The sequence below is a fragment of the Anomalospiza imberbis genome, chromosome 14 (assembly GCF_031753505.1).
Source record: "Anomalospiza imberbis isolate Cuckoo-Finch-1a 21T00152 chromosome 14, ASM3175350v1, whole genome shotgun sequence".
Taxonomy (NCBI): Eukaryota; Metazoa; Chordata; class Aves; order Passeriformes; family Viduidae; genus Anomalospiza; species Anomalospiza imberbis.
The window spans coordinates 6,201,564-6,269,583 of NC_089694.1; the positions used below are offsets into that span (position 1 = coordinate 6,201,564).

At 52.8% G+C, this 68,020-nt stretch overlaps 2 protein-coding genes and 1 long non-coding RNA gene across 4 annotated transcripts; 1 reads left to right on the forward strand and 2 right to left on the reverse strand.

Moving 5' to 3' along the window:
* Nucleotides 1–1,280: 1,280 nt before the first annotated feature.
* Nucleotides 1,281–7,775, reverse strand: YIPF6 (Yip1 domain family member 6). The gene is made up of 7 exons (XM_068204656.1): nt 7,638–7,775; nt 6,694–6,822; nt 6,075–6,153; nt 5,684–5,726; nt 4,876–5,001; nt 4,616–4,773; nt 1,281–3,959 (listed from the first exon to the last, which is right to left on the reverse strand). The coding sequence occupies exons 1-7, from the start codon at nt 7,674–7,676 to the stop codon at nt 3,841–3,843; spliced, it is 693 nt and encodes a 230-aa protein (XP_068060757.1). The 5' UTR covers nt 7,677–7,775; the 3' UTR covers nt 1,281–3,840.
* Nucleotides 7,776–8,060: 285 nt separating this feature from the next.
* Nucleotides 8,061–59,791, forward strand: OPHN1 (oligophrenin 1). Of its 2 annotated transcripts, none has more exons than XM_068204633.1 (24): nt 8,061–8,329; nt 23,611–23,706; nt 27,715–27,776; nt 29,223–29,294; nt 35,679–35,780; nt 36,708–36,818; nt 37,444–37,548; nt 38,516–38,645; nt 39,985–40,085; nt 41,648–41,739; nt 41,861–41,939; nt 42,562–42,595; nt 43,909–43,971; nt 44,916–44,990; nt 46,634–46,718; nt 47,046–47,104; nt 48,472–48,577; nt 49,300–49,459; nt 53,279–53,426; nt 54,377–54,673; nt 55,347–55,512; nt 56,466–56,516; nt 57,231–57,281; nt 57,434–59,791. In XM_068204633.1, exons 1-23 carry the CDS (start codon nt 8,176–8,178, stop codon nt 57,271–57,273), a joined length of 2,391 nt encoding a protein of 796 aa, XP_068060734.1. In that variant the 5' UTR covers nt 8,061–8,175; the 3' UTR covers nt 57,274–57,281; nt 57,434–59,791. The 2 variants fall into 2 exon arrangements, with proteins under 2 accessions (XP_068060734.1, XP_068060735.1); XM_068204634.1 differs by having other exon boundaries at nt 54,380–54,673.
* On the reverse strand, nt 52,044–53,710 carry LOC137482390 (uncharacterized). The gene is made up of 3 exons (XR_011004037.1): nt 53,651–53,710; nt 53,456–53,560; nt 52,044–52,554 (listed from the first exon to the last, which is right to left on the reverse strand). It is a non-coding gene; the product is annotated as an uncharacterized lncRNA (long non-coding RNA).
* Nucleotides 59,792–68,020: the final 8,229 nt, after the last annotated feature.

Genomic DNA, 68,020 nt, shown 5'->3' on the forward strand with positions numbered 1-68,020 from the left:
AAGCCAAAGGTCAGGAATCAGGTTCACAGTCCCAGCTGTCAACAGCTGCACTCTATGGGTTACTTCCTGATTTTACTGGGAAAGTCCCACTAGCACCTGCCCTATTCAGCATACAGAATATTTGCCTTAAAAGATTTATGTAGGGGAGAAAAATGCTAAATTCGAGCTTTATCCAAACAAAGTGTAACTCCAAAGCCCAGAGCTGAACTTGGGAACACCTCTCACCTCTTTCGAGTGGAACAGGTACATTTCCAGGACTGTTAAATTGTCTTAATAAAAAAAAAAAAAAAAAAAAAAACCAAACCAAACCAAAACAAAACACCCCTTGCGGAATGAAAGTGTCTTCTTGCCCATCACCGAGCAGGCAGAAACCCCGCAGCAGGGCCAGGTGAGGCACCACCAAGCTGAGGCTGGCTGCTCACAAGTCACCTCCCGGGGCTGCCTGCGGGAGCGAGCACCCCGGCTCTGCTCCCCGGAGCTCCCGGGGGCGATGGAAACCATGCGGAGGTGACAACTAAGCCGCAAAAGGCTGCCAGAGACAGCGCGGTCCTGCCGCCCTCTGGTGACCACTGGCCCACGGTGGCCGTCCCCAGCCCCGCAGCCCACGCTCGGCACAGGGGCAGCGTGTCCCTGCTGCCACCAGCTCCGGGCCAAGGCTCCCTGGCCAGGGTCGTGTCATGGATGTATGTCCTCGCTGTCAGCGAGAGCATGGACAAAGCCCTGGCCACTGCCTCAAATCCCGGCGTGGCTCAGGGATGGCTTTAATTGTCATTGGTTCATTAGCCAGTCAGGGATGGGCCTTAATGCCATTCACCCTTCCTAGCAGGTTTCTGCTCCCCCATCGCCCCTCGTTCAGCCCCCGGTGGTCCCTGGCCAGCACCGCTGAGGCACATGCAGGTCCAAGGTGGCTCCTGAGACCTCCCGGCCCTGCAGCCACAGGAATCCCGATTTTGGGGTACAGCAACACCACTGCTCCTCCCATGAGCAGTCTGTGAGCACCAGCAGGATCCCAGCCTGGCCAGGGCGATGTCCCGGCTCAGCCTCAGGGGCTCTGGCACATGAGGCACATGTGGCACACGTGGCACACGTGTCCTGCTCTCTGTGTGTGGCAGGGGACACGAGGATAGGGACAGGGGAGCTTCCCCCCTCCTGCCCCAGCCAGGCCAGGGGAGCTCCTGGTACTGAAGGTGCCACAGGTACAGAGAGCACAGAGCTTCCATCCGCACCTCACATTGCCCACGTGACTTTCAGCCTGTTTGAATTTTTCAAGTTAAAACAAATAAATTCTTTTCCTTTTTATTGGTATTAAATAGATCAAAATTAAACATATATAACAAGTTCTGCTGATAAACAGTATTAAAAAAATCCTAGTAGGAAAGAAAGCCTGGTTTGTGCATTGGAAATCAGCCATTTCTCTGCAGAGCAGTTCAAACACTCCATTATAGGCAACGCAGCTGCTTCTCCTTGTCGCCCATCCCCAGCAGCTTTAAACAAGAAGGAAAAGCCTTTCCCCTTGGAAAGCACGACAGCTCTTACCACAGACATTTCCAGCACAAATTAAGCCTCTCTGCTGTGGTGACAGGGATCACTTCCCTGCAGGGCCCTTCCTTGGGAGGGATGTGCTGCACACCTGGCTGGACAGGATGAGGGACATTCAGGGAGCACTCAGCACTCAAAGGTGACACCAGCACTTTAAAGGACTATCAAACAGTTGCATTAATTCCAGCATCTGCACATATCAAACAAGCTTGAGGCATTTTGTTTCCCTGAACCAAAATGGTTTGGTTGTGTTTAATGTGCCCACATGGTTCTGTCACAGCAGGGGCTCTGCAGGACCTCCAAGGGTGGCTGAGGAACAAACCCCACTTTGGGCTTTTTGACTTTCTGAAGTCATGTAAAAAAATTTTCAAAATATTACTGGATCAATTAAATGCTTCTCCAGTTATCCTTCAGATAAAAGAGCAGCTCAAGTCACAAGACTCAGAGAGAATCCAAGGATTTCTTTTAAAGTGTGGTTAAATTCTTGTCGGACAGAAAGATTTGGCTCAAGGAATCCCACCATTGCCATCAACAGCATGACCATCCATTTCCCTTGAATACTTCTTTTCAGCTTCAAAAAGCTGAACTAACATTTAATTGAATGAAAAACTGCACACTTAAAAGAAAAACCACATGCCATACCAGCAATAATTTAATGGAAGCATAAAAATTCCCCTTTCCATGTTTCCCATGTCTGAAACAGCACAGCTCCCCTCCAGCCCCTTGGTGCCATAGCCAGGCCCTGCCACACACAGCAGCTCATTATCCACAAATGCAAAAATGCACTTTTAATCTGAAATTCAGCAATTTCCATCCCAACTCCCACCCAGCGCCAGTGTTTACAGCACAGACTACTCTTGCACACGTAACTAGAAATTAGGCACATCCACACCTCAGCAGAACTCACAGACCTCAGTTTCAGTCTGTCTGCACAAATGTAGGAAAAAAGACATTTTACAGCAGCTTTTTCACCCCAGATAATTAATGGATTGCTGACTGAGAACAACAGACAACAGGAATCATTTCTGTAGTTTCCAAAAGCAAGTCCCAGCTCCCGATGTCTGTGCCAAAATACACCTGACTCTTGCACATCTGTACTCAGAGAGGTACACAATGAACCTGCAGTGACTGGTGGAGCCCCCTCCCTTTTATTAAAGTATTAAGCAAAATTAAAACCCCACAAAACAACCCACAGAACAAGTGTCTGACATCTCATGGGAAGTACAAGGGAACAAAATGCACACTTGCACACATTTCTTTGATGTCCCCATGAACAGCCAAAAGAACAGTCACACAGAGGCAGGTGAGAGCAGAATTCACATCCTGCTTCAGAGCAACCAACACTTCTAGTACCATTTACTTCCCTTCCTTCAAGCTGTTTTAATACTTTGGGGCCCAAGCCCTGGTATGGTTTTTCAGACCCAAACGGCCTGTGCAGCAAAACCTCAACTTTCTGCACAGAACCCACTGTTTTTATCATACATACACATTCATGGTACTTTCCAAGGATTTTTCACTTCCCAAATGCAGAGTGAGAGCCCAGTCTTTGCTACAAAGCACTCTCAGCATTTCTGCAGGACTCTGAGCTTTGTTCCCTCTGGTCACAGGTCTGCAACTTGCAGTGAGTCTGCAGTCCCCTCACGGAGGCAGTGCTGAAGGCACCAAGCTGGAACCTTCTTTCCTGCCACATGAAGGGATGGACACACACAACACACGGATATGGGCAAAAGCAACTCCCTGCCACCAGCTCCAACTCCCTGCAAAGGGACCCAACTGAGTTTTGACTGAACTCTCCTTTCCTGGGAAAGCCCCAGTCCCACGATGCCCTGGGTGCACATCCCACCACTCTAGAAGGGAATGAAAAGGAGTCAGACACATCTCTTTCCTCTCCAGACATCATTGCAGTGAAGTTCTATGGTTTGATAAGGCATTTTTATCTTCAGTGAGAATCCAAGCACGGGCAGGAAATCTGCCAAGTCGTGCAAAAACTTCATCTCCCAGCAGCTTGAAAATCCAGGATTTCCCATTTTCTCCTCAGATGGAACAATCCCTATCCCAGTGGGCATTGTTTATTTAACACCAGTACAGAACAGGGCTAAATAAACCCCTCAGCAGCTGGACCTCAGTATCTTTCACAAAGAGGGACACACAAATGAGCACTTTTTGCAGCTCTCTGGCTTTATCCCACAACCTGCCTTTTTACAGTATCCCTATATATAAATTAGAAAGAGATAAAGCCAAGGATTCACTGCAGCGTCCATGAGAAAGTCCAGTCTGTGTAGCAGTCCCTCGGGATGGTGCTCACTGGGGGGTGAAGGTCAGGATCATCCAGCTGATGACGAAGTAGAAGAGGAAGATGGGGTACACGACGAGGGCCTTGCGGTTGGGGGGCTGGCTGTCTGCCAGGAACGCCGTGGATGCTGCAGAGACACAAAACCTGTGAAGCAGGAGCAGCACAACCCTCACAGCCCCCTCACAGTGAGGATCTGCACTGCAGCTGTGTTGAAAATAAAACCACTGCTCAAACCGTTGGGCTGTAATCACCAAGTGCAACTTCCTCTATCATGCAGAATGACAAGTCATAGAATCATGGAATCACAGCATGGTTTGGCTTGGAAGGGATATCCAGGTCTACCCCCTGCCACAGGCAGGGACACCTTCCACTAGCCCAGGTTGCTCCAAGCCCTGACCAGCTTGGCCATAAATACTGATTAACACTGTACAATGACAGCCGGACTTATAAATAAAGAACAGAAGAAATTATGCAAATGTATCTCTATAAATTGGCATTTTTAATAGTATTTATAACTTAAGCATAGAATAAACCACCAAAAAGTCTCACAGAGTTTAATACTAAATCATCATCCTGCTGCCCAAGGCAATTTGCATATGACCATGGAAATCACCAGGAGCAGAGACAGAGGCTGAACCTCTGCCAGCTCAAGGATTGGAAGAACTATTTCTACAGCCCTTCAGCAGCCCAGGGCCACCTTAGACTGGAGCACCCCTTGTTTCTGCCTCAGGGAACGCGCACAGATCCAGCTCCCCAAGCACAGGGCACGCGTGAGGGACTCACCCAAGGTGGACCAGCCGAACATGGCCCCCACCACGATGAGGCGGATGATGAAGCTGACGGTGCCCGCGCCCGCCAGCAGCACCAGCCTGCACACCAGCATGGCCACGGTCAGCGGCATCACGCAGTACCCCAGCACACACAGGCTCTGGAAGAAGGAGCTGCACAGGGAGACAGCAACAGGGAAAGAGCAGTCAGGCCAGGCAGGGCAGGACTCGGTGCACAGGAGTGAGTGAACCACCACAGAACAAACCCGCACTCACATGGTGCCTCCCAGGAGCTTCGAGTTGAGCGTGATGACCACGGCCCCAAACCAGATGATGACAAAGACCTCGGCAAACTGGGGCCCTCCGTCATCCTTGCTGTCTGCAGAGCCACCCTGCAGCATCCTGGAGTGGGGAACAGGGAGAAACAGCTGCAGTGGGGAACAGACAGATGGAGGCATCAGCACTGATGGAGTTTTCCCAGACTGAAGTAGGTGCCAGAGCAGGAGCCCCAGCACTGATCCCCAGTTATGCTGCAGGCCCATAGTTTTTCATCCATTTAATTGTTTTCATTATATCCTCAGTTTTGCACAGGAAAGGAAAATGGTTGTGGCTCAACTGAGGTGATTTCAGTCAGTTTCCCTGTTTTGAGGTCTGTGAAAGCACTCAGAAGGGAATCAAGCCATGGACTACAGGCTGAGATGGAAATTAAAGTACCAAAGTTTTGGTACCACTCAAAGCAGCAGAGCAGTGTGTAATTGAACAAACCAGCCCCAGAGAAACCCTGGAATAACCATGGGATGCAGGCACTACAGCTGAACCAGAACACCTCATGACACCTTCAGTAAAACCATTCCTAGGCCAAGGGAGCAGGAAGAGTTATCCTTAAATCTTAAATTTAGGGACAGGAGGTGCTAATGGGCTTGAAGTGTCACAAACACATTTTATCAGAGAACCCAACCAAGCAGTGCTTGCACAAGACAGGGATCATATGAAATTGATCTTAACACATTAATTAGCAATTTTAAACGTCTCATTTCCCTCATGCACCAGGCTACAAAACTCCAAATTCCCCTGGAATACTCACAGAGCCAGGGAGACACACAGCACCAATGGGCCCCAGAGATCCCCTGCAGGGAGAGGGAAAACACATCACAGAAGTCACAGAACCATCTCAGGTCCCCTCTCCTGGGAGTGACAGAGCCCGCTGCCCAACTCCCAAGGTGCCATCTGCCACATCTCACTGCTTTACAATTTTCTTTTTCAGCACCTTACACCATGATCTATAATAAAATTCATTCAAGACCCAGCAGCTGCTACAGCTCCCAGTTCCACCCATCCTGGCCCACACCGCCCTGCACAGAGCCCTGGTGACACCCCAGCTGTCAGCTCTGCTGCTCAGGATGTTCAGCCCCCCTGAATCCCCATCCCCTGGATTCTGCCTCTCCCCTGGAGGTCAGGAAGGCCCCAGCACTTACAGTCCCTGAGGAGGGCACTGCTCTTCCTGGGATACATGACATGGACAAACTTCTTCCCAACAGCCTTCAGGTCCCTCATCTGAAACAAACACAAAACACTTTCATTTATCCCCTCACAAGAATTCCAGCTCCCAGCTAAAGCAAAGAGGCAGAAGTAAAGGAACACAGATGGCAAATCAGGAGAGGATCCAACCCAACAAGTTCTGTAGCACCCTCTGCAACAAACAATGTCTGCTTTTCCTACATTCCTTAACAACCACAGCATCACATCCTTTTCTTAAAACAACCACAATATTGTATCTTTGAATAACACCAGAATATAACCAACAACGTGTCTGCTCCTCTAGGAAGAGAGAATAAATGAAAAATACCTTCAGCCAGTAGAGTTTCTCACAAGCTCCCACTGAGGCCTCTGCCCTCACATTGATTTCAGGATCACAGAGAAACTTTGGGCCACAATTCAGAAAATTTTGACCCATTTTGCTTAACATGATGAGTACTAAAACAATCCCCACTGAAGCACTTTGAGCAGAGCTGTGCAAAAACACAGATTTTTCACAACAGCTGCTAAAACCACCAGAAAACCTGAGTTTTACCCCAGCCACGGGCTCAGACTCACAATTGTATCCTTGACTGGCTCATCCAGCGTGGAGTAATCCTCATCAGGAGAGTGAGATCCCACAGGGACAGTGATCTCCCCTTCCACTGGAATATCCTGGGATATCGACACATCTGCCAGACCTGGGAACTGAATGGGTACAAAGCTTTAGGAACAAACACAAACATGCTCGTGTGCACCTCGGATGGGCTGGGGCTGGACAGAGCTGCTCAGAATTCAGGGGTACAGATGTTCTGCGGCAGGGCCAGGCTGTGGCTGCCCGATGTGAGCAGGGGATGGCCTGAAGAGCTGAGCAGGAGCGTGTGAGCCTGTCCCCTGCCAGCCCCAGAACAGCCCCCGCGCTCTGCTCCGCCAGCAGGAACTGAAATAAGTGAAAGGCCGTGTTTTAAGGGAGGTGACGCCTGAGGGCTGCACAGCCGCACCACCCGCGAGTACCCGCATTTAAAATTCACATTAGCATTTAACACTAACAGCCCCGGGGAGCTGCACGGACACCCCCGGGCCCGGCACGCACCGAGGCTGCTCAGGGACCGGGTTTAACCGGGCTGATGCCCTCCCCGGCTGCGGGCGAGGACAGCTCTCGGGTGCCCGGAGGCGAAGGCAAACAGGGCACAGCCCGACCGGTTCTACGGCAAACGCTGGGCAGGCGGGGCACGGAGGGCACGGCGGGAGGCCAGGGGCCCCCCGGCCCTGCGCCCGGCCCTGTCCCCTTTCCTGTCGCCTCCCTCGCCCCTGTCCTCGGCCCCTTTCCCCGTCCCCGCCCTTCGGACGAGCCGCCGCCCGCCCAGGCCTCCAGACCCCGCTGCGCCTCTGCCCGGCACCTGACCGACTGCCTGGGCCTGCTCAGGGAGAGAGGAGGCCCGCCTGTCCCCGGCCCGCCCGCAGTCCGGCCTCCCCGGGGCTCCGGCCCCCGGCTCTCCCCGGGCCCCCCCGGCCGCACTCACCAGGGTCCCCCCGGCCCCGCTCCCCTCCGCCGCCGCCATCTTGGCCGCCCCGGCGACGTGGAGGCCACTTTGACGTCATCACCGCGCGCCGCCGCGTCACGCGCCGCCGCCGGGGCGTCCATGGCAACGCGTGCGGGCGGCGCCGCCCCCGCCCCGCCGGCAGGGGGCGCGCTGGGAGCGGCCGGCGGGGCGGCGGCAGCGCCCGGCCCGGATCGGCCGGAGCGGAGCGCGCGTCCCGCAGCGCGCCGGGCCGGGCCGGGCCGGGCCGGGCCGGGCCGGGCCGGGCTGGGCTGGGCTGGGCTGGGCTGCGCGGGCGGCGGCCCCGGGCGGCTCATCCCGGACTACACCTCCCGGCGGCAGCGGCGCGGCCGGAAGCGCGGCGGGCGGGCGGGGGTCGCTCGGCCGGGGCGGGGAGCGGCGGGCGGGGCCGGGCGGGCGGGGCGGGCCCGCGGGATGCCGGCGGCGCGGGGCGCCCGGGGCGGCGGCGGCGGCAGCGCTCCGTAGGCGCAGCGCGGCGGAGCCGGGCCGAGCCGCGGCCATGGGGCACCCGCCGCTGGAGTTCAGCGACTGCTACCTGGACAGCCCCGACTTCCGAGAGCGCCTCAAGTGCTACGAGCAGGAGCTGGAGCGAACCAACAAGTTCATCAAGGAGGTGATCAAGGACGGCAACGCGCTCATCGCCGCCATCCGCGGTGAGCGGGCCGGGGCGGGGGTCCGGGCAGGGCTCGGCCGGTCGCCGGGGTGTGTCCCGTTCCCGGGCATCGCCCGCAGCCCCGCGCTGGAGCCGCTTTGGGGCCGCGCTCCGCGGAGGGCTGGCGTTCCCCGGGCGGCGGCCGCCACCCGCGGCGTGTCGCGGTCCCTGTCCCTGCGCTGCCACCCCCGGGGCCACCCGCAGCTGTCCCCACGCACGGACGGGCCGGATCCCCCGTCCCGCTGGGTTGACACCGGCGGCGGCACCGGCCGAGCCTTCCCAGCATCAGTCTGCTCGTTTGGGGACAGAGACCCCCGCTCGGGGAAGGTGCTCCGTTATTCTGCATCGCCCGAGGCGGGGGGAGCGGGCGGGTCCATCCTTGGCCGTCCCGTCACCCTGGGGCACCACCGGGAGCGTGACGGGGGCCCTGCAGCGCCCTGCTGGAAGTCCTTCTTTTGTTGTCGGTGTTCTGTCATTCTTCAAGTCGCGGCGAGCATTTTTCCCAATGAAATGTCGATTTCAGTGTTGACTTTGCGGGAGTCGCCTGTTGAGAAGTGCTGACAGATCACCAGAGCACCTGGGCCAGGTTGTGTCACCTGAAACCACCAAGTCCCACGTGTTTGACACTGACCTTCTGACTGCTTAGATTTGTTTTCCCTCCCCACAGCTGTGGATACACCTCCACACACACCTTCCCTGTGTCCTCTCCCATGCCTTCCTGGACTCCATGATCTTAAAGGTCTTTTCCAATGGAGATGATTCCACGATTCTCTGCCGTTACTGATGCAGTAGAATCCAGGCCCAGGCTAACTGAGGGCCATGGGGGCAGTGGAGGGACACAGACAGTCCACGCTGGTCACACACGGTTTTCTTGCCAGCTGGTTGGTTTCAGTTGGTGTTAATAGGTTTAGCTGCTGCCCTTTTGTTCAGAATAATTCAGAGCTTCCTTGTTATCGAGGCCGTGGCTGGAATAGCCCGTGTTTGCCCATCTGGAAGCAGCAGAGACAAAAGCTGGTGTGACTGAAACTGCCGACGTCACAGGGCTGTGAGACCTAACGTGGGTACAAAAACCCACATCTCTGCACAGTCCAGGGCAAAAAAAAAAAAAAAAAGCCCAACAAAATGGAAATCAGAGGGATTAAAACAAACCTGCTTGCTAATGGAAATGCTTTTCTTCATCACTTTGTTCAAAACCATTTCCCTTTTCAGTGTTTGTAGTGCACAGGGATGTGAGGGATTTTGCTGGGTCAGCAGACCCGGCCCAGGGAGACTGGCCAGGGAGGAAGGGCAGAAGCAGAAGAAAGCAGAGCACACCCAGACAACACTGAGAACCCCCAGGGCTGAGGATTTATTGTCTGAAATGCTGTGGGGTGTTTTTGTAGCTGATCCAGCAGGCTGCCAGGGAGGTGCTGGGGCTAATCCTGCCTGGGCTTCCATCAGCTCCCTGTGTTTGGTTAACAGATAACTTAAAAACATAGATATATCTTTGAATCCTATCCATGTGGAGCTGTGGGTGGGAATCTGGGGCACTCACTGGCCATGGCCTCACCATGGCCAGCTGGCAGATCCCAATGTCCACTTGGCCAGCCATGGCTGACAGTCCCTCTGTGCCCCTTGACAGGGTGGGGTGGAGGTGCCCTCAGCTGCTGGGATGCAAAAGTGGTGGTGGTCCCATCACGAGAGTGAGATCCAATGAAGACAGAGGGTGAAGTACCTGAAGAGGTCCACAGGAATGGTGGAGAAAGAACTTGGGCAAGGGATGGAGTAACAGGACAACGGGAAATGGCTTCAAACTGAAAGAGAGCGAAGTTAGGTGGGATAATGGGGAGGAATTCTTCCCTGTGAGTGTGGTGAGGCCCTGGCAGAGAGTGCCCAGAGAAGTTAGGGCTTCTGCATCCCTGGAAGTGTTCAAGGCCAGATTACCTGAATGAGGGGGGTGCTTTAGGGGGCTTTAAACTCCTTTGGCCTTTCATGGATTAAGGGAAACTTGTTCCATTCCTTCCACCCAACTGTGTCACCAGCTGGAACAAATAAAATTCGAGGGGTGAAGCTCTTCCAGGGGCCTGCAGCCCACCATATCCTGGGGAGGGTCCTCCTGCAGCCACAGCCCTACCAGTGCAGCCTTTGAGTGTGGCACTTTCTCTTGTCGACTGACACCCCCCCAACAGCTGAGTAGTCACAACTACGTGGGACACCACAAGGGGACAAAGTATTCAGTCCTTCCAAGTGGGGAATTAAACTGACTAAAGCAGAGAATAATATTGTTCATTTGTAACAGTCTTGGGTGTGAAAGCCAGTTATAGAAAATAATACTTTGAGTCGGAAATGGAAATTATTTTTGTTGTAAAGTTGGCTGTGTCCCTTGTTTCTCGTGCCAGCACTATGGAGAGTCACTGGCAGTGCCAAGTGACGATGCTGGTCCCACACGTTGTACTGGCAGTGCTGAGACCACCATGGCCTGTCCCTGGTCAGGCAGGGAGAAGGACTGGGAGGTGTCTGTCCCTTCATGCCCATCCCCTTGGGCTGGCCAGGATCGGAACCTGATGTGGGCACTGATGTGGGCAGCTTGTCCATGCCCAGAGCTCGCCATGGCCAGCACTGGTGTGACAGAGGAGCCTCGCTCAGGGCATATGCTCTAGTCCACTGGGGTGTCAGAAGTTGTGACTCCATGGCATCACTGTGGCTGTCAGAATGGCTGCTTTACTGCAGTTTCTTTCTGTGCTTCAGCGTGGGTTTCTTTAATCTCTCCTGCTCACTATGCTCTGCTGTGTGTATGATATTGCAAAACCACCTATTTCCCCTGGTCTTTGATCTTCTCTCCCAATTAAATATCAAATGGAGTTGGAGAAATGTCAGAGGAGGCTTTTCTCATTAGTACCTGTGAGTGCTGTGATGGTGAAAATTGAAGCTCAAAGAGCTGTGAGTTCTCATGCAAATGTTGTGTATGTGGTTTTGCACTTGATTTCTGTCCAGCGTGGAGCTCTGCAGAGTGTCTGGGACTGTGCTGGCAGTTCCCAGCCTCCCAGGTACTGTGAGCACTTCATCCTGAAGGATGACATGACAAAGGAATGTGTAGGGACTGTGTGAGCTTTTCCCCATCAATGGGCTTCCTTGGACACCCAGGAAAGGTCCCACCATCATCATCATCATCCCTGCAGGTCCTGCAGCACTGTGTGTGGGAACTGGCATGTCCCCTCAGGCAACTCTTGTGTCCCTCAGCATGGCAGACCTGTTCTGGACAGGTTTCTGTGCTGTCGTTGGATGTGGTGCCTGGGGGTTTAATGCTGTGGTGTGTGGGAAGCAGCGTGGCATTGGAACAGGTTATTTGAATGGGATTGAAGCCACCCAGAGTGGCCTGTCTGCCCAGTTCCCCAGAACCCCGTGTCCTGGTTCATGGGAAGGCTGTGGGGACAATGGAATCTGTTCCTGCAGTATGTCACAGTCAGATCCTGGGGACTGTGTCCAAACAATCCTAAAGCTCCTCTAGAAAATGGGGAAGAAGAAGGATTCTATCCCACACAGCCCAGGAGAGGCTGCAGCTCTCTAGGCAAGCATCAGTTTTGCTGGGAGGCAAAGCTGCAGTGACAATGTCCTGTCCCACAAAGACATCTAAGCCATGAGACAGTATGGAGCAGCAGGGAATGACCTGCTGGAAAACACATCACTCTCCTCCAGCAATAATGTGATCTCTTGTATTTGTTGGCACCTTGCTGGTCTTCCCCATCCTTGCTGTGGATGTCAGCCAGTAAGGGCACCAGTTACTGCTGGTAACTTGTACAATTGTCTCCTGATTTCCCAGCTCCGTCTCACAAGACATCACAGCCATAGCCAGAGCCCAGCTCTCCCTGGGAGCATCTCTGCCCTGCAGGCATCCTCAGCACAGCTGGGCACAGGGGGTCTCTGCAGCAACAGCTGCTGATGAAGCAGCTCCCGCTCCTGGGCTCTGAGCTCTGAGCACAGGAGTAGGGCCCCAGTTGGTGCAAATCTAAACCAGACATGCTTTAACCAGACACTAAAACACAATAGCAGAAAAAAACCCAAAAACCCTCCCAAAAGCCAGCTCACTCCCAGCGCCAGAACCGTATCCTCAGTGCAGGCAGGAGAGACGAGGGGCCGGCACAGGATCTACCAGATCCAGCTGCAAGGCAGATCCCAGCCCATGTTCCGGGGCTCTGGGGTGTGTTTGCGGGGGTTTGCTGCCCCTGGAGCAGCCCTCTGGCTGGGCAAGTTGTCGCTGTTGGGTTTGCTTTGCCACTGGCTGAGGTGCCAGGCTGGGCACAGGATGGTTTGGCCGTGCCGTGATGTCCCCAGGCCTGGCTCCTTGTCCCTCGCTCCCTCCCTGCTGAGGTCCTGAGCTCCCCAGCCTTCCCCCCTGGGAACCACTGGCTCCTGCTGGTTACAGCTGCTCCATCCATGCCCAGGTGTGCCCAGGCCTTGGTTTGTTTTAGGAAGCCCAGGGCAGGAATGTGGGCTGGGGTGGCTGGTAACAGCAGCAAGCCAGCCCTGTCCCTGCCAGCTCGGGGGCTGGTGGGAGGGCTCTGGACCAGCCTTGGACCAGCTTAAACAGACCAATGAGCAATATTCTGTGATGGCTTTTTCCAGCCCAGATACGCTTCCCCAGGACTCGCCTGCATACAGCAGCACAAGGGGCCAGGAGAAGAGGCAAAATCATTTTCATGTGTTTAAGGATATTTTTTCTTGTGCTGCACATGAAGTATTCAGGGAGCTTTTCATCCATCTTCTACTGCATTATCTGGCTCCTTCCCTGGGAGGATGTGGGTGTTATCCATGTTCTGTGTGTCTCACAGCCCACGGCTCACAGCAGCACTGCTGCTGACCTAAGAGTTTCCTCTTGAGTCACTGTATGAAGACTCAGCTTTTCTGGCTTTTTACTTGAGGTATTGTTGGAATATTTTATTCCCAATGCTGTTGGTGGCACACTGGTAACTACAGATGTGGCATCCCATGCTTGCCCCCAGGCTTTTCTGTCCTGCTGGGTGCCAGCCTGGCTCTGTGGAGTGACAGACACCTGTGGCACATCCTAGCCACACTGCATCCTCCTGCCCACACAACGTGGCTCTGGAACTGATCTCTGGCTGCCCAGCCATGGATGTGGGCTGCAGGGAGAGCCTGCAGTGCCAGGTTGGACTATTCTCCAGGGCCAAAGGGGCAGGTGTTGCTGTGGGGGCTGCGCAGCACTGCCTGGCAGGAACACAGAGGTTTGGAGAACTGTGGGTTCATAGAAAAAAACTCTGGTGAACAATCAGCACTATTTACAGGTACTGAGCACCAAAATGCAGCAGCTTTGGAACTGCTGGAGAAGTTCAAGAGGCAGCAGTTATTTTTCCTTACTCAGCATTAAATGAATCTTCCAAACACGTAAAGCTTCTGTCTGAGGATCTGACACGTGTGAATGAGAAAGCTTCTGGAACCCTTTTGTTTCTGTTCTGGGGATGGTGCATTGTCCACACTGGACTGCGTTGTGTCTCACAGCCTCTTCAGTGCCACTGGCTGAGCTGCTGCACTGGGAGCAGTGATCCCAGGCCGTGCTGGCTGTTTTCTCCTGGGGCACATTCAAACATGGGCTCTCTGCCCTGTGTCCTTTCTTGTCACAGATTCTCCATGCAGGTGAACATGGGGTCATGAGTTGTTCAAGTGATGATAAGAGCAGCAGAATAGCCTGAGATAAAGTCTATAAATATAAGTACAAGTCAGTTGCTCTCTCAGTCTGATCTCCCTCCTTTTTAGCCTTTTCCCCCAGCCAAGCCTGATTTTGAAGAGCCTGGGGATGTTTAAAACAGGAATAGATTTATTTATGTTACTAAACCTTGAGAGAACAAGGGACACAATCTGTTCCTGTTCCATCACAGGATGAACTGGAGACTTGCAGAGCATCGGGGACCCTTTGATGTGGAAGCACAAAGCCACACACCCCAGGTCCTTGCAGAGGTGCCCAGAGTGGGGGTATCTCTTGGCAAAGCCCCCGAGTGTGCTCGCAGGTCAGGCTGCCCCAGTGCCAGTCAGGGTGCTTAGGAGTCTGCCGGGAGATGCCAGCTGGTGCAGGGCAGGCCGTGTCCACACTGGCATCATCTCCCAGCCTGGATCCGGAGGGATGCGCATTCCTCCCCACACCGAAGCACTTCGGGTCGCTGGTAAGCCGCCGGCGATCCCTCCCTGGCGTGCCGTGTGACTCAGCTGGCCCCTGCCCAGCCCCGCTGCGCCCTTATCGAAGGAAACTCTGAAATCATCGGTGCTTGGAGCGAGCGCGGCTCCCTCGCCCTCGGAACCTGCCCTGCCTGGGAAGGGGGGCTGCAGGGAGATGCATGTGAGGGCTCTGCAGATCATGAGACGTCTCCGTGGGGATTGCTCGTGCTCTGCCCCGGATAAGAGTCCGTTGTTTTCATGTTTGTTTTCCCTGTGTCCGTCCTGCCTGTGCAGCGGGGAGCCGCGGATCTTGGAGCACACCCTCTCCTGCCGCTCACGCCAGAGCCCCGTGCCAGGAGCCTGCTCGGCTGCTCTCAGAGCCCTGCTCTCGGCGGCTCTGGGTGGCCTGGAGCACTGCAGGGATTTCTGCAGCTCTGCCCTCGCTCTCCTGATGCCCCTGGGAAAGCAGCTGCTGCCCCTCCCTGACAGCTCACTCCTCCCAAGGGAGGGCAAAATCCATTTGTTTTCCATGGCTCAGCTTTGTGTATTTTTATTTTTCAAAGAGCCTGTCCTTCGTTCCCCAGCCCGAGGACCTGTCCCCAGGCTGGTATTCTGAAGGTGGTGACTGCCTTCTGTGGGACAGTGATGCAAACAGGTGTAAAAATAGGTGCAGCAGCCAGAGCCACCTGCCAGCCTCACCCTGCTTCCAGCTGGCCGCCTGCTTGGCTTCCAGCCCCAAAGTGTCACCCGGCTGCCACAGCCACAGCTCACCCGACGCTGCCATCCCCAGGGCTCACCTGGCCATCCCTGCTGCAGGGCAGGCATCCAGCAGCCTCTGTGTTGGGAGTTCTCAGGAAAGCTGCTGAGTGCTGCCGCCCTTGGAGCCTCCCGTGCGGGGTTTGGGAGCCACTGACTGCCCAGCACAGAGCTGCCCACCACTTCCAGCAGCAGCGCCGGTGCCCACGGAGCCGGGCACTGTCCCCCAGCTGTGGCTGTCCCTTCTACGCCCGGGTTCATCGCGCTCCAGAGCAGTGCTGAGCAATTCCCTGCTGTGCTGACAGTCGGACTGGGACACCAGCTGCTCTGGAATTCCTGCAGGTGTGGCAGCATTAGCCCCGTGGTTGGGCTTGCTCTGTGGTGAACCAAAGAACTGTGATGGCGTTTCGTCCTTTGTGATTCTTCTCTGCCTCTGCGACCCCAGGAGCATTTGTTTAAAAAACAGTTGCATTATTTCTTACTGCGCATTTCACCACTTTTGCTGATTTCTAAGGCAGCTCATCTTTTCTTAACTTCCATTTCAGTTGGCTACGTGTTCTGGGCTGGCTGCCCTGTGTCTCTTTCCCGTTTTGCTGAAGTGTTTTTTTGGAGTTTGCCCTCCAGCTTTGCAGGGCTGCAAGGTTGATTTGAAAGGCCAGAAAAATGGCAAAGGGGAAAAAGCTAATCTCTGAGAAGTTCAGGCTTCCAAAGTGCAGTTTTACCCATGGCTCATGCTGAGGAGCACTGAGGGAAGTGCTGATGCCAGTGGGAGTTTTGCTGCTGTGGGGAGAGCGGGGGTGCCCTGGCTGAGCTGGACCAGGCAGGAGGCTGTGCTGCAGCATCCTGTGCTGCCCTTGTCTTGCAGAAGCAAAAATCATTAAAATAATTAATCCAACACACTGTCCCTTATTAAAATATTAGACATACAGCCTGAAGTGCTGCTCGCTAGGAAACCAGTACAAGCCAGTGAGTGTCACTGAGAGAATGGTGTGCTCCATGTCCTTGCTTTGAAATGTGGCTCTGCTGCACGATTCTCTTCCTGACCAATGGATCTGTCATTGTGGAGGTCTTGGGAAGAAGATGCTGGATAACTTAATCCAAGGAAGGGTGAGAATGCATCCTTCTCCCAGAAGCTGTATCCCACATCACTCACTCCCAGTTTTCTCCAAAACAGACCAATACACCCCAAAACTTTGTTGTCCTTCCAGTCTTGCTTGGTTGCTTTGTGTTTTGGTTGGGGTTTTGGGCTGATATGTTGCCAAACTTCCAAGCTGTTGATGAGGAGACCCATGATCTCCTTGTGCTCCAGGCATCCAGGAAAGAGCCCCTCTGTGTTTTTAACTGCCTTGAGCTTCAAGGTGCAGCCTCGTAACCTTTGCCAGCTCATCTGGAGCATGGCAGGTTTGGCAGAGCCAGTTTCCTTCAGGCAATGAGGGAGATAAAGGAGGCGTGAGAATTTTATGATGAGTGTGAACCCTTGCTGTCTGGGTTCTTGGGTATTTAATTTAATAGTAAATAAGAAAATAAGCCTGTCAAGCTCGTTTGGGCACTTCCCACAAGGCTGCCTGGGCAAGGACAAGAACTCATGAGAATAAAAGATTAAAGTTTAGGACAGGAAACAGAAACTGTAGAGGATGGGGGGAGAGTGGGAGGGGGATGTGTGAGTGGAGGTGATGGTCCAGAGGGCAGGTAACCAGCTTGCAGAGCAAAAAGTCACTGGTTGGGGAGAGGTACTGAGAAATGTCTTTTACTGGGAGCACAGCCCTCCTCTTCTGCCTGGAGCCTGGGCTGGACTGGCTGTGAAAGAGAAGCAGCAGCTTATGAACAACTCAGTCAATGAAGGGCTGATTAGGAGAGGTAAATGTGTGACAGAGTGTGAGACATCCAGTAAATTCCTTCACAAGACATTTGTAAAGCACAGCTAAATATAACAAGTTATTTTTAGCAGTTCATGCTAGCCACTTACTCCTGGCAAGTGGAAAACCCGTGTCAGTGTGGGAAAAATGGCCTTTGTCCAATGTGTCAGGATTTCTGAGTCCCCACAGAGCCTTCAGGGGCACTTGCGGACGCCTTGCCCTGGGTCAATGCCAGGCACTGCCTGTCCTGGGCTCTATAATTCCCTAGTGGTGAGCATCTCTCCTCTACAGCACCGAGAGGGCTGCATTCCTTGCAGGATCCTGTGTGGATTTGGGACTACCTAGAAGGCTAACTGGAAGGTTATACTTTTTATCCTCATCTGAGAAAATTAACATGTTTCTGTGTTTGAGCAGCTGTAGAGTATTTGGGAGAGTTCCATGAGTCAGGGCTCGTTACTCCTGATCTTGATGGCACATCTGGGCTCATCAGAGGGAGCTCATGGCTTTCCAGGCTGAGGTATTTTTGTGGGACAGAGACTGGGGACTTCATGCAGGTAGTACACACTGTAAATCCAACACCTTGGAGTGGAGTCTGGCCCCTTGGCCACTTACTTTGTGTGCTGGCTCCTAAATCTCTGCTGCAAGGACAGAGAATTCCCGGGAAGCAGTGGGTTGGGTACTGTGTCCAGAACCTCCTCCTCAGGGTGGTGATGGTGATCAGCTCCATCTTCTTAGTGATGCAACTCCCTGGGGAATTCTTTGGCAGGAATTGGTAACAATGGGGACATTATTTTCCCCTTAGGAATCTGTCTGCATGCTGGGAAAAGTGGAATTTCTCATGCTGAATGTATGTTGTGCACAGCTCTCCTCCAGAGAGGAGAAAATCATCCATATGGACCATTGGTAGGAAATGTAGGTGTGTCCTCAGCTGCTGTGTGTCAGACTCTTGCAACACTTCCCCGACAAAAATGGATTTCCAGGGTTGAGATCCCAACCCGACAATCTTCATGTCTTAAAATTCCTTGTTTAAGGGCAGAGTGAACTTCTATTGTCTTTTGTTTGCTTATTTGAAAGGAAAGTGTGTGGCCGGCTTTGATAGTTCTGTTTTCAAGCTGGAGAAAAAGAAAGCAAAATGCAAAGATGGAGCTCCTGCTTAGCTTTGCTCTGGTTATTTGCACTGCCACAGTCAAACCTGGGCTGTGTTTTTCCTGTTGATTCCTTATGGGTTTTATTCATGGGTTGCTGAAGCTGTGACTGAGTTGCTCTGGCACTGCAATCTGTGGGTCAGGCGGATGCAGAACCTCAGGGATTGCTTTTTCCCCCATGGAAATCTCTGCTGACTGCTCTTCCCCGAGCTGCCCATGCGTAGATACAGGCAGGGAGACCAGTGAAAGTCACTTCCCACCTTCCATGGCGGGCTGGGACATCCTGTCCCTTCCCAGGAACAGGGCAGGGATGCTGCAGCCCCATCACTGCTCAGCTATTCATGCCTTCAGCTGGATCAGATTAAACTCAGGACTGCCTTTGCACTGAAAGTGTCACTGGCCAACGATTGCAAAGATGATGAGGTTGAGGGGCGGTATTTTTATTTTGTTTTTTCCTCTTTAATTTGCTCCCTGGGAGCAGCGTGTGATGGGGATTAGCCAAAGGGCTGCTGAACCCACTGCTTGCTCTGCCCCTTAGCTTCTGGAGGAGCAGCAATTCCCACCTGGCCGTTTCCTAGGAAGAAGCAGAGTGATGCTGTGTATACCAGCTGCTGCAGAGCCAATGAGTGTCATGTGAACGAGGGTGAGGGTGCTGGCAGCCTGGCCCTGGCCAATGTGATGTGTACCCTCCACACCTATTCTCCTGCACAGCTGAGGATGTTCTGTTGGTTTTCAAAGTGTTTACTTCTACAAATCAGGCTGTTTTTTGCACCTGTGTAACACCCGATGTCCCATTGTGTCCCTGTGGTGTTAAATGAGGCAGCCCAGGCAGGGCCCTCCTGTTCTGGCTCAGAGATCCTGCTGGTCCCCATAGCTGTCACCGCTTGGTTGTCACAGCCACTTCTATTCCCATGTGCTCAGGGGCATGGTTTCCTCTCTTGGGAACAGAGGACCATTGCAGTCACACAGACTGTGACCTCTGGGTTGCAATTAATAAAGCTAATTAAGGATGTGCACCTGTGACACCTCTAGCATTGCAGACCCTCGAGCAGCACCTCCATGCTCCATTCTCTGGTTGTGTCTGCTCACCCTCTTCCCCCATGGTTCTCTTCTGTGGTGATGGTTTCCTTCTGGTTTAAATTCTAAGCACCAGAGGAAAAAGCAGCATCACAGCCTGGTTTGAGGCTCTGCTTGTGTTTGTGTTTTGTCAGAGGCCTGTGGCTTTTGCAGCGGTAGCAGCACTTTTTTGTTTGTGGTTTTTGGTTACCTGTGGTTGCTGTCAAAGGTTGAAGTGAGAATCATAGGTCCTTACTGAGCAAACTGTGAGACACATCCTTGCAGAGCTGCTGGTTCTGGAGGTGTGTTTATCTACACATAAATTCAGCCCTGAGTTCTCTGTGTGCCTCCTGAGGCTGGCACGGCTGGCACTGGTGCTCCCTGCTCCTGCCCTGCAGCCTGCCTGGGGCCACTCTGCACAGGGATGGAACTTCATTTTGACTCCTAAATTATTGTAACCACAAATGGTGGAATTTGGCATTGCTTCCTGATGCTGGAAGGGAGAGGAGTCCTTTAGGACTCCTGATCAAATTCATGTTGGTGTGTTTCCATGGAAACAGGCTGAGCAGGCAGGGTCCTTGGGGTAGTGCTGAGCCTTGGTGTGCTGTTCGCAGGGATATTCCAGCTTGGAGCACAGCACAATTCCTTGATCCTTGGGTCCTGGTGCTGGGGGAGCAGAACCCAGGGAGAGAGGCTCTGCAGCTGCCTCTCCCCTCCTGCCAGGCTCTGGGGGTGCAGCACAGCAGCCTTTGGCAACCAAGTGTTTGTATCGGGGGGTGAAAACATTTCCGATGGTTAAAACAGGGAGAATACAGACTTATCTCTCCCAGTGTGGGATGGAGCCTTGTTTTTCCACAGCAAATCTTTCCTGCTGGCTCCTTCCTGTGGTCAAGCCTCTTTCCTGCGGCCATGCCTTATCCCTTTCTCCCCAGCCCCCCTGCCCTGCCTGATGGGGTGTCACCACTGTCACCACTGCCATTTGGGTGCCACCAAGGGAAGGGGCAACATTCCACTGAGTGACTCTGAGCACTGACACCAATTCACTGCCTCAGGGCCTGGTGCTGGGCCCTGCAGGAACACAGCCCCCGAGTGGGGACATCCTCTGTTCCCATGGTGCCAGTGGTCAATCACCCCGTGCTGTGTCCCAGTGACACCCCAGAGCTGTCCCACGGTGCCAGCAGTCAGTGAGCCCCGTGCTGTGTCCCAGTGACACCCCAGAGCTGTCCCATGGTGCCAGCAGTCAGTCACCCCGTGCTGTGTCCCAGTGACACCCCAGGGCTGTGCCATGGTGCCAGCAGTCAGTGAGCCCCGTGCTGTGTCCCAGTGACACCCCAGGGCTGTCCCACGGTGCCAGCAGTCAGTCACCCCGTGCTGTGTCCCAGTGACACCCCAGAGCTGTCCCACGGTGCCAGCAGTCAGTGAGCCCCGTGCTGTGTCCCAGTGACACCCCAGAGCTGTGCCATGGTGCCAGCAGTCAGTGAGCCCCGTGCTGTGTCCCAGTGACACCCCAGGGTTGTGCCATGGTGCCAGCAGTCAGTGAGCCCCGTGCTGTGTCCCAGTGACACCCCAGAGCTGTGCCATGGTGCCAGCAGTCAGTGAGCCCCGTGCTGTGTCCCAGTGACACCCCAGGGCTGTCCCACGGTGCCAGCAGTCAGTCACCCCGTGCTGTGTCCCAGTGACACCCCAGAGCTGTCCCATGGTGCCAGCAGTCAGTCACCCCGTGCTGTGTCCCAGTGACACCCCAGGGCTGTGCCATGGTGCCAGCAGTCAGTGAGCCCCGTGCTGTGTCCCAGTGACACCCCAGGGCTGTCCCACGGTGCCAGCAGTCAGTCACCCCGTGCTGTGTCCCAGTGACACCCCAGAGCTGTCCCACGGTGCCAGCAGTCAGTGAGCCCCGTGCTGTGTCCCAGTGACACCCCAGAGCTGTGCCATGGTGCCAGCAGTCAGTGAGCCCCGTGCTGTGTCCCAGTGACACCCCAGAGCTGTGCCATGGTGCCAGCAGTCAGTGAGCCCCGTGCTGTGTCCCAGTGACACCCCAGGGTTGTGGCAGTGCTGCAGCAGCAGCGATGCTCTCCTGTGCATGCACACAGGAGCTCTGTCAGGAGCCGATGTTCAGCCAAGGCTGGCTACGTGTGGAAGTCGAGTCGTGCTGGTCTGGAGAAGCCTGGTTTCCATTAAGAGCTCCTCCAGAGCCTGCCAAGCACGTGTGGTACAGGCTCACACCCCCCTCCCTCTCTCCCCCCTCTTCCCCTGGGCTGACAGGGACACAAAACACACGGAGACCCTCTGTCCCTGGCAGGTACCACCCATGGGACCTGCGTGTGCTGCTGTGCTCCCGGCTCACGGGTACACTGGAGCCATGGTGCCTTGTCACCTGCCCCCAGCCAGCACCCATGGAGGGGACAGACGGACAGATGGAGAGACGGATGCTGGCTAGGGGTGCTGCTGCTTTCAGAGGGGCTCAAGGAATGGGCTGGGAGGGGTGTTCGGAGAGAGGGATTGAAAATCACCTGCGACCAGCAGCAGGGGAGGGGCTGGATGGGGCCACAGCAGCGTCAGGGACGGTGACAGGGATTTGCAGGGGATGAACAAAATGAACAAAGATTCCCCCGAGGGCTGAATGCGCCTCCGGCCTGGCCTAAGCGAGCACTGGGGGACTGAGGGGGAATTATTTGCTGAGGTTTTCCATCAAGTCAATGACATCGTTCTGTGTGAGAGTTCACTCATTTACGTGCTCCAGCCCCTGGCAGCTGGGGCTAAATAGCGACATTCAGGCCTGAATCTGCCCATTCAGGAGCAAAGGTTTGACCCATCAGAGGGAGCTGCTGAACGAGGCTTTTGAGGGAGAAGCAGGGACTGCACTCTGAGCCTGCACTGGGGACCTGGCAGTCCCCCCACCCCTGCCTGCCCAGGGACCTTGGGGAGGGTCAGGAGCTCCTGACCTGGGGACAGCAAAAACAGGGCAGTCTGAGGACCTGCCAGTACCCCACACTTGATTTCTTTTCCCCAACATTCAGTTTTTCTCTCCCCTTCACAGCAGTGTTTCAGAACATCCCATGATTGCCACCACAGTATTAAGTTTTGTTTTCAAATCAAAAAAACCCATCCATGTACACCAAGTTCCTGTATACAACAATCATGATGCTGGTTTGGCTAAGCAGTGGTGGGAACTAGTTGCCCATAAGGTCTGTGCCATCACATCTTCCCCACTTGTAATTTTATTAATTTCTGAAAGTGCCATCTCTGTGCACCACCACAAAGGAGTCCAGCCTGGTACTGTGCCCATAGCTGGAGTCCCAAATTAGGGAAAGTAGCAATGTAAATCAGAGTCTAACGTTATTCCTTTGCTTTTCTTTTTGTCGCCTACATCCTACTCTCTGAGGTCAGGCAAGTGCAGCCTCCTTCTGTTTGTATCTCAGGAATTGTTGTAGTTTTTTGCAGGATGGTGTGGTCAGTCCAGCGAGTGTGCTGGCCCTGCTGGCCCTGGGTTGGGCTCTGTAGTGGTGTCACTGTCACGTCCCAGGGCCCCTCTGCCAATGCCAGCAGACGCCATCCAGACACGTCCTGCAGCCACACAGGGTGCAAAGACACAAAGCATCCTTTGGGCCAGAAACATCTCTGGAAGGTCCAAAAATAATTTGGACTGAGCCACAGGAAACATCAGGCAATTTCTTTGCTCCCAGCCCAGACTGTTCCTCACCAGCGGGAGCAGCAGGTCCCAGGGCCATCTGTGGGTGCCCAGGCAAGCCCAGCTGAGCCCCTGGCTCAGCTGTGTGCTCTGTGGCACTGTCCTTCCCTCAGGGCCTGTCTGTGCCCATGACCCCACAGAGGGACAGTTATTTTTAGTCCTGCCTTTTCCCTCTCATTTATTTTCTGACTCTACAGATTTTTCTCCCATATTATGAAACAATTCCTGTGAACAGTGGCCAGCCTGTCTGACAGCCCCTGAGCTCCAAGGAGCTGTGCTGGTGCACACAGAGCCCTGGAGTATCTCCTGAATGTTTTCCTGCAGGGAAGTGTGTCAGTGTCCCTTCCTGTCTGTGGCTGGACACAAGGCCATCGATCAGTTGTTGTACCGTGTGGTGCATCCATTAGTGCTGCAGAAGCTTTTTCAGAGAGAGAAAAAACCCAAATCCAATGCTCTCTGCGGCCTCTGAGGGTTATTAATGCTGCAGCATTTTCTGCAACGCTGAAATTCCCAATGCCTATGGATTTTCATAACTACCATACTATGGTCTTTTTCCATTCAGGATAAATTCCTAGGACATGCAGCCTCTGTAGAACAATTGCAGAAACCCACAGCTGATTGCTCTGTCCTTTTCCAGGATACTCCTCAGCAGTGCAGAAGTTCTCCCAGACTCTGCAGTCCTTCCAGTTCGATTTCATTGGTGACACACTAACGGATGATGAGATCAATATTGGTGAGTTCTCTGCTTTTTGAAGCTGACTTCACTTCCAGTAATTGGAACAGTCTCCCTCTCTAGGAATTAGCCTGCCTGATGGTTTTTAAGCAGCCTCAGGAGCCGGGTTCCAGGCAGCTCTTCCACAGCTTATTTTATGAAGTTGAACAGTCACGGGTCAAGTTTCACATTCCCAATTCAGCGGATAATTTGCAGAGGTTTTCCATGGCTCCAGGCCTGCTCCGTGCTGCCAGGTGCTGGGGAGGAGGCGGCGTGGTGCTCACCTCCCGGCCAGCCCCTCTTCCCAGAGCTGCAGTGGAGCCCAGCTCTGGGTGCTGCTCCCAGAGCTGCCTTTGCTGAGCTGGAAAGGCCTCGCAGGAACAAACTGCCCCACACTGCCCTGCAAAGGCACCAGGCTGCAAACTGCTGGGAAAAAGGGTTGCTGGATGTATTTCAAATGGAAAACAATGGCCATCTGTGCCCTGGGCAGCCTTGCAGGGCTGCTCCCTGCACATCTGCTTGGAGATTAGCAATCCTGGAGCCGTGTTACATCCCTGCCCTCCCCCAGCACAGCTCTGGGAGTCACTCAGCATCCACGACCCGGGGGCTTTAATGCCCCAAAACCTGCACGTTTCACATGAATCTGCTCTTGGCTTAGCGAGGTGAGTGGACCCTGCAGGGGTGACAGGGGGCTGCAGGAGGGACAACAGGGTATCCTCAGCCCCCGAGGTTCTGACCCTGCCCCATCAGACAAAACACTTGGGCCACCTGCCTGGGCTGAGGAGCTGGGGCTGCCCATAGCCTCGCAGGGCATTCTCCAGGCAGGAGCACAGGGCATTCATGGGGTGGGGGACAAGGCACAGGGTCTTTTCCAGGCTGCTCCCGAGGGCTGCACATGGAGGAAAAAAAGAAAACCAGCTTTTGTCAGGAAGCAGTTGGAGAGTGGCAGCAGTGTGACATTGCTGGTGTCAGATCTCTCAGCCACTGTCAGAAGGGGAAGGAAGTAGAGCCTGTTCCTTGGGCTGTTGTATTTAAAGCCACGTGAAGCAGACTGCAGCCTGCCCCTCCAAAGCTTGTTTCCTTTATGGAAAGTCTCTGGGTGAAACCCACTGGAAATGAGTCAGCCTCCAAATCTAATGGCAGCAGAGGTGCTGAGCTTCCAAACACATGTGGGTCAGGGAGGGGAGAACTCTGCCATGTAAATGTCCCTCCTGGGAGCTTAGGGGTCTGAGGCAAACAGCCATGCAAGGAAAGGAATGTCTCTCCTCTTGGCTGGAAGGAACAAAGCTCCAACGACAAAGCAAGGCTGCTGGGAGTGACAGAGGTTGTATAAAGTGAGTGTGGGATGAGGGAGAGCAAGAGAGCAGATGTAAAACCCGCCATGGTGAAAGGAGTGTGTTTCCCTTCAGTTTTGCTAGGGAGTATTTGTTTTGCTTTTTCAAGACGAGGTCCCTAGCTTCCCTGTGAAGAAGCCTGGGCTGTGTTCCTCCTCCCACCCAGGCCCTGGTGTGCCTGCAGAGGTTGAGGCTTCCTTATTCCTGACACAGCAGTGGGGCGTTGACGTCTCCGTAGCAGCTTCCATCTGCCAGGGTGCCAGGGATCTGCGTGGGAGTGCAGAGCTCATTTGATGTGCAGGATATGGGAGTGAAGCAGAGCACTTACAGGCACTTCTTATGTGCTGCAAGGGAACGTGTTTGGGTTGTAAATAGAGCTTAAGTCACACTGCTCTCTCGTTGTGTGGGCACAGAGCAGCCTGGCACCCGAGCGGGTGGCAGCGGGGACACTGCAGGTGGCAGTCAGGACACTGGGTTGGTGTTGTCTGTCATGAGCAGCACTTTCCCCTGGGGAGGTGAAAGGTCATGGATGCACCCGTGTTACCCCACAGCTGCAGCCCCTCCTGTGCTCCCTCCTGCAGCTCCCCCACTGTCAGCTCACGGGACCCAAGTCAGCAGCTCCTGCAGAGAGGAAGGGGGCAGTGAAATGGGGTGGCATGTTCTTCCCTCCCAGGCACGGGAACCTGGAATCCTCTAGCTGTAAGGACCTTCCTGGAATGCTTCTGGCTGCCCAGCAGAGTCGCTCTGGCGTTTCCAGGTGTCAGTTCCCAGGTGTGGCTGGGCAGGCTGTGGCTGCTGGTGGCCCCCCTGCTCCACACTGCCCTGCATGGGCTGGCAAACTTTGACCCAGGCCAGTAGCACCGATCCAAGATCCCCAAGCATTGCTGGGCTGGCAGCAGGATCTGAGCCTTGTGTGTGGTGCAGGGTCAAACTCAGTGGGCTGTTCTGTGACTGGAGCCAGGAATCATGTTCCTGGGCTCTTCCTGTAGAGTGAAGGGAAAAAACAGCTAGGGAACATTTTATGCACTGACATATTCCCTGTAAGTTTGGGGCTGGATTGTTTCTCCCTGTGAAAATTCTTTGCCTGGCTCAGGTTCCTGGTGTCCATGCACTCCATCATCCTGGGGAGCTACAGTGACAGCCACGTGTGGCCCTGTGTGTGAGCTCCATGAGCTGTAGGGCCATTGCATTGCTGGGTGCTGGAGCCCTCACTGGAGGGGAGCTCAGAAGCTCCTGACTCATCAGGAAGGTCTGTTGTGCCACTGCCAGCTGAGGGCCCATGTCACGAGGCTGCAGCTGTTCCCTTCTGGGTGTCTCAGCAGCTGCAGAATGAATCCTTGTGCTGGACTTTAGGACAGGTACCTCTCCCAAAGTGCCACTGTGGATGAGGGGAGACGGCCCTCAGCTTGCACAGGGAGCACAGGAGCACCCTCTCTCTGACCTGTGGGACAAGTTAATCCTGTGCCTGCACTGCTGTACACCTGCTATGCCCCCTCATGTGCTGCCCTGCCCTGTCCAGCCCAGCAGTCTGAACTGCAGAGCTCTGGGGTCTGACAGAGCCACTCTGGGATGTTCCCACCAGGGCAAGAGGGTGTCTGGGACCCACCAGACCTGTCCCGTGCTGTGCTGAGCAGGCTGGAACTGTGGGAAGCTTTCCCAGGTAACTCCCAGGTAGTTCCCAGGTACACCGGGGTGATCAGGTTGTTCCCCCAGGCATCCAGCACACAGCCATGCTACCTGCACGGGCAGGTGTTTGCCCAGCCTTGCCTTGCAGCCCAGAGAGATGGGAGTTTGGCCTGGCATTGTCAATGCTCTGCTGCTGAGAGGTCTCCTCCCCTGGGACAAATTCAGCCCCTTCCCAAGTTCTCCTTCGATGGGCAGGGAGAGGGGCTGCAAATTCCCCCTTGGTGTGGGGTCAGCTACTCCCACCTAGTCTTTTATTTCCCCAAACGAAATTATTCTTATTTCAGTTTGTTAAAGGAAAGGTTTACTGCTATTTTTGTTATAGCTGGACTCCAGCTGCTTATCAATGAGATCTTTTTGTTTCACTTCTAACATTTTGGGGAGTGGTGTCAGTGTCTGTGACCATGTCTACACCTGCTGCCTTTCCTTTCCTCCTGCACATGGACTTTGTGCCTCCTGGTGCTGCATGTTATCTTTGTCATTCCAGGCCATTTTCATTTTACACACTTGTCCTGGTCCTGCAGCTCTTCCTGGGACAGAGGTTCCAGGCCCATCCCGGTGCTGCTGGCAGCTGTCCAGGCAGGCCAGGCACCTCTGTCCTGCCCAAAGTGGCAGGGCCTGGGGATGGCAGCTCCCCTTCCCCCTCTTTGTCCTTTCCCTGCATTTGCCCCTTCTCTGCCACCTGTATTGCCATCTCTATAACACAATTCCTGATGAAAGCTAATTAACATCCTCTTACCTTCCCAGGGCCTTCACTCCTTCATTGCCTGGGTAGGAGACCCTCCTGTCCCTTGCATAAATAAAGACTCCTCAAGGCCAGCCTGCACCTGGCATTGCCTCACGCAGTTCCTGCCAAAAGGAGCCACCTCTTCTTGGTTTTTCTGCCAGCCTTTAGACAGCCATGCTGGGGGTGCAGCCTCATTGGGGTGTCCTGCAGCCTTATTGGGGTGTCCTGTCACACACTTCAGTGCCACATCCCAGCTCCACTGACCACCCTCTTCTTTTCTTACAGCCGAGTCCTTTAAGGAGTTTGCAGAGCTGCTGCACGAAGTGGAGCTGGAGAGGTCCATGATGGTAAGGAGATGGGAACTGGGCTCTGTCATTCCTGACATGGCTAAATGCCAAATCACAGCCACAGCACCATGTGCCTCGGTGTGAGGCTTCTCTGCAGAGGGAAGCTGGGAGCACCGGGAATGTGCTCTGCACTCATCTGGTCCATGGTCCCATGGCCATGGGCCCTGAGCATGGGGCAAGCACAGCAGTAGGTGTGGGGGGCTGTGGCTCTCCCAGGCAGCACAGGCAGGCACAGAGCCCCAAGCCCTGCAGCTGGAGGGGCTGCTCACCAGCTGCTTCTGTGGTGAAACCAAGGGTTAAAGAATAAGAAGTGTTTTCACTCAGTTTTTGCTGGGGGCAGGAAGGCAGGTGTCCCTGAGCCCATCTGTGCTGGTCCAGCTCCTGCAGTACAATGCACTGCCATCAGCTTCCTGCTGCCATGTGCCCTCAGCTCTCCAGGGCTCCTCCAGAGCCAGTGCTGGCTTCCCATTTCACTCCCCATTCCAGGAAAAACATGAAGGTTAGGCTCGGTGGAGAGCTTACAGCATGCCAGGAATGTGCTGCTTGGCTCTGCCTTCCCCTGCCTCGTGCAGCAGCAGGAGCTCCTGCCAGGCTGGGCCAGAGGGTCCATGGGCAGGCAAGGAACAGCAGGAAACCAGGAAAGTACTGAGATACTTCTTTATTATGAATTACATGCCAGGTATAGTATCTCCTTTGGCAGTGGGGGAGCAGTGGAAGGTATTGTTTCAGGAGTTTTGGGCACTGTCCAATTTTCAAAGTTGGGGTTTTTTTGCCCTCTACTTGTAGGACCAGTTCTATTTTACAGCAGCTGCCTCAGGAGGTTTCACACTCACCGTGTTCATCAGCCTTAAATTCCCTGAGGAGCTGTGCTGTGTGGTGTCCTGTCCCCTTCTCTTCCCCTCTCCCTTCTCTGGAGCCTGGGACAGAGCCTGTCAGGGAAGTGGGGATGGGAGGAGACAGCAGGCTGGTCCCAGAGCCAGGCTGGAGCTGGAGCCTCTGATACAAATTGGGATGAGCTTTCCTGTGGATTCGTGGTAAAGCAGAGCACCATCCAGGAAAGCATCTCTCAGACATGAGACAGGAGTGGAAGAGACACAGGCAGGCTTTCCCTTTTCCCTAGCTGTTCCTGTCACAGATAACCTTCTGGCTGAATCTAGAGACAAGGGAAGCCCATCCTTTATTTGAGAGCAGCTTTGTTAGGTGGGGATGGGGGTCACCCACAGGATGTCCCCAAAGCCTCCTGGGATTGGTTGGGGTTTGTTGTGTCTGACCCATGGGGAAGAGCAGGTACAGATGGTTTAAGTGAATTCACCTACAGACAGAGAAGAAGTTTCCAGTCAAAAACACTAAAATTGCAAGTTCTTGGCTTCTAGCCCTGTTCAGCCTCTGTTTAGAAGAAAATTGATCAGCATCCTGCAATTAAAATGCTTTTTCTTTGCACTGTAGGTGCAGAATGCGAGTGATTTGCTGATCAAACCTTTGGAAAACTTCCGGAAGGAGCAGATAGGGTTCACCAAGGTAAGGCTTGTTTGTTTGTTCTCAGTGTAAACAGATTTGTTTTCTGTTAGTGTGTTTGAATTCAGATTTTTTCTCCTGTTGTTTTTAACAAGCAGACAGTTGCTCTACTGCATTCTGACTTCAGGCACTCAGAAACTCCCTGTTCAATGCTGGCTTTCAGCTGCTGGCATGAGGGTTCATGCTGTGACTTTTAGTCTGATTTTTCAATCTTAAGAGTCTCCAAAATCTTTTCCTGAATCCTTTGGGTTCTCTCCTGGCCTGATTCCAGCACTGCCACTGCCCTGAGCAAGGAGTGCTTGTTTCAACCAGGGGATCCTCCTTGCTGCTTTATCTCCTCTCCCCTTTGTTCAGAGAATAAAATACTTTCTGCAGTGTGCGGTGGAGTGGGAGGGAGGAAGGGAAAGAGGGAAAAAGGGAAGGAGGGAAAGCAGGAGAGGCCAGCAGGCAGAACCTGATTATAGTCATAGGGCTTTTGTTATGAAATATTTACATAAAGCGTCTAATGAATCTTTCAGATGGACCAAAATTTTAAAGAAACAAGTTATAAAAAGCAAATTCTGCACATGTGGAGCACAAAAGATCATTTTTCCCTTGTCTGCTATCAAGAAGTCCAGGTTCCATGTTACTCAGCAGCAGCTTAAAATGGGGCTGGCTCTGACCCAGCTCTGAAATGGAGATGTTTTGGAGAACACTTGAGGCTTGGATTCAGCCCAGCCCATCTGGAGGCTTTGACGTTTAATAAATACAGGGTTTGAGAAGAGATACTCGATGGCCCTCTTGCCCTTTGCCGTGCCCTGAGGGCTGGTGTGTGGAACCCTCTGAAGAGCTGCAGCCACGAGCATGGCACAGGTGCTGCCCACAGCCCCTGCTCTCAGCCCTTCAGGCTGTTTTAGTCCCAGAGAGCCCTTAAGGTGTGTAAGGGCCACTTTGCCCACAGCCCAGAGCGTGCTGTGCCCCAGGAGCTGAGCTGGCTGCACTCACAGGCCGTGTGCCCATGTCCTGCTCCCTTCCCTGATGGGCAGGCAGGGCTCTCAGCAGGGCTGGTGCCACAGCCCCAGCACTGGCATGGATTTACCTGGCAGCCTGCAGCCCTTCCTCGGTCCCTGTGGGTGCTCCAGGGTGGTGACAGTGGAGCAGGACACTGCTCAGAGCAGCTGGAGAGGTGGCAGAGGGCAGGGCGTTGTTGCAGGTGGCTCAGCCGTTGTAGTTTGGTTTGGGGTTTTGTTTCTTGTGAGGAACAAGAGCTGCAGAGATGCCAGGGCACTGCGGTGGGAAGAGAGCTGTGCTGTAGCTCAGCACAAGGGCAGCATCTTGCACCGTGCCAGGATCCAGGTGTGCCCACGCTGACAGGGCTGCACAGGGAGGTACCACTGTCCCCAGTGCCACCCCAAAGCCTTGAGAGGGTGTGAATTTGGGAGCGAGCCCCAGCCACTCCAGCCCCTTGTCCGCAGCTCAGACGCTTCCCTGACAGGACCCTATGCCACACTGCTGGTGGGCTGCACCCTCAGATGTCACCTCGGGCACAGAGCCTTCCTTCATCTGCCAGCTTCCAAAGCATCTCCGGCTCATCCCCAGCCGGCAGCAGGAGGTGTGAAGTACAAACGAGGCTCCTCACAGCCGTGCTCTGTCAGTGTGGGTTCCTCCCATCGCTGCTGGGCCTGGCATCGCCCCGTGGACCCTTTCTGGTCTGCACCAGGGGCAGAGGCCAGGCTGGGGAACAGCCTGGAGACATGACACAGGGAATTTGTGCCCTCTGCTTGGTTTCCGTATTTCGGCAGCGTTGCCTTCTGTGAGATGTTTTCTGTTCCCTTTGCAAGCTGCTGGAGCCAAATAGGAAGAGCCCTTGAATCGGGGCTTTGTGATGCCTCTGGCTGGAGCGCAGCCAGTCCGACCAACACATCTGAGTCTGCATTCACCCGTTCTCCCCGGAGGAATGGAGTCTCCTCGGGAGGGTGTGCTCCCACGCGGGGCAGCCCTGGCTGTCACCGGGGCCCCCTCCAGCCACTCCCTCCTGCCACAGCCCCGTGGGGTCCCTGCTCTTCCTGTGACTTGCTATCAGGGTGAGTCACTTGCCACATCACAGATAAAAGGGAGGATCTGGGACCCCCTGAGCTGACCCATTTCCCAGCTCTGGCACTCATGGCAGGGGGTGAGTGTGGGAAGCTGCTGGCACATGTAGAGGCCCCATCCCTCCCTCTCCATAGCCCCCCACGCTGTGGGGCTGGGACGCTTTGGGAAGAACCTGGCCACACTTACTGAGCCGAGCAGGATTTGAATAGAAAAGTTTAATTCCAGTTTCACTTGGAAGGAGACAGCTTTAAAAAAAAAAAACACAAAAAAACCCAAAAAAACACAAATCCAACCAAAAAAATCAGAGGGAAAAGCTTGTTGGGATGTACTGTAAGGGCAAGAGCAATGCTGAATAGCTGCAGCGTTTGTCAAAACTTTTTCCACAGGAGATAACATATTCCTAAATGGTCTTAGTTAGTTCTGTTATTAATTTCATTAATTATAATTTTAAAAGAAAGGGAGGTTAATAACTTCTACTTGCTTTCATCTCTGGGGGAGCAGGGCCTAAGGATCTTTTGAGAGAAAGCAGTGGGCGAGGGAAAAACACCAGGATGAACTGAATGTGCTTTAATAGAACTGCTTTTTCTACACTCCTTGACATTTTAGAAATCTGTTTTTGAATTAACTGCTGATGCCTCATAAAAATGAACTATGATGATCCTGCATCCACTGCTCTTGCACCCAGACCCCTCAGGTGTGCATGGAGGTGAGGCTCCCAGCAGGAAAATTGTGTTTAATTCCTTATGGAGAGGAGAAGTGGCCTGTGAGCTGGGCTTCTCACTTGCCACTCACTCCACCTCCCCGAAAATGGGAATTTCAGAGGATCCTAGTTAGCAACTAATGGTTAAGGGGGAGTTTTGGCAAGTCTGTCTGCCCTTTTCCCCCCGATGAGCTGGACCCAAAGCTGCCGAGGGGCTCCAGTGTCATCCCAGTGCTGGTGGCAGTCGGGGAGTGGGCAGGACCTGGCACACACAGAGCAGCCAGGGCTGCTGCTGCATCACCTGCCACAGCAGGCAGTGCTGTCCCAAGGGCTCCTGCCATTCCTGGGCACAGCAATGCCTGTCAGAGCTCCCAGCACGGGGTGTTTGCAGAGCACCCTCCTGCCTGCACTCTGGGATCTACTCAGTTGCTCCTAGTGAGCAATAAATGGAAGGTGGGTGGTGGCTCTTGGACTTGGCAAATCTTAATGGAAATGTGGTGCTGCCCTTTGCTGAATATTCATGAGGAATTAATTTGTGCTCATGTTTCCAGCTTGTGCTTCAGTCTGGGTGATTTTTTTGTGTTGTTTTTTTTTTTTTTTTTTGTCTTGGCTTGCTCTGGTCAGCAGCCAACTCAGAAGGATTTGTAGGTCATCCTTCTGCTGTTCAGTTGTATGCTAATTAGCCAGAGTGGGAATGATTGACAAGCTCCCTCTTAGTGGCCCAAAATGCCACGCTGCACTGTGGTTCTGTCACACATGGGTCCATCTTGGACATCATTCCCAGTCCCTTCAATCCCCAGAAAGATCTCAGTGCCCCCAGTGCAGCCGTGTGTCTCTGCCTGCCTGGGGTGCTGGCAGAGGAGGAGGCACTCCCCAAAGGAGTTACTGTCTAGCTTCCCAGCTCCTGCTGCAGAAGGAGCTCCACTGCTCTCCCAGGCTCTTCCTTTCTCTTCCCCAGTCTTTCCTTGAGCAGAGGTGACCCCTCTTCCTCAGAACCCACCATGTCTTCCCACAGGGAGCTGCCCACAAGCTGGTGACAAAGCTGCTGTCTGGTGGTTTGTGGTCTCCCTGTGGCTGCGGGCTGTGGCCTCCTGTGGCCATCTGTGTGGGCACCACAGCCACACACAGCTCATGGCCTCCTCCATGGGTTCTTGTGGCCATGTGCACTGGCACCACAGCATCCCACAGCAATGTCCCCTCTCCTGGGGACAAGCCAGGAGCCATGTGCTCCCAGGCTGCTGCATCCAGAGGCACATCTCCCTGTCCATGGGCTCTGCCGTGCCCAGCCATGGGAGCACTGGGCTCTGGTGGGCAGCTGTTCTTGCCCTGTGCTTTCCCACAGCTCCTGGCGCAGGTGAGCCTCCCAGATCTGGCCTGCAGTGTGGCTGTCTTCCCTGGTGGCCTCTCCACAGGGTGGGGACAGCTGAGTCACCCTACGAGTGCTGCTTGCTGGTGGTGAGAGGCGGGGGAGAACTCCTGGGGTGGGCTTCAGCCCCATCCCTGCTGCTCACCCACAGCTCTGCTGAGGAACAGGGATGGCACCCTCCCTGTGCTGCCACCACCACCTCTGCACGCCACCTTGGTGGAGACAGTGGAGCTCTTGGTTGGGTTTGGAGCTAGCTTTCCATGGCAGCACCTGCTTTTCTATCTCAGGACCTGCTGCTGGCACAGCCATCTCCTCTGAGATGGGAGGAAGTGGCCACAGGAGCTCTGTGCCTGCAGCCCCACTGCTCTGCTTCCCTGCACTTCTGTGGCCTTGAGGCTTGGAGGCTCCTCATTAAGGAAATGGAAATTAGGCAAGTTCCTGGCTGCATTAGACAGGGCATTAATGGCACAGACAGCCCAGGAGTTTGACCTTACAGACACAGGAACTGCTGCTCCACAGACGCTTTCACTGCACTGGTTTGGGTTTGCTGTTCAGGGCCTTAGTCACGAGGGTGGTGGTTTGTTTTGATCGTCCTTCCTGGCCTCAGCCCCGCAGTTGCTGCGCTGCTTAAATTAGGATTCACCCTTGGAGGATTCTCTCTTCCTCTGGATTTGATGTAGATCTCTCTGTTCTGATGTGTGAGGCTGCTAACACGGAGTCACAGTACCTGATATTGCAGGGGGTGATTCCAGAGGATGCACTTCCCCTTGGGTGTCCTGTAATTCCAGGGTCTGCACAGCAGGATATGCAATTGCTGAGGTGAAAAGGTTTGCTGGGCTAAGCCTGCCCTGCTCCAGACATTTACACATAAGCAGGAGTAGTCAGGTTGGTGCCACTTCCTCATGGTAATTGTGCTTTCACTACAGCCATGTCAGGACTCTTGTGGGGAGAGAATCCTCTTCCCTGGAAGGCAGCTGGTAGGAAGGCTTGTTACTATTATTGGGAGCCACCTGTGCCGAGCCCAGGGGTTTGGGGAGCCCCCAGGCATCCTGCTGCAGGCCATCCTGACAGACAGATGGAATAGTCTGTGCAACTGGAATGGGGAAGCAAAACTTCAGCCAGGGGAAGCTGCGGTCACTACTGAATTCATGAGGAAAGTTCCTAATACCCAGCAGTCTGGCAGAGTCTATCTGCTCTGGCTTGTGGTGGCACTGGTGTATGCTTGTTTATCCAGGCATTTCTGAGTGGGGGCAAGAGAACGGGATTTCAGGGCTTTCAGATAGATGTTGAAAGATGCCAGTAGTTCCCCAGGAAGCTGGAACTGCTTTCCACTTTCTTGAGCTTTCAAAAGCCAGACAGAAGATCTGGGCATCCCATACATACCTGCACTGTGTGTACACCAGCTCACAATTGCTTGGACCTGCCACTGAGGCTGCTGCCAGGCTGGAATTTCCTGATTTCAGTAATTTAGTTGCCTCCCAGGAATTCCTGATATGTCAGATACCATCTGAAGTGGGTATTTGTCAACCTGGCCCCTACTCTGGTTGTTTTGTGATTGCCAATGTCACAGTCAGTGCAAGGCAGGAGCCAACAGCCTGGTGCTCACTTCTGCTGCTCCCTGCCTGCTCTTGGGAGTTCCTTCTTGAGTGTCTCTGTTTGCTGCTCTTGTTCATTTGTGCTCTCTTTGCACCACTGCTGATGGGCAGAGGAGGATTTCCTGCCTGCCTGTCGACCTGCTTCTGCTTTCCTTCTGGTACTCTTCAGAAAGAAATTATAAACTCTTCAGAACAGAAAGTTGCCAAAATCTAATGAACCTTTTCTCAACCTTGACGTGTCTCTGACACTGCAGTGTTTGCCCAGTTGTTTCTGGGCTGTGTGAACAGCATGTCAGGAGATGGTGAACAGGTTTTTTGATGTATGAGCACGTCTTCAGTTTACGGGATATTGAAGAGATTGAGAGAGGGAACAGCACCTCATTGGTGGGGCTTTTGCCATGATGTTGGCATGAAAAAAATACTTATTGTGCCACAGAGTATTGCTAGACTGGGTCTTGAGGTGTAATTGCACCCAAGGTAGGCAAGGGGCTGTGAAAGCAGAGCAAACGAGAAATGGCCTTCTGTTCTCTGGCTGGGTTGACCAAAATTTGTCCATGGGAATACAGAATTGCACAAAGAATATTGGTGTTGATGCATGTTCTTATCTGGAAAATGCTAATAATTGGTTCTGCTTCAACCTCTTGTATCTACAGGAAAGAAAGAAAAAGTTTGAGAAGGATGGTGAGAAGTTTTACTCCATGCTGGATCGTCACTTGCATTTGTCTTCCAAAAAGAAGGAATCTCAGTTACAGGAGGTGTGTATGGAATTTTTCTCAGAGTTAGGTCCAGAAGCAACAGCACCAGCTGCTCTAGGTCTTAAAAAAAGGGAGAGGAATCATCCTTTCCAGTAACCAGTTGAAACTGATAATCAGTTAAATCCACTCAAAGCCTGGATTCTCTGTGAGACCGGGGAGATCAAGCTCATAGTTCTCCTGTGTCTGTTGGATGCTGGTAGTGGCTTCAGACATTGTCATTGCTTGTTGTCACCTTGATGGTGAAGGGCAGTGACCAGTGGCACTGGCACAGCTGGGGACTGGCCACTCTTTCACCTGGGGAAGTTCTCTGGCTGAAAAGTAACCTATTATTATTCCTCTTGCTGGCCTGGTGTCCTGCCTTGCTGCTGGTGCTTTTGGGTGGCTGTGGGGGCAGGCAGAGGAGGGGGGTTCCTTCCAGCTGGTGCTGCTGCAGGCATGTTGCAGTAAGGAAGGAAACCCAGCTGTTCCAGCCCACACCGGAGCAGCTGGATCTGGTCAGATCTGTCAGACCAGTTGTCAGATCAGCCTATGAGCATCTCTGCAAGGCAGACTATGTGTGAGCTCTGGGAGCATTGTGTGCTGCTGCAGCTCCAGAATTGCTGGTTCTGGGACACAGATGGGGTCAGGCAAGAGGGTGGTGAGGGTGGCCTTGTCAGGAGAAGAGGCTTGTGCTAAAGTAATAAATGAGCTTTGGGAAAGCCTGTTCCTTGCAGAGTGAGAAGAGTGTTTGGATCCTTGAATGAAAGGGAGCCAGAAATGGGGAGACTTAAAAGGATATCCAATGTTCCAGCTCACAGCTGGGCTGTACACCAGGCAGGTTTTCAGTGAGGACAGAACTATGTATGGGCTGACAGACAAAAGTGAGTCAAATATTTTCAAACTACATGTGGTGTATTTTCTTTTTCCACTTTTCCCTCTTTCTTCTAGGCTGACCTTCAGGTGGACAAAGAGAGACACAATTTCTTTGAGTCCTCCCTCGAGTATGTGTACCAGATCCAGGAAGTACAAGAAAGCAAGAAATTCAGTATTGTGGAGCCGGTAGGAGCTTCCTTTTCTCTCAGCCTCATTGGCTGATGCTCAGATGTGCTGGCAATGGCAGGAAGGGATGAGTTGCCAGGTTTGATTAGGTCCTGTGGGGCAGGAGCACTGTGAAGCCCCAGCCCTGTTTCTTCTGGCTGTCTGTGGATCCTGAGGAACAGGTTGGACACTGTACAGAGCTACGGCTCTTGTTATGGCTTATCTTGCCCCCCTGGGTTTGGTGAGTGCTGTCTCTCTGCAGAGGGACAGAGGTGTTACCTGCCCTGCTCACCTGTCCCAGCCTGGCCTGCAGGGTCCCAGACTGTGGCTGAGTGCAGAGACCCTGCCCTGGGTGGTGGCTCTGCCCCAGTGCCAGCTGCAGTGGAGTGTGGGATCCTGTGGGTCTTGTGGATGGTCTCTGCAGATCTGCTCTGGGCCTTTCATTCGGGGTGTTTTATTCAGACAGATGTGTGGGTGGTAGCTTGGGCTTTAGGGACACTGTGATGGATAAGCCATACCAAGGCTGGCATTCCAAAGTTATGAGGAAAAAATAATTGCATATGTAATTTCTGAAACCCCACACTCTGTCCATCTTTCCTTCCATTCTAAACACAGAAGTTCAGTGTGTCCCTTCCCTCCATTGCAGGTGCTGGCATTTCTCCACAGCCTCTTCACTTACAACAACCTGACAGTGGAGCTGACACAGGATTTCCTCCCATACAAGCAGCAGCTCCAGCTCAGCCTGCAGAACGTGAGTCCCTGCCCAGCTGAAGAACTTTTCTGTGTGATTTCTGTTCTCAATTGTATTTACACACCTATGATGGCAAGGTCTTTCCACCCAAGCAGTCTGGCCATGTTTGCATTGTTGCAGATACAGTTATTTCCTTCTCAGTTCACATGGGTTTTCCCCTCTCTTGCATGGAACAGTTTACAGGTCTATGAAATTGTTTTCTCTGGAAGGTGCTACTGCAGTTGCATAATTTAACCTGGTGCATAAACAAGCTTGAGATTTTCTTTCAGTTTCACGAGATTGAAATTGTACTCTAAGAAGGCTTCTAACCTTGATCTTAATGGTACTGGCTTCCTGCAGGCTTGCTATATGCTTTAGTAAGCTTCTCTGTTGGCCAAGTGTGCTCATGGGGTAGAATATCTGAGTCCTGGGTTTTTTTATCCTCAGTCTTTCCTGACTGGCTTTCATTTCTGTGAAACAACAGCCATAAATCCGAGCCAAGATGGTTTTGCTGCTGGCTCATTAATTGGTCCAAGCAGTATTCCATCAAAATGCCTGGATTTTGTACCCCCTGTTGATGTGACTCTTTCATGCTAAGCACTGTGGCATGATCCTTTGGGAATCAACACCTTTGCGAGGAGAATACACCTGTTACCCAAGCAATGGTGTGAATGGGAGCTCAGGTGCTGCCTCTGCTCCAGCCAGCCTTGAAAGGTGTTGAAGTTCCTTAGTTAAAGGAACAAGTGGCCTCCCAGCTGTGGCACTCCAGCACCATCTTTGCACATGATGTGTGTCTTCAGTCATCCCTTAGAGCTCAGTGATTCTTACAACCAGTTTCCATGTGGATTTGTAGAGTGGTGTGCATGTTTTGTACCTTGGGAGCCGATTCCTTTCTGCTACAGCACCTCAGATTTATCTAGGAATAAATAACCCACATCTCACTTTTTGCTCATGTTCAAATATGCTTCTGTTTGTTTTCTGTTACCAGACGAGGAATCACTTTTCCAGCACACGGGAGGAGCTGGAAGATCTGAAGAAGAGGATGAAGGAAGCACCCCTAACCTGCAAGCTGCCTGGGCAGCCAACCATCGAGGGCTACCTGTACACTCAGGAGAAATGTAATGGCTTTGGGATGCAGCTGGATGCAATAGGGAACAGGCCTGCCCTGACATAGCCCAGCTGTGGGCTGTACTCAGCTGCTGTGCCCAGGCCAGCCCTGCTGCACTGGGTGTCACAGCTGCCAGGGCACAGCATGCCCAGGGTGTCACCTTCTGCCAGTGCCTGAGGTGCCCAGGGTGGCACGGCCTGCAGTGCCTGGGGAAGCACCAGCAGCCTCAGCTGGCAGCGTTGTCAGCAGCGGCACAGAGCTCTGCCCAAGTGACATATCTGTGACAGCACAGGGCTAATTGCCCTGCGCTCCGATGAGATGGGATTTATGACTGCAGAGCCTGGAGCTCTGGCAGGCTCTGCCTTGGCTGTGTTTCACCAGGATGAATCTGGTGTCCTGCACAGCCTCCCTCTGGCAGCCTCTGCGAGCAGCTCAGCACAGCCAAGGTGGAACCAGTGCTGAGTTAAGCTGCTGAGAGCAAAATTTGTAATTCTGAGCAGAATCAAATCAGACCAAATACAGCCTTTTCCAAGCCCTGGCTGCAGCTCTCCATGGCTGTGCAGCAGGAATGCTCAGAGGACATAAGTCTATGCAAAACTGTGACCTCTGAGTCTGTTTATATTGCTTTTAAAAGAAAGCACACTCAGTAATTTTAGACCCTAAATGTGGCATGTTCCTGCAGGCCAGTGGCTATTTTCTGCCTCTGTTTATGCTTCCCTGTAAATCAAGTATGAAAAGTTGTTCTTCCTGACAACTGCAACTTAAAAACAAGTTACAGAAAGGATACCAGTTGAATTATTTCCTATAAAGGGCTTCAGGTAAGAAAACAGAGAAAAGGTACAATGAATCCAGAAATAGGAACTTTAGACTATTTTAAAGCTACTGAATATCTCAAATTATTGAGTTTTCACCCACAGGAAAAAGTAGTGGGGTTTGTGAACATTCAGGACATGTAGGATCCTGCCAGTGTAGGTCTTGGCTGGGCTTGGCCAAACCAGCCTGGCTTGTGGTCAGAGTCCCACAAACACCCTTTCACTAGCTGTGAGTTGGGAGGTTGCTGGAGGCAGCTGCTGCCCTGTGTTCCTCTCCTTCTCTCCCTCTCTCCTCCTCCCCTCCTCCTGTTTCTCCTCTCCTCCTGCCTCTCTCTTCATCTCCTCCCCTTTCTCTCTTCCTCCTCTTCTTCTCCTCCTGACTCTTGCCCATGGAGACACCTACAAGGTTGATGTCCCACAGGGCTGTCAGTGTCCACCTCAGAGAAGGGAGGACATGTGGGCAGCACTGACCATGCCTTGCTGGCTGCATCCAGCTACAGCCCTGTCCCTGATTCCAGCCTCTCCTGTGTTCTGCAGGGGCGCTGGGCATCTCCTGGGTGAAGTATTACTGCCAGTATGAAAAAGAGGCAAAAACCTTGCGGATGACACCCATAGACCAGAAGCCTGGAGCTAAGCAGGTGAGTTGGATGTCTGCAAACATTGGCCCAACCACTGGGCCCACCTTCCACCCATGTATGGCCTCCCTTCCCATGACAGCTGACCCTGCAGGTGCCACAGAGCAGAGGGGTGGGCTCTGTCCCCTCCCTGCCCGCACAGGGCAGTTTGGTGTCATCTGGAAGAGGCACCCTTGTGAGGAGAGGTCTCACTCCACTGTGTCCCTGGGAGCCCAGGCCCTGCAGGGTTTGGCAGCAGACGTGGGTCGTGTGACATGAGAGATACCAGACAGTGCTGGCCCATGAGTTCAGTCTGGGGTGAAACTTGTGCTTCTCTGGACCGGCTGATGTCGATCCTTCCCTGTGCACAGGGGCTGGAAGCCACAAGAACTGTGGCAGCCACTGAAGTGACTGAATGACTCAAGTTGTTACAGGAGTTACTGCTTCCAAATGCAGCATTTCCTCACAGCACTGCGTGCTCACAGCACTGGTTTGTGGTTTGATTTCTGCTCTCAGCACTGGTTCTGAGACAGTGTGGGGAGAGGAGAGGGCAACAGTGCAGCTCCAAACTGCACTAAGGCAGCAATTTGGATAACTACTTCTTTCACAAAGTGCTTTGGTTTACCAAAGTCTGGGAGTTCCCTCAGTCCCTCCGCGTGACGGGGAGGGGTGGGAGGATGGAGCACAGCCAGTGCCTCCAGCTGAGTCCCCCGCCCTCCTCTGCCATGGAGCGGGTCCCCAGGGCCTTCCCAGCCAGGCCTGTGTGCTCCAGTGTGTGAGCTCATGGTCTGCTTTTGGCAGGGCTCTTTACACTGCAGCAGGAAAATAAAATAGATGTTTTGCAACCCCTTGGCAGAGAGCTGGGCAAAGAAATATCCAAACTATTGTATGGAGAGATTTGTTGTCATTTATGCCATAAGCATGTCTAGTAAGGCCCATCACTGCAGGTAGGGGCTTGGAACACTTAATGCCTTTCCCAAACACTGGCAGTCTGGTAGCCTGCACCATCAGGTCACAGCTGGCCACAAACCCACAATCAAATTATGAATTAACTCTGCTGCAGAGCGCAGGGACACAAACACCCAGGGCCAGAGCTGAACCTATCCAGAGCATGTCTGCTCTGTCTGGCGTGAGGAAATGTACATCCTTTTGCCACAGTGTTTGTGTAAAGCCATTTGGTTCATTGGTGGTGTGGGTAATTGGTACTGGTGACCAGCCCTGGTAAAAATTAGAACCCAGCTATGTCTGAGCACGGGTGAGCATGGTTCTGGCCTCAGAGACAGGGAGTGCCTCTCTGGGTTGGTTGGAGTGGTGTTCCAGCACTGTCGGGGCAGAGTGCTGCTGTGTAGGGTAGTGCTGTTGAGTCCAGAGCATCCTCTGGCTGAGAGCAAGCCTGGAACTCAGAGCCTCTTATGTCAGCCTGTGATGATGGTGGGAGGACCACCTGTGCTCCTGGAACTGATGCCATCGGAATGTCAGGGCAGGAGCCGTGGGCAGTGCTGTGCTGGGCTGCAGCTGAGGGGCCTGAGGAGCCCAAAATCTCCCATGTTTCTGTCCTCTCACCTTGGCTTTCATTTCTCTCCTAGGGCACCTTGGACCTGACCCTGAAATCCTGTGTAAGGAGAAAGACTGACTCCATAGACAAAAGGTTTTGTTTTGACATTGAAACTAATGAAAGGTGAGAGGCTACGTGTCTGGTGGCCCCAAACCCCATGGGCCTGCAGCAAATCGCTCTTTGCTGTCTATTAAAAACAACTTTTCTTCCTTTCCCTGCCTATCCTTGGGGGAATTCTGCACAGGTCCGGGACCATCACACTGCAGGCACTCTCAGAAGCCAACCGAAGGCTGTGGATGGAGGCCATGGACGGGAAGGAGCCGGTGAGTGTTCCTGGAGCTGTTCCCAGCTGGAATGTGCTGCCCAGCAGTGTCCTCTGCCGGCGGCTGCTGCTCGGGATCAGTGCTGCACCATCACCATGGGCTCCCTGCCCTTCCCTCAGCTCCCACTGGGTTCCCCGCTAAATCTCGGGGTGTTCCCTGCTGTGCCAGGCCCCAGCCTTTCCAGGGCTGGTTCACTCCTGCTCCACACTGCCTGCTGGAGATGATGTTTTGTCTATCCCTGCTCTTAGCCACCTTTTGAAAGGTGTCACTGCCCACCCTGCACCTGCGTTCTCCCACCTTTCTGTGCCTACTGGTGTCCCCTTCCTTCAGTGTGAGCAGAGCTCAGAGCCCTGTGATTTGCCTACAGAACAGAGAATTTCCCTAGCAATAGGTGCCCCACTGAAATACAGGGAGGCAGCAGAAACTCCTTGATTGTGCAGATAATGGGTTCTTGCCTGATTATAAAATGAGATTTCTATGGGACATTGTCTTTTTGGCTGTGATTGCCTCTGGATAATCTGGGGGTGATTTATGGGATGCTGCATTTTCTTTTAGAAATAAATACCAAATCATGCTGATGATATTTTTGCTTCTCCTTCCCCCATTCCCGCCCTTTTTTCAGATTTATCACAGTCCCATCACGAAGCAGGAAGAAAGTGAGTCACTTCTGTTGCTGTTCTTTGGGCTCTCACAGCCTCGAGGCCAGGCAGGATTTTCCTTGCAGATACACTCATCCTCAATTCCTGCTGAGTAGCACTGTCCCCGCTCCGTGACAGCAGTGTCACTTCTGTTCTTACACCACAGTGTCTGGCACTGAGCCCAGATAAGAATGAGTTGCTCAGAGCTGCAGTGAGCAGTTTTTATTTAGCCAGGAGTAGTGGGATGTGAGGTTCAGTTTGCACCTCCAAACCCCAGTGAGACATCTGAGGATGTGTGCCTTAACAAAGGTTGTAACGGGGCAATAAAGGTGGCATTGAGTTCCCTGGATCTCCCACCCACCACCATGTCCCGTGTCCCCTGGCTCGGCAGTGGGGTGTACCCTGCAGAGCTCTGGAACACTGAGATGCACTGCAGAGCCCTGGAACCCCTCTGGGGCTCTGTTAGCTGGGTGGAACCTGCATTCTGTCTCAGAGCTCACTTCATCAGCACTGTAACTAGCTGGCTCTAGTGAGCACGGGGGGAGCATTCCCAGAAGCATGAGCACAAACCTGCTGTGTGGCCGTGTTCACATCGCACGCTGGGAGGAATGTGAATTAGGGTTTCATTGAATAAACATTATTTGTCATAGATTAAAGCTGGTAAGAATTCCAGTGGTATCATAGTTCTCAGTATCAAGCACCAGGTGGGTCTGTGCTTATTCCTGGGGCAGGGCTAAGAGATGTCTGAGCTTGATGTTATTGCTGAGAGCAAACAGAATCAGTATAAACAACCTGCTGAAAATGCAGGGATCCCACAGGATTCCCCAGCTCAGTGGAGCAAGCCCTGTGCTCAGCTTTCCTCAGCACATCAAGCTGGTTTGGTTTTGCTTTTTAATCCTAGTGATGTAGATAAGCAGAAATTACACAGTCCCATGATGAGGAATAGCTTTAACTGCAGATTTTGCTCTGGAAATTATTATTTAAGTCTTTATCAGACACAATCCAAATCATTTACAGTATTATTATTATTATTATTAAATACCTTATTATTAAAGACAGAGAGAAGGTAGGGAGCAGTGCTGCAACTCAAAATAAATTTGAGGAAAAATGGGAGAACATGTGGAACTAATAACTGCTTGTCAGGATGTCCAGAACAGCGGTGTTTCCTGAGGGGGTAGGGGATGTGGGTGCAGGTGTGAACACTCTGTGCTGGGGCACTGTGGCTCTGGGTGCCAAGAAAGGCTGGGGCTGGGGTTGGAGGTGGGGCTGGGGGGTCCCAGGGGTCTCAAGGAGTGCTCAGGCAGCTAACACAGCTTCCTTGTCCAAAACAGTGGAGCTGAACGAGGTGGGCTTCAAGTTTGTTCGGAAGTGCATCAATGCAGTGGAGACCAAAGGTGAGGAGCTCAGCTGGCCCGGCCGTGCTGCCCATGACCTCGAGTTTCACTGTGCTTCCTGCAGTACAGGGCTAGCCACTGACACAGGACTTCAGCTTTCAGCTGAGGAATGTGTGTTCTTCAGTTAAATGTATGTTCTTCGAGAGCAGAAATCCCACATGGTTTGGAATGTTATACCAAGGCGGTTGGGGTTGAACTTCTACCTTTATGCTGTTTTCACTCAGGGTTTTCTCAGTTTTGGCCCCGAGCACACCCAGTGTTGGGCAGGAGAACAGCTCTGGCAGCAGGGCTGGCCACAGGCTGCTTCAGCCCCAGTCTGTGAAGCAGCAAAAGCAGGTGGAAGGGTGGCAGCTCTTCCTCTGGGCTGTCGCATATCATCCAGCCTGCACCAGTGAACATCACCAGTGTGGGACAGAGGCCTGGATTCATCTCCAGGTGTGGGGCTGGGGCTGCTGGGGCTTTGGCAGCCAAGGCCCACTGGAGTGGGGAGCAGTGGGGGCACAAAGACCTTGCTGGCAGAGCTAGGAGAGACAGTGATTCTGCCTGTCCCAGCATTGGCCAGTGTTTTCAAATTCTACTTCAATGCATTTGTCTTCTGTGGGGGTTTGAGCAAATGTGTGATAAAGCTGCGCCGCACAGAAATGGGGTGTGAGGGTTGGTGTGTCCCACACCCTGGCTGTGCTCACCTGGCCGTGACATGGTGACCACGGTGGTGCTGGTGGCCTCAGCTGCTGGGTTGAGTGGAGCCCCAATCTGCAGAGCCTGGAGAGTGGGACAGGGTTTGGGATATGGGACAGAACCTGGGTAGTGGCACAAGACCCAGATATGGGACAGAAGCCGGGTAGCGGGACAGAGCCCAGCAGCAGGAGAACATTTCCACTAGATGGGGCCTGTGGACCACCAGCGGGAAACCTCGGCTAACGCTCTTGGCTTTGTGCTCTTAGGAATCACTACGGAGGGCGTGTACCGGACTGTTGGCAGCAATATCCAGGTGCAGAAGTTACTGAATGCCTTTTTTGGTAAGAATTGATTATTCTGTGCAATTCTGTTCTCGAATTGTTTGTGAGGGACAGAGAGGATCGGGTTCCACAGTGAGAAATGTCCAGCATGGGTTTTGGTCCCTGTGAGCCCTCTGAGGCTCATCTTCCCCTTCTTTCCTGGGATAACACGATGAGCTGGACTGGGAAGGTGGCCTTTGCAGGGAGCCCTCCACCCTAGTGTAAGGTTTTTCTCTGGAAGGATGGGGACACCTCGCTGTGTGCAGTGCGTACCATAAGGAGCCAATGTAGGTGTCAAGAAGGCAATGGATTCATTCCTGCTGTGAGCCTTCCTGTGGCTGGATCTGTCTGTCATACAAGCTTGGCTACTGGGGAAGTGTTTACAGTCTTGGCAGGTCGAGGGAGTCAGCAGTACTGCTTTGTGCCAGGACAGGCCCTTCTGGGCTGGGCCCTGGCTGAGGCCATCATACCCTCACCTCATGCTCACCTGTGAGCCTCTCGGGGAACCTCGGGTTGATCCCCACCTACCAAGGCCAAGCCTTTCTCCCCAGCCCTGCCTGGGGCCGGAGCACAGGGCAGGGATTGCATTCACCTTGCTGCCTGTGTGCCTCGGGCTCATGCCAGCTCAGACATCTGATATTAATGCAGCATTTAAAGGCTTTAGCTGTTTCCTATTGCTTCTACTCTGGATGTTGTTTATTAAAACCCTGGTTTGTACTGATGTCTGGCTATGCCCAGTTCTCACAGAGCCATGACTTCAGGCATCTGCCCAGCTCTGCTGGCCTATGACTCATTGCTAAGCCTCAGGTTCTATTGCTGCTTGATTCTCACCCTCCCTGTGAGCAGCTCTGTGGTTTTCTCCTCTGAATCCCACCAGTGAGTGGCTTTTTGTTTTGTTTATCTGCATGGGTCTGGGTAACCACTTTCTACCCCACTGCATATGAAAGCATAATGGAAAGTCCAACACCACAGAAATAACTGCTGCAGCAGGATTTAATCTTTAACCACTACAGATAATTTAATTTAAAGGAGGTTAATAGGAGATAATTTAATTTTTTTTTAGTCTCTAGTCCTATTTATTTTCAAAAATAAATCCTGCTGTTCATTTCTGTAGTCTAGCTTCCCCCTGCCCTACAACTACATCCTTCAGTTCGTGGCGCCACAGACATGATGTGGTTTACTGGGGAGGTAGGCAGGAGCAAATTGTACTTCCATGCTGCTGGGCCTCCCCTGAGCTCCCTCCTCTCCGTGAAGCAAGAGGGAATGCTCCCAGAACAGCCTTCAGGGGAGTAGCTGCAAATGAGAGATTTGAGCTGACATGCAGATTACTTTGGATGTCAGAAAGCTTGTCTTGGACCTGTTGAAATCCATTGTTTCTGCCAGCCTTGTGAAAAAATAAACTATAGAGAATATGCTCTCAGTGACTTGTCAGCACTGCTTAAATTTTACCTTGTGCTTCCCTCTTTGTCCCTCATTAGCACCACTCCCCAGCCTCTCCAAAACCCTGACACTGGTGCTATTTTTCTGCTTTTCCCAGCCATGGGAATTAGGAGCTCTCGTTGTGTACTGCTGTGGTTTTGTGTGAATTCCCCCACCCCAAGCAGACTGTTTATTAGCAGCCTCTGAATGAACTTTATTCTAAAACCTTTTCATTCTTCTTCCAGATCCAAAATGCCCTGGGGATGTGGATCTCCAAAGTGGGGACTGGGACATCAAGACCATTACCAGCTCACTGAAGTTCTATCTCAGGTAGCACTGCAGGTCACACCTGCCCCAAGGAGGCAGAGGGGACTGGGGCTGATCCAGATGAAAGGTGAAATGAGCTGCCAGATAGTCACATCTGGCTGTTGAAAAGGGCAAAATGACAAAGGCTTTGGGAAGAAGAATGATAAATATGGGTGTTGCAGAATCTCCCAGTCCCATGGGCAGGGGTCTTTCACTGATATTGACTGCAGAGGGAAATGCCAGTGGATCTTGGTAGCACTGAGGGATAAGCCAGTTTGCCCATTGGTCCACCGTGTCACAAGTGGGTCACAATTGCCCTGCAGAGCTGAGTTTTCTTTCTGGTTGTTGCAGGAACCTGTCTGAACCCGTCATGACATACAAGCTCCACAAAGAGCTGGTCCTGGCTGCCAGTAAGTCCCACAGCTTCTCTGCCGATTGTCCCTGGCCCTGCTCTCCCCAGCCAGGGTTCATCAAAATCACTTGGCAGAGCTCTGCCTGCCCAGCTCTGTGGTGTCCAGCTGCTTCACCTGTAGAGAGAGCAGTGGCTCTCTTCTCCAAGTGCTTACCTGTGCAGGGGATGTGGTGCTGGATGTTCCCTTCCCTCCTTTGCTCCTGCAGTGCCCTTCTCTCAGACAGGGTCTTGTGGTCTTGCGGGGTCTGGAGAGCCAGTGGATGTCACTCACTTGAAAGCAGCCACAAGAATTGTTTCCCCCTAGTATCGATATATTTATTTTAAAACCTGTGAGGGAATGGGATGTGCTGTTGCCACCCAGATAAGTAGGCGCTCCCTTTAGGTTGTGAAAATTGTCCTGGGATGTTGAAAACAGTCCATGGAAGACATTTCTCTGCTGTAGCTGTTGGGATTGAGTCGCAGTTGGGACTAACAGAGGTCAGCCAAGAAGCTGCTACTTGGCTGTCACCTCATTGTGGCCATTGCAGATAAGCTGTGACAGCTGTGAACCAGTGCCTAAACCAGCTGTGAATCTGTGAGGGAGACAGGGATGCAGAGAGCATGATGAGGGTCATCAGCCTCAGCATGGGAGTGCTGGCATTTGGAAATGTGTGGGATTAGAGCATCTCTCATCCCACTGTGCCTCCAGAAGTCACAGGGAGACTGGGAGGGTGTCCACTTCTTCATGTGTCCCTCTGGAGAATGAATAACACCCATTCTTTCTTGGAAAGGGAAATGTTCCACATCTTGCTGAAGGTGGTCAAGCCCAGGATTTATTAGTTTCAGAGCTTGTTGAGCATGTGATGGCTGGGTGTGGGCAGGACATTTACCCCTTCCCTGCTCTCCCTCAGAAACTTGCACCACTGAGCTTCCCAGCCACCCAGACCCCATGCTATTCTTTTCACACAGAGTATTTTATTGTTTCCTGATTATTTATTCTTCTAATGGTGACCTCTTTGGGTCAGAGACGCAGGTTTTTTCCCTGCAGGATATTTTTAGGTGTTGTTCAGTGTCAGAGCTCTCTGGGCTCATAGACTCCCAGGTGTGTGGAACAAGGGTGTGAAGGGGAGGACCTGCCCATGCCCAGCCTCTTTTGGAGGGTGTCCTTGGGCTCCCTTTCAAGCTCCATTTCTTCCTCTTTCCACTTCATATTGTTTCTCACAGTGTTCACCCTGTTGTTGTGAAATCTCACTTCCCTCTGCTCCCTTTTGCTCCCATGCTGCACAGGGAATAGCTTCCACAGGTTTCCTTTGGCTTTGTATTTCCCTGGGGTGTTTAGTTTGAAAGTGTGGGGTATAAATTCTTCTTTGTGTTGCTGCTTTCCAGAGTCTGAGAACCTGGATTACAGGCTGGGAGCCATTCATGCACTGGTCTATAAACTGCCTGACAAGAACAGGGAGATGTTAGAACTCCTCATCCAGCACCTTGTCAAGTAAGCAGATGTTTTCCTCTAAAACCAAAGGGGAATAATGGAATCAGCAGGCCAAGTCTTTTTGGGAGGTCAGGTTTGCAAAATTGTACCCACTGTAGTGTCCTTGGGAATTTCCACGTGGATTGCACAAATGGGGTGACTATCCTTGCTGCCCTCTGCATGAAGTGATGCTTCTCTTTCGGGTGGTTCCTTCCATCTCCTTTCCTGCACAGAGCAGGAAATGATTTAAAAATGAAAATACTCTCTGAGAGCAGGGGCTGTAAATTGTCACCCCTCAGAAATTTATTGGAAACCACCATAGTGTGCTCCCTACATTCAGTTCTCTTCCTTCAGAGGGAAAGAAAATTAAAGCCAGAAGTCAGTTCTGGAGAAAAAGGATATAGGATTTAAATGATTCCTTTTGTGCATATGTTGTGCAGATATTTTTTGATTGCAGAGTTAAAGAGGAGCTGGAAGTGGAAAGAGATCAAATAAAGATGCTGTCAGCACGTTGCTCTCTCCAGCATCTGTTTGAGCCAAATGTGTGTGTCAGAGCTAGAGCCATGTTTGTCACAGCTGGGAAACAAATTCTGAAACACAATGAAGAAAATTGAATTACTGATTCTTAGTGTATCCTAGGTTTTGTTTTGTTTTTTTTTTTTTTTTTTTTCCTTGGAATAAGATCTGTTTGGGAAAAAACAAACCAAACCAAACTCTATTCCTCCTTCCCCTGCTGTCTGCAGCGTCTGTGAGCACAGCCGGGAGAATCTGATGTCACCGTCCAACATGGGGGTGATCTTCGGGCCCACCCTCATGCGAGCACAGGAGGACACTGTGGCAGCCATGATGAACATCAAGTTCCAAAACATCGTGGTGGAGATCCTGATAGAGCACTTTGGGAAGGTACGGGGCAGCCCCGGCGCAGCTCCAGCCTGCTCCTGCAGACTGTTGCTGTGGCAACACGACAGCGCTTGGGCTCCTTCTGGAGTCTCCTTGGCCTGGCTTTATATAACACTCTGCTCTGAAAGGCTTCAGGAGGAAGCAAAGGGTAGCAGGTGTGTTCCTCAATGTTGCTGTTATCTGGTACCAAAGGAAACAGCGAGCCGGGGCAATTTTGCCTTTTCTTTTAAACAAGGGGAATGTTTATTGAAAAAAAACCCTATTGTATGACCAGACATTACAGGGCTTCACTCTTTCCTTTGCTAGACAGGAGCTAGGCCAGAGGAGAATTGGTTTTAGTGGGCACAGTCCAAGATGAGACACTGCACAGCTGTTAAATCAGTGGAAAAAAACCTAGAGCAGACGAGTGTTGAATGGTTGATGAAAGTAATTCAGCTGTGGTTGTGTTCAGATACAGACACAGGGATGGTGTGGAGATGGTATGGAGAGCCTGAGGGAGGTGTTCCCTGGACTGAGGGGGAGGCTGAGGGAGCTGCTGCCTGGGGTGGGGCCTTCAGAGGAGCTGAGGCTGGTGCCCATGTCCCTGGGCCATGCTGTTATAGGACTGAGAGCCCTGGAGAGCCTCCAGTCTCATCTGCCTTCCATGGATCTGTGCTGGGTGTTCATATTTCAGCCTGAGCATCGCCCGTGTGCCCAGCCAGGGTCTGGTTGCTGGGGTGGTGCAGAAAATGCACGTGCAGACAGCAGCTTTGCCATGTGGAGTTCTGCCTTTGGAGAGCAGAATGTTCCACTGTGCCTGTGCTCACACTTGCTCTCAGATAGCTGACACCAGCTCAGGGGTGTCGGGTGGCTGGGGAATGACAAGAGCTGGGTGTTAATATTGAAAGCTGGAGCAGCCTTTGCATCCAGAGCAGCAGATCCCGAGCAGGGAGCAGATTACTGCCCTGGTAACAGCCCTGGGTTCCAAGGAGCGACTTAGGTCCTCCAGCTTTTCACAGCAGAGTGCATAGTGTCCAAACCTCTCTCATGGAGCCGTTCATTCAGGGATGCTGTTTGCTGTGAGGGGGCTGGGGCAGCTCCCAGCATACAGGGCAGCACATGGGCTGGGGCAAAGCTCCTTTTGGAAAGGGAAGAGGCAGCCAAAGCTGCAACAGCAAGGTTACTGCCAACAGGGATGTGGAGCCAGAGCAACCAGGTGGGAACAACATAGGGGTATGGGACCAGATGAGGGGGTGGGAGTCTGCTGTGATACCAGGGATTGAAATGGGATGAAAGAGCTCAGAGAGGCTTCTGAGTACCCAGAGCAGAAGCTCATGGGAACAGCAGCCAATTCCTTTATAGATCTCTATGAACACTTGTAATAAGTTCCCACAGAAAAACAGGGACTGATTTGTGTCTGGGATCTCACATGCTCGCTCCAGAGATGAGGTTCTGTGCTCCCCTCCTTACAGCCTGCAGCACAGTCTGAATCAGCATACCCTGCCACCTCTGAGAGCTGGCATGACAGCTTTAATTAAACCAGATGTCTCTTTGCTTGCTTTTAATTTCTCTAGCAATAAAGCTAAGTTAGTCACATTTATTGGATTGAGTTTTTAAGTTCGGCGTTGGAGCTGGAGAGTCTTCAGTTCACACATGAGCAAACAGCTCAGATGAGACTTGAAGGAAGAGGGGATGTGGGTTATATGGTGCAATCTGAAGACTCTGAGGACAGAGTAACTATTCATGAAGTGTTTGTGGATAATTGCTGTTTCCACAGCTCATGTTTCAATGCCGTGGTTAAATTAAATAGGTTGATTGTTCTGAAAACACCTTCTTCCCTGTACAAACCTCTTTAAGGTGAGGGTCTGTCAATATCTTCGTACCTTTATGTTATTTGACTTGATTTTCAATTAGAAGTAAATCAGAGCCTGCACCCACCTCTTAAACACAGTCATTTGTGGTTGGTTTAGCTTGGGTTTCAGGTGTTGAAAGCAGTATTCTTTGGTACCTGTATAAGTGTCCATGGGGAGATTAGTGTTTCTTTTAAAAGGAGGATTGGATTCTGCTCAGGATAGAGGGGTGAGGTTGATATTGCCAAAAAATTTCCCTCCTACAGGCAATCCTTTACTGTTTTATTAATACAGGAGCTGCTGCTTTTAATTCATGTGCTGCTATGTCACAGCAAGAGAGTACTCCAGTACTCCAGACCTTGTGTTTTGGACTGGGGAACGTGTCTTGCCCCTTCCCAGGGCAGAGCCCTGCAGGCAGTGAGCCAGCACCTGCCCTGTGTCACCAAACCCTGAGTGTGGGGTTGTTTTTTTCCAGAGTGGGTGTGTAATCTTCCCTCACTGGAGATATTCCAGAACTGTCTGGACACAATCCTGTGTCATTTGCTCCTTAGGGAAACCCTGCTTGAGCAGGGAGAATGGACCAGATTACTCACTGTGGGCCCTTTCAGACTGAACCATGCTGTGTTGTTTCTCCTCTCCTCATGCACATTGGGGCAGGCTGTTGGGAGCAAAGCCTGATCCTGACACATGGATTTATCCAAAGCCAGCCCAGGCTGGGCCAGAGCAGCCTGACCATGGGGTGTGGGGAGCCGTCTGCCACTGCCCGCCCTCCCCAGGCACATGCTTGGGACCAAGGAGTTTAAACTAGGGACATATTTTCCTCTCCCATCCCCCATCTTGGTCTCCTAGCCTTGTTCTTTGGCCCAGAGATGAAGGAATATGCTTTTGGTTTGAATTACCAAAATGAGACACTTAAATGAGAATGTTACATTTCTTCATGGTAAGATTTTTCTGGGTGATGCAATTAAGCTGTTTTTCCATACCAAAGTGTAGCCCAAGGGTGTGGTGACCCAGCATGCCAGTGAGGCTGGCACAGCTCTCCTCCTCTGGGCTGGAGCCAGGAAAGGTCCATCTCCACATCTCCCAGGACAGGCAGTGCAACCTCTGGGCTCAGCAGCTCGGGCCACCTCTCCATAGTAACTCGGGCTTTAAAGCCTGATAAAACTTCAATTAACATCCCTGGGAAGAACACAGGAGCAGCTGCTTTGGGCTTTAATAGGGTGTTTCAGCTCTTCAGATGTATTTTGTTTTCAGCTCTTAAAAAAAGCCCTGACATAAATGAGAACCTCTCAGTTAATCCCAACTAACTAGGTGCCACATGACCAGTGAGAAAAGGAGATAAAACTTCTCAGTAGCATTGCTTTTATGCCAGTATTTTATCCCAGGTAATTTCCTGGTGCCAAATGTGTCATTGTAAACCAAGAGCTGAAGGGTTTTAGTGTTACATCTGGAACAATGCAGGGTTGGTTTAGGTGATTCAGGGATTGTATCTCTGTGACGATGGGAATCTTGATGTTGGTCAGGAGCTGTCAGCTCCAAAGTCTCCCTCATCTGCTCCAGGGGAATTTGCTTCTATAAATTGTTTGTGATATTCCTGCTGAGCTGCAGGGACAGCATCTTTGGTGGGGACGGTGTCAATGGTGGGGACAGTGTCAGTGGTGGGGACAGTGCCAGTGGTTAGGACAGTGTAAGTGATGGGGACAGTGTCAGTGGTGAGGAGAGTGTCAATGGTGAGGACAGTGTAAGTGATGGGGACAGTGTCAGTGGTGGGGACAGTGTCAGTGGTGGGGACAGTGTCAGTGGTGAGGACAGTGTCAGTGATGGGGACAGTGTCAGTGGTGAGGACAGTGTCAGTGGTGGGGACAGTGTCAGTGGTGGGGACAGTGTCATTTGTGGTCACCATCACCCTCTGTGCTGGGCAGGGGCACCAGCAGCGGGAGGTGAGGCAGTGGCCCCTTTGTGTCGGGTCACCTGAACGTGTGTCCCTTTACAGATCTACTCTGGCCCCCCCGAAGACACCACAGCCCCCCCAGTGCCCCCACCCAGGGTGGCTGCCCGGCGGCACAAACCCATCACCATCTCCAAGCGTCCCCTGAGGGAAAGACCTGTCTTCTTCGGTGCCTCTGTGGAGGAGAGTGGAGGTCAGTCTGGCTCTTCCCTGATGCCTTACCTGCTTCTCACCCCTTCTGCTTCCTGTAACACCTCTCCAGGAGCAATGGAGGTAACAGCAGCAGGGCTGCACTTTCCAGGTCCTGGACATGGCGGGCAGTGAGGGCTGCTCAGAGAGAAAGGAAAGCCAAAAACACTTATATTGGTTGCATCATGTCACAAGTCAGACTTTGTGGGATTTGGGTTTTTCTGCTACCTGCTGCATTCTCCATTAGCTAAACAAAGGCTGGTTCTTAGCACAGGAGAGGCCCAGAGGCAAAAAACTGCATGGAGTGTTGGTGGGATGGTAGCCAGGGAGGGCTGTACTGCAGGAGGCCCAAGGAGGTCTCAAGCTGGCTCAGCTGCTGGCAGTTCCACATCCAGAGCAAGAACTCCAAAGAACCTTTTCAGGAAGAGTTAAGGTATTTTCTAGACCAAGTTCTACTCTGACATTATCATAACGGCTTCACCATTTCTTTACAGTCAGCTGGATTAACAGCAAAGGGCACACACCTTAAAATCATGTTTCTGCACCTGATTTGCTCTAGTTGTCACTGCAGGCTGTGCCCTGATTCCACAGTCACCAAAGAGATAGAAAGTCTCTTTCTCCATTAGTTTTCAGAGCTCTGATGATGTTTAGGTATAAAGTGCACTTTGTGACACAGGCAAAACATGATTGATTCACATTGCTCTGTAAAACCTGCAGACTGCTAATGGAGTTGGGGCTGGCCTTGCATTTCAATGCTTCCTTGACCTGGGAGCAGAAGCATTTGTTCACTTTGGACCACCCTGAGGCTGCAGGGAGCAGTAGGATTCATAGCAGAGCTCCTGCTTGTTCCTAGGTCTATAGCACAGCAAGAGGGGTGGGATGAGTGGCTTTTGGAGGCACACCAGGTTTGGTACACACCTAATCCCACGGCTCTCTGCCCTCTTGTCTCCACAGCAGAGAGGCTCGGCCAGACCCCCAACGGTGGCGGCGTGGAGGCCCCCAAGCCCCTGCTCCGCAGCCGCCTGCCCGCGCCCCGGCCAGGGGGGGACGAGCCGGGGCGTCCCCCTGCTGAGAGCCGGCCCCAGCCACGCGCTGAGCCCGAGCTGGGGAAGCTGGGGAACAGGCTGCAGGATGGAGGGGCGAAGCCAGCCGCCAGGGCGGCCAACGGGGTGGTGACCAGCCCTGCCCTGAGGACCGCCACGCTGCAGGCCAGGAGACCGGCGCCCCGGCCAGGCATCTGTGGCAGAGAGGGTGAGTGTGTGCCAGGGGCCTGGCCAGAGCCAGGCAGGACAAGCCCGAGGTGCCCGAATCAGCCCTCCCTGGGCCAGGTGGTGGCCTCTCCCCTTGAGTCCTCTCAATGTAGTTCAGCAGGAGTGGCTGGGAGACCAGAACAGCCTAAGGTGTGGGCACGGATAAAGTCTGACACTCATTCCTTGTTGATTTGACTCTTAAAAGAATTTGAAAGGTTAAGTGAATAGTAAGGTTGCCTGAATCTTGGGGAAGAAAAGAAGCCGAGGAGAGGACAGGTAGTGTCACTGTCCAGGATGAAAGCTCAGCTGCAGGAATCACCAGTTTGTGCTGTTCCTCTCCCTTTCATAAAGCAGCACCACACAGGGTTGGGTTAAGAACACTTGTCATTCCTAGGAAGTATCAGCTTCACAGTCAGCAACTGCATTGAGTTTGTCCTTGCAGGTCCAGCTCCAGCCCCTGTTCCCAGTGCCAGGAAAGCTTTCTGGGACAGGTAGTATGGGAACTTCCTTTTCCTGGACTCTGTCCCTCTATTCTGTCTTTTGGCCACTGTCAGTGAGAGAGTGTTGAGACAGAGGGACAGAACTAAACCCATGGACCTGTTTAGTGCCCTTTCATAAATATCTGGCCTCTGCCAGAGCTTCCTGCTCAGTGTTTGTCATCTCCATCCCTGCAGGTGACTGTGACGGTGTCCCTAAGCCACGTTCCCATGGTGATAAGCCTGTGATAACACGTCCCCCTGTGAGACCTCCAGATCCACCATGCCGGACTCCCATCCCTCCAAAGCTGGAGCAGAGGCCAGATCTGATAGCAGGGACAGCAGAGGAGATGCCCTCGTCTGTGTAAGCCAGCAGCCCGTGGCAGGTGCTTGGTGCTGGTGGGGACACTTGGGGGCTCAGTGGCTGGAGCCTGTGGATGTCCCCTTGGCACCGGCGCAAGTGCAGGTTTGAGTGTCACTTGGAAAGCTGAGAAGACAGCATGGCCAGGGAGGGGAGTGGGGCCACAGCAAAGGCAGACATGAAGCTTTGGAGCTGCTCAAGCACAGCTCCAGGGCTGAGCCTTGCTCCATCCCCTTCCCTGCTGTTCCTGGGTCGGTGGAGCTGAGCCCCTTCCTGCCTGCCTCCAGCAAACCCCTCAAACCAGACACTTTCTGGGGCAGGACAAGATCCAGCTTGGATCTTCTTAAGGAAACTGGATGGAGTTCAGCTTCAACTTATCCTCAGATTTCTTTCAGATTTTAAGAGAGTCTCAGTCAGAAACCCTACTGGCTTTAGTGAGAATTAACCTAAAGAAAACAAAAGGTGATAGGAGGCATGAGGGTCAGCTCTGTACCAGAACTGCCTTAATTCCTTCTCTGGGATAATTTAACTTCTCTTTCTTGAGCACATAAACACTAAAGGAAAGACCATAAAGGGGATGGATGCACACAGGATTATAGGCAAGAGCATGGAAATAATGACTGGATGTGGCACTTGGTGCTATGTTTTAGTTGGTGTGGTGGTGTTTGGTCAAAGGTTAGACTCCATGATCTTGGAGATCTTTCCCAGCCTGAATGATTCCATGGTTCTATAAACAGCCCAGCCAAAGTGCTGGCGGGTGATGTGGGGGTGGAGCGAGCACAGAAGGAGTGCCCCCTTGTGCAAGGCCCGGCTGTGCCTTGGCACAACAACTGTCAATTGAAGGTGATGTCTGCAGTTCTGCCAATGCTGCATCTCATTCCCCTGGCACAGAGCAGATCTCATTAGCAAATTGCCAGGTCAAGTCAGAAAAAAGACTTCTCCTGTTTCCTTTGCAGGGTGGCCTCTAGGACCAAGTTCTTTGAGACGGCGTCCCGAAGAACAGGCAGGTAAGGCTGGCACGGGGAAGGTTGCATGTGGAGAGCAGCAGCCCTGCAGCACAGGGTGCTCCTCTGAGGCAGAGCCAGCACAGACAGCCCCAGCCCCAGGCCTGCCCTGTCTTGTACTCACGAACAGCAGATGGGGCTCAGCTAAAATGCTGAAACTAAACAAAGAGCACAAAGCTTAAAATGTGAGTCCAGATACAGACTTGGTAAGTTAAATGCTTCAAGCGAGAAATATCCCTGTGGATCCCTGTTACCATGTGTGTGGGTCTGTGTGATGTAGTGCCTGTTGTACTCAGGCTTTGTGGGAAGATCAGGTCATGGGTGAGGTGATGAGGGCTGGTTAAGTCCCAGCAGCTGCTGAGAGAGCATGGCTGGGTCCAGCACAGGGGCTGTGCAGACAGGGAGCTAGGGGCTAATGGGGACACAGCATGGGCAAAGCCCTCGGCTCTGAGTGGCAGCAGGTGCCATTTGTGATAATATTTGCTCAAATAAGTCTCAGCTTCCTGCTCTGAAAAGCTGCCAATCTCTGCCTGAGAGAGCAGGTTTGTGTGTAAGTCTGAGAACTGCTGCTGCTGGTAGTGAGAGAGAAAACATTTGTGCTATTGCAAAACAGACCCCTCCCTGCCCATTACCCAGCCTTGTGGAGCTTGTGGAGCTGAGTTGGAGCTTGCTCCTTGCACTCACTTTTTCTCTATTCTTCTGCTTCCTTTTATCCAGTTCTTCATCACCACAAGGCAGAATCCCAAGTGATGAGAGCTGAGGCTAAAGGTACGTATTTATGACAACAAATTGAATAATAAACTGAAAACAGACATGTAAGACAAATCAGCATTTATGGGGTTGTGGGGTTCCAGTGGTTCTGCCATTACTGGTGGATTTGCACTGCTGCACAGAACATGGAGCTTGTTTTCTTCTTCCAGGCTTTGTAAGCACACCTCAGCCCAGCTGGACCCAGGAGACTTTCTGTGCTTGTGACCCAGGAGTCAGAGCTGAGCCTTGCCAGCCCCAGTGCCCTGGAGAGCAGCTATCTTACTGGACAATGATTCATGAGCCACAAGTGGGCTCGGAGACCCACAAAGAAATTAAGAGAGGGAGACCACAATGGAGAGCAGGTCCTGCCCACACATCTGTGTTGAACTGTTCCCTGCCCTCCCACCTCTCCTCTCTCTCCTCTCCTGTGTGTGCCCGTGCAGGTGATGGCAGCATGGGCAGGGCTGGGGGACACAGACCACCTGTGGAAGGGATGTGGAGCCCCTGTTCACCTGCTCACTTTCAGGAAACATGCCTTGAAAAGGGTGTATGGACAGCACGAGGGCTGAGTCCCTGTGTTTGGATGCAAGGGCAAAACAGCTGCAGTCCCCCCTTGCCCTGCTTGCCCTGAGAAGCCCCTTCCTTTGTGCTTGGTGAGTGTCAGTGTGTGGGACAGCTGTGCCTGGTACCACTGCCCATGGTGACACAGGTTGGGCAGGGATGGGGGAATCACTGTGCTCAGCCCTATGGGATGTCTCCTCATCTCCTCCTGGACATCCCTGGCCTGGGACACTACACTGACAGACAGGCTTGGACAGGGGCTTGGCCTGAGCCATGGCCACAGCCTTGCCTGGGATCAGCTCTCAGGCAGCACCCTCGGGTCAGCAGCCTCCAAGGGTGCAGCTGAGGGAAGGGAGCAGCAGGTGCTTCTCCTCTTCCTTTTCCTCCACTGCCTCCTCTTCCATGTGAGCCACACTCCCACCAGATCCACTTCTCACAGGCCCACCAAGAAGTCTCCATCCTGGGTGATTGTGGTGGCCAGCACAGAGGTGCTGAGGATCTGAAATTCACTGTTTGTGGGTCAAACCCATTGTTTTGTTTTTTTTTTTTAAGAACTGCCCAGTTTCTTGTTTGCTTGTTTATTCATTTCCAGCGTAAGATGCCCAGCCTATCCCTCAGCCATGGCCCTGTGGATGATGCCCATTGGCCCGGGAGGTGTCCCTGGCCATGACCTCTGTAGCAGTAGAGGCTTGTCTGTTGCTCCAGCTGCCACCAGGGCCCAGCTCCAGCAGGGCTGTACATGGCAGAGAGCTGCTTCCCTGCTTCCTCCACCCACCCAAAGATGACTCCCTCCTTTTGAATGGTTATCTTTAGGTGCTGAGAGCATTTGCAAAATAGTGGCCAAACATTCCCACAGCTGCTTCCCAGGTGCTCCATTCCCTCAAGCATGGTGTCCTGCCCGGCGCAGGCCCTTCCCACCTCCTGGCACTTTCCCTCTGTGTGACCTCATGTCTCTTATTGCTGAATGGCACACACTGGAGCTCACGTGTGTCATGTCCATGGTGCTCGCCCTCCCTTGGCTTCAGCAGTGCCCCAGCTGCTCCCTCCTTTAGGCCTGGCACATGAACGTGGCTTTAAAACCAAACCAGCCCTGTGCTGTGGCAGTTGAGGCTGTGCCACATGCACTGGCAGCACCTGGAGCTGTGCTGGGCCCCTCCTGCTGCAGCCCCTCACCAGGGGCTCCCTCTGATCAGGGATCTCTGAACAGGTAGGATGGAGCTGAAGCTGGAGCCAGCTGCTCTGACCAGCCTGGCACTGGGGCCACGTGCCTGCAGCACATCACCCCCTGGCCCTGTTAGGGTGTTGGGCTTGTGGCTCCTCCACAAAAGGCCAGCATTTCCCAACTGTCTTTCTTGCTTTGGGCTGCTGTTTGGGGACCCCTCGAGCCTGTCAGTTTGGGAAGCTCCTTGGGTTGTGCAGATGTGCGTGGCTCTGGAAGCGACATTCTGAGGGAGCAGTGGCATGTCACATCCTCCTCCTGCTCGTGCCCACTGCCCAGCACAGACCCCCAGGACAGAGCCTGGCTCCATGGGTAGGGAGAATCCAAGGGTGGTTGGGTTTCCGTCTGACAGTGTGAGCAGTGGGGAGAGGCAGCTTCTTGCAGACTATTTCATGGTGTCCTTTTAAAGTTCTTTGTCACTTGTATGTCTGTGCTGATTTTTCCTGCACCTCTGGGTGCAGCTGAACACTGGGGGCCAGCAGTTGGAGCGGTGGGGGATGCTGGTTATGCTGGCAGGGGGCTGTGGGGTCCAATTCCTGCTGCCATGAGGCACGGTCCCTGCTGCTGCGGGGCCCAATCCCTGCTGCTGTGAGCACAGTCCGTGCTGCCGGTGGCCCAGGAGTGACAGCTGGGAATGTGAGATCGCCCTGTGCAGCATGGCAGCCCCCAGCATCAGCCCTGGAGCCATTGTGATGTGTACAAGCTTAGGTTACTGCAAGTGTTTATAAAGTTTCCATGAAGTGAAACAGCCATCTCGGTGTGTTTTGTTCCTCTTCACCCCGGGCCCAAGTGCTGTCCCCACTGCCGGGGGGCCCCCTCTGCAGGCAGGCCCTGCTGTGGGGGCCCAGCTCTGTGCCCTGGGGAGGCCACACAGGGCTGTGTCCATGGGACTGGGAGTGCCCTGGGCTCTGCCATAGCCCCACTCTGGGTTTGCAGTCCCCAAAGCTGGTTTTCTACATTTTTCTAACTGGAGAAGCTGCCCTGCCAAGGCTGAATATTCCTGTGCTGCTGCAGTGCCTGGACAGTGTCGTGTGCCGTGGGTCACTGAGACTCCGGTTTTCCTGTGACCACCAATGGCTTCTTTCCATCTATCCAGCACTCTTTTCCCCTCCTCACATCTGTTCCCCCCCATTTTGACTCTGACATTGTGCACCAGTGTTTGCTTTTCAGGCCTCTTGCTTTTCTTTAACAGCGAGCCCTCTCCCAGGAGAGAACAGCTTCTCTCTCTGACGCAGGAATCTTGCAGCCAGCTTTGGAGCCCAGATTTCTGGAGAAGCCTGATGGAGGTGACCGCTCCAGAAGGTGTTCCTGGGGGCCCAGGGACAGCCAAGCTGCCTCCACAGCCACAAGGGTCCCCAGCTGGAGAAGGGGAGCGTTCCTACCCACACCATGCTCAGGGCTGGTCGGTGTTTTTGGGATCCTCCTGCAATTATTTTGTGCGGGCCTGGCCCCTGCCTGCAGTCTCCTGGTGCAGCACTGGCCAGGTTTGCCAGCTCCGAGAGGTCTGTGCCGTGCCCTGGCTCGGGGCCCAAGCAGCTGGAGCACTCCCCAGGTGGGCATGGACACAATGCACCAGGAGCAGCAGCTGGAGGGTTGTCTGCTTGTTTTTTCTGGCTTCTTGTTTCTCTCAAAAGTTTCTTTGTGGGGCTGTAACTTTTCCAGGGCTGGATGTGCTCAAAACAGCAGCATTTGGGGAACTAAACTGTTTCCCTTTCCTCACTAGGCTTTGTATGAAGTGATTGTGAACTGGAAGGAGCATTGAGGCACTGCCCCAACAATCCTCGTCTCCCAACCCACAGGTGCCTGGCTTGCTTTCTTACAGAAAACATTTGGATTCAATATGAGCAAGAAAATTATTTTCCAGCACAAATAAAACCTTTCAGTTTTTTATAGAGAGAAGATAACAAAACAAGCAGTTCCAAAGCTTGAGCCCAAGCCTCAGTGAGTTCTTCCCAGAGGAAGAATTTGAAGAGGCCAAAGACTCTGAAGCAGACACATCTCTGTGATAAATTTAGAATTGAAATATACTTAGTGGAGCACTGACATCTGAAATTTATGTGCTACACAGAGACCTGTGAAGGTGCCAGAATCCACCCACGTGGCACTCCTTGGAGGATCAGAGCCCTAGTTTTCAGCTCTGTCATTCTCCCTGACCCATCCCACTACACCATTACCCATGTGGATGCTCCAAGCTGGGAGCAGCTCCCTGCCCTGGGCGGGTTCCTGGCAGCCCTTAGCAGGTTTCTTGGCCCGTACACATGGCTGTAAATCAGGTCGGGCCTCCAAAAAATTCTGTGATGGATTTAAACAATCAGGAGATGCTTTGAACCACTAAAGGCCATAATGTTTTCCATTTTCTGTGTTTTCAAAAGTTTAAGAAGTGCTTTAATAGCCTCTGCCACTGTCTCTAAGAGCTCCCACAAGGCAGAACTTCTAAAGATTCTTGAAATCCTGCATAAGATGGGCCATGCCCATGAAGGGTCAGAGAGGCAAGTCCCCATGAGCTCCATCCTCCCAGAGCTCCATCCTTCCTCACTCTGTGTCCTGCACACCCCAGCTCCCTTCAGCGCCTTGGCCCCACAGGCTCTCCTGGTGGCCACCACACCATGCTACCACACCGTGTCACTGCGGCCACCCTGCTCCTATGGGATGGGACACGGGCATGCCAGGCAGGCTCTGTTTGCCCTCCCCTTGGTACCTGCCCACCGCTGGCAGAGGGAGGCAGCAGCAGTTTTGGGTAAGGAGCAAACACCAGCGTTGGCTGATGTCCCTCGTGTCAGGGCACTCGAGTCAGTGTGACCCCACTGAGGTCTGCGGCTGCCACTGGCTCATCCTGGGAGCACAGGCACAGCCCTGACACCATGGCAGGCACACAGGGGTGGCTGCCAGCACAGCAGGGTCACGGTGCTGGCACTCCCAGACCCCCAGGGAGAGGAACCACTGCTGAAAGGGCTATTTGACACTACTCGTCGGTATTTTAGGAAACAGAACTTCTGTCTGTTTTAAAAATATCCCACTTTCTGCTATGAGGACAAGAACAAATAAATGACCTTAAAGCATGGGGCCATTTTGGAGTTTTCATGATGTTTCCATGTTTTCAGTTGACTTCTTCATGGTAACTGGACTTTTTCCTGTGAGCTTGCTGTGCCATTCTGCTGGGCAGCCAAGGCATCTCTAAGGCCAGCTCTGGAGCCCACTGGCATGTGGCTCATCCCCAGTGCTGGCATGGTGGCTGTCAGCCTGCTGCCAGGCCCCACAGCTTCAGCAGTTAGGAATGGCCAGGGAGGTCAGCAGCTTCCCTGTGACCTGGAGGTCCTGGTGAGCTGTGCAGGGGGGATGCAGGGTGTAGGATGGGGATGCAGGATGTGCAGCAGAGGTGGCTGGAGCATAGCAAGGCAGAAGGAGTTGAGTGAGGTGAATTTGTCCTTCAGCCTCAAATTTGTCCTGAATTTGTCGTTCAGGCCACACAAGTTCGGGGCCATCAGAGACCGAGGCCAGTGTAAGCCCAGGATGCGTAGCCACCGGGGAACCAAGTCCAGCATCCAGTGAGGCGCTGGACCAGTGGCTCCTGAATGTCCCTGGGGACACTGGTCTCCAAGTGGCCATTTGGCAGGTGACACTGGGGCTGACACGCTGGCAGGTACCCAATCTGCTACACCAGCCCCGAGGAGCTGAGGCCTGCTCAGTGTCCATTAAGGGTGAATTTTAAAATAACACAATAATTTTTCACTGTGACTCAGAGCTAGGGATGGGATCAGGTTCCTTGCAGATGACAAACCCAAGGGTTTTTGTTCTCTTGGCACACTGTTCTTCAGATCACAGGGCACGGTGTGTAGACTGCTGCTGTCCAATTACACACCAGGCATTGCCAGCTATTTGTGGCCCAAGGAGCTTTTTGGTTTTTGTTTTTTTTTTTTTTCCCCAAGCTCTTTGTTTTGTCTCAGTCAATAAAATCTTGGCCCTGGGCAGGATTCACATCTGTGCCTTGAATTAACAAGTGGCTGATAAGCGTCTTCTGTATTGCTTGGAGAGCATAGGTCAATTTTATAAAGACGTTGCAGAAGAATGGATTTACAGCTGTTCACAAAGATACCAAAAACAATGACAAGAGCAGGAGGACAGTGGCCTTTATTAGCTCCTTGCTTTAAGAAATACATTAATCAACTGAAATTCAATTTCAAAGACCCAATGAGGAATATATGAAAGGATTAGCCAATTGATATGTAATTGAATTACGAGTTCAGATGTGATTAATAGTGAAATCTGAGTGTGAAAGAAAGCCTGCAATGATCCAATGTACAGCCTCATCTACTGGCAAATGACCCACTGGTTCCCAGTGCCTTTGTTTGCTGGCAGCCATCACACCCACAGCAATTTCATGCACAAAACTGACACAAAAGCCAAATGCAGGCAGAGGGTAGAGCTCCAGCACACCAGATTCTGCATTTATTGGACTCAGAACAACAGCGGATTTTCAGGTTACAAAAGGAACTGAACACCAAGCATGAGGGGCCACCCTGTGGCATGGCTGGGGGCTCACGTGGGCCCCAGGCATGGCTGAAAGAGAAAGGAGAATTTTCATTTACTCCCAGCACGGTGTCATCGGTTTCTTTACCTGGGTGCCAGGCAGGCCCCTCTCTTTGGTTACGCAAATAAACATCCTTCAGTCCCACACAGGGACTTGTGAGTTGCAGTTGTCCCCAGGGCATCTTGCACTGCACCCCATTGGCCCCAGAAGCATCTGTCATCACAGTCCAGCCCATGGTACCAAAACACTCTGGGGCTCTCTCTTCCTTATCCAATGCATTCAGTTCCAATTAAAAAAAAAAAAAAAAAGAAAAAACCAATAAAAAAAAACCCCAAAAAATAAAATAAAAAAAAAAAAAAAAAACAAAAAACAAAACAAAACAAAACAAAACAAAACAGAAAAACCAGCTGTGTCAACAACCCCTCTAATTCCTTCTCTGGGATAATTTACCCTCATGTAATGCTATAATTTGGGCAAAGCACTGCGATTCCAAACTGGGCCAGACCAGGCTGCGTGTGCTGCACCTGCATCACGTGGTTTGTGGGGTCTCCAGGGTCACAGTCCCACCGAAATGGGGCCAAGGCGTGCCCAGGATTATGTTCAGCCCTCCCCTTGGAGCCAGGCCCCAGGAAAGAACCAGCATCATACCCCAAAGTCTCTCTGCCGTTCCAAGGCTGCTGGCTCTTTTTCTTCTGGCAATGCTGTGGCTTTGGCTTCTCTCTTTCCCTCAGCTCTGGTGGAAGGAGCAGTTGCAGACTGGCCTTTGTTACTCCCAGGAACACAGCTGTGGGCTGGGAGGCCCCTCCCAGGCAAAAAGGCACCAGCAATGAGCTTTTTGGCTTATTACAAAGAAAGTAAAATATATCAAATAGAGAACTCTTATTATTACAGAGACATGTTAACAAAGAGAAACAGCATAAAATTGCCACAGAACACCAAATATCCGGCACAGAGAGCAGCTTTTATCCACTTGCTAAGGGTTAATGTGGGCGCAGAGATTTACTCTGAGTCACAAGCACAGCATCCCTCTGCTGCCGAAGGGAAGCGCGCAGGGAGCAGGCGCTGCTGGGCAGGGGAGGCTCTGAGCCACCCCAAGGGGCTGGGACACCCTGCCTGCCCACGGCCACCCCGGTGCCCACAGCCAGCCCTGGGCCTGCAAACAGCCGGGACACAGCCACTCTGTAAGCCCAGCATTCTGCCCAAATGTGTGAGGACACTTTGTCAAAGAGGGGAGAAACAAGGGACTCTGTTCTCCAAACGCAAACACTGTCCCTGCCTAACCTCAATAAGACACAGGAAGGCTGGAGAAGCTGATGCCAACCCCAGCCTATGCCAGTGTGCTCTGTGCATGCCACAAAAGGGGGGACCTTTGCAAACTGGGCAGCACCGAGCTGGAAATATAATTAAAAGTCTCCATTAAATTGGCACGTTCTGACTCATCTCCTGCAGAGCATCCAGCACCAAAGTGTGCAGCCAGAGAGGACTCTTAGAGCACATCACTAAATAGATATCTTTAGCAATAGAAAATGGGCCATGCCTTTATTTTATACAGAGATAGATAATTTTAGCATACATTATGTTATTGAAACATCCAGGGCAAAAGCTCAGCAAGGGGAGGGACACCACAGGGACTGCAGGGCTGGCCAGTGGTGGGAGGTGACTGAGGGCAGCAGCTCTCGGGCTGGCTGGGAGGCAGGTGACACCTCGGGTACCCCTCAGCTTTCCCTGCAGACCACAGGGACAACCCCACGGCCCAGAGCAGGGAGTGGTGCCGCAGGGAGGGTCCTGCCCCAGCTTCACCTCCCTCACCAAGCACCCTGTTCCCTGAGCCAAGCACAAAGGGCCTCTTGGACATTATGGCAGTGGCACGTGGATGCTGCTGGTTCTCCAGACTCAATCACAGCCTCTCCAAGCAGAGAGCTGCTGTCCTGGCTCTTGTTCCTGCTGAGCTGAGCTCCTTGCTGAGGCAGGGGGTGCTGGCAGGAGCCTGTCAGGCTCAGGTGGGCACAGGTTGGTGATACCTGCCCTGGGAATGCTGCATGCCATTGCAGCATTTGATCTGTCTTGCTGCCTCTGGCATGACACAGGGCTGAGGAAGCGTCCCTCTTGCCCTCACTAAAAGCAGCATCCTTTATCCCACACCCTCTGTTATGGAATGGTGCCCATCCATGCACAAACACTGCCCCCAGGGAGATGCCAACGTCTGTATCCCTTGTCCTCCATCTGCTGCCTTGGGCAGGAGCTGATGGGCTGAGCCGTGACCCAGGCTGAGGCAGCTCAGAACCCCCCACACCTCTGAGATGAGCCAGAGCAGAGCCAGGGAATCCACAGGGGAACATGGAGATGGTCGGCTCTCAGCTGTGACACCCAGGGGGTCCCAACTCCAGGGCTCAGCCAGCCCAAGGAGAGACTCAGGGACAGCTTCTTTGGGACTGCGAACACGGTGAAATTCTCCTTGCTTTATTAAAGCAAAAACAGACAGGAAAAGCATAAAAATATATGGCAGGAGTTAGACTTTGGTATTTCGTAAAGCCTCTTCTTCCCCAGTTGCTGCGGCAGCTCATGAAAATCCACATGGAAACAGCATTAATTCCCCCAGCAAATACACACACAGGTGCTGCGAGTCCTGGCTCCCACATTTCCTGGTAATTACATTGTAGAAACCCAACTTTTGCATTAACAAGTTGCAGAAGTTTACTGTGATACTGAAGAGACAGAGAGCATGACCTCAGTGCCCCTGACTGCCCCTCTGTCCTGGGCTGGGGGTGCTCCCCGTGAGCTCCTGCCCCACTCAGCACTCGCTGTCCAGAGCAGCTTCACACCAGGTGACACACGGGGCAGATGATACATGGGCAGAATCCTTCCCCTGCTCCCCCACTTCTCATTCACATGGTGCTCCCACCAGGAAAGCAGCGTGGGCAAATCCCTGTTAGGTTTGGCCTCTTTCCAGTCTCCCAGCAGATGAACACCCAGCAGGGCATGGCCACACTCATTAACCAACCAAACCTTCACTGACATGAGCCTGTGTGAAGCACAAAGCTCTCCCAAATCGATGTTCCAACTGCTTGGAGCCATCCTGAGCTGATACCAGGGACTGGGAATTACCACTCATCTGCTCACTGAGCTCTGATGTAAAGAGCCAGGGAAATTCCAGAAGACAGGGATGCACCAGCTGGAATTTTTTACTGGTTCATTTGCAAATATCTGTAGCTCACACCAGCACCGAAAATGCCAGCAGCCCCCTGGCATGGGGGAGCCTCTGAGAGCAGCAACCTGCTGGCTGCCAGCCAGAAAGTTCACCTATGGATTCTGTTGCTGCCTGCATGAGAGGATTTCAGGAGGAGGAGCAGGATCAGAGCCATATCTAGCAGAGGAAGGAAAACCACTGCAAAGAAAGATCCTCCCCTTCCATAGGGGCTTTTCCCACACTCCTTCTTATAATGAAAATCCCATCAAAAGGTTGCAAAGTATCAGGGAAATTGTTTGTTTTACTCCAAGTGTGTAAAGGAGCAGCTGCACCATGATGGCATTTCCTGGAGAGCTGAGCTGGGCTCTGGGTGGGCACAGGAGTCTTGGTGGGCACAGGGCTCTGGGTGTGCTCACTGCCCTGGGAGGGTGCAGAGTTTGCTGTTTGTCTGTGCCGGCACCAGAATCCCTCGTAGATGTCTGGGTTGGTAATGCCAGGCCACGTCACAGCCCATGATGGCATGTGTGACCCTGGCACCAGCCTGTGTGTGTGCGGTCACTGACAGCCTGTCTGGTCTGGGCACGTGGTTTTGATGTTCTCAGGATGTGCAGGAAGAGGGGAACTAAAACACCACAGGGCATGTAGTCCTGGCCTCTGTGTGTGTGCTGGGGACAGGCTGGGTGTGTGGGGTGGTGTACATGGGATGGGGTGTGTGGGGCAGTGTGTAAGGGATGGTGTGTGGTGTGTAGGGATGGGGTGTGGTGTGTAAGGGATGGTGTGTGGTGTGTAAGGGATGGTGTGTGTGGTGTGTAGGGATGGGGTGTGGTGTGTAAGGGATGGTGTGTGTGGTGTGTAGGGATGGGGTGTGGTGTGTAAGGGATGGTGTGTGGTGTGTAGGGATGGTGTGTGGTAATAGGGATGGTGTGTGGTGTGTAAGGGATGGTGTGTGGTGTGTAGGGATGGTGTGTGTGGTGTGTAGGGATGGTGTGTGGTGTGTAGGGATGGTGTGTGTGGTGTGTAGGGATGGTGTGTGTGGTGTGTAAGGGATGGTGTGTGGTGTGTAGGGATGGTGTGTGGTGTGTAGGGATGGTGTGTGTGGTGTGTAGGGATGGTGTGTGGTGTGTAGGGATGGTGTGTGTGGTGTGTAGGGATGGTGTGTGTGGTGTGTAAGGGATGGTGTGTGGTGTGTAGGGATGGTGTGTGGTGTGTAAGGGATGGTGTGTGGTGTGTAGGGATGGTGTGTGGTGTGTAGGGATGGTGTG

Excerpts from the sequence above, each read along its gene's own strand:
- YIPF6 (XM_068204656.1), bottom strand. The coding sequence starts at position 7,676 with ATGGCGGCGGCGGAGGGGAGCGGGGCCGGGGGGACCCTG. Across the intron at positions 5,727-6,074 it reads CAGTGCCCTCCTCAGGGACT|GGGATCTCTGGGGCCCATTG; the intron begins GTAAGTGCTGGG and ends CTCTCCCTGCAG. Across the intron at positions 4,774-4,875 it reads AAGCTCCTGGGAGGCACCAT|CTCCTTCTTCCAGAGCCTGT; the intron begins GTGAGTGCGGGT and ends CTCCCTGTGCAG.
- OPHN1 (XM_068204633.1), top strand. The coding sequence starts at position 8,176 with ATGGGGCACCCGCCGCTGGAGTTCAGCGACTGCTACCTGGACAGCCCC. Across the intron at positions 46,719-47,045 it reads TCACTGAAGTTCTATCTCAG|GAACCTGTCTGAACCCGTCA; the intron begins GTAGCACTGCAG and ends TGGTTGTTGCAG. Across the intron at positions 55,513-56,465 it reads GAGGAGATGCCCTCGTCTGT|GGTGGCCTCTAGGACCAAGT; the intron begins GTAAGCCAGCAG and ends TTTCCTTTGCAG.